The 72,089-nt window shown below is 47.8% G+C and overlaps 1 protein-coding gene across 1 annotated transcript; it reads left to right on the plus strand.

Moving 5' to 3' along the window:
• Window positions 1-18,611: 18,611 nt before the first annotated feature.
• Window positions 18,612-45,110, plus strand: LOC123129590 (uncharacterized). Its single transcript, XM_044549695.1, has 4 exons — window positions 18,612-18,782; window positions 27,266-27,686; window positions 36,184-36,264; window positions 44,446-45,110. The coding sequence occupies exons 1-4, from the start codon at window positions 18,612-18,614 to the stop codon at window positions 44,874-44,876; spliced, it is 1,104 nt and encodes a 367-aa protein (XP_044405630.1). The 3' UTR covers window positions 44,877-45,110.
• The last annotated feature ends 26,979 nt before the right edge of the window (window positions 45,111-72,089 follow it).

The following is a 72,089-nucleotide window of genomic DNA, read 5'->3' on the forward strand; positions in this document are numbered from 1 at the left end:
CAAAAGACCACTTCAAGGTACTGTAATGAACTCATTCTTTATTTATATTGGTATTAAACCTACTGTATTCCAACTTCTCTATGGATTATAAACTATTTTACTAGCCATAGATTCATCAAAATAAGCAAACAACACACGAAAAACAGAATCTGTCAAAAACAGAACAGTCTGTAGTAATCTGTAGCTAGCGCAAGATCTGGAACCCCAACAATTCTAAAATAAATTGCTGGACGTGAGGAATTTATCTATTAATCATCTGCAAAAAGAATTAACTAAATATCACTCTTCAAATAAAAATTAAAGCAGTTCTCGTGAGCGCTAAAGTTTCTGTTTTTTACAGCAAGTTCAACAAGACTTTCCCCAAGTCTTCCCAACGGTTCTACTTGGCACAAACACACAAAAGACACAATCAAAACAGAGTCTAAATAATTTATTTATTACTAAACAGGAGCAAAAATCAAGGAATAAAAATAAAATTGGGTTGCCTCCCAACAAGCGCTATCGTTTAACACCCCTAGCTAGGCATAACAAGCAAGAATAGATCTAGGTATTGCCATCTTTGGTAGGTAATTCTTCAATTAGGCATCTACCATCTTTAGGAATTTCTTTATCTTTATTAATTATCAAACTTTTAGGCACAAGATCGAAAAATTCATTTGTAATAAATGGTTCTTTAATGATAGCAAAAAGATTGGGATGAATACTTATAGATTTAAGATCAGCAGTTTCCTTACTAGATGATTCACCCTTATTTTTAGGAACATACATAAGTTTGGCAATTTTAGTAGGAGGACTAGGAGTATTCTTTACGGAAGAAAAAGCGGTTCCCAAATTTGCAATGATACCCTCAAGTTTATCAATTCTAGTAGAATCTAAGTTCATCTTCTCATTAACTATGGGTTGCTTTTCCTTAATATTTTTCAATGTTATTCCTACCTTAGATCCATATTGAGTAATTTAATTGTGGATCTTTTTATCCAGATTTTCAATTGATTCAATAGTAGCAACTTTATTTTCAATAATTTCAAGTCTTTGCATAACATGCTCCAAAGTTAACAAGGTTCCATTAACCAAAAGAGGTGGTGAGCCAAATAAATCTATCATAGCATTATAAGAATCAAAAGTATGGCTACCCAAGAAGTTCCCTCCGGTAATGGTATCGAGGATATATCTATACCAAGGATTAACACCTACATAAAAATTGCGAAGAAGAACTAAGGTAGATTGTTTCCTGGTAGATCTATTTTGAGCATTACAAATTCTATACCAAGCATCTTTTAAATTCTATACCAAGCATCTTTTAGATTTTCTCCCTCCCTTAGTAGGAGCCCACGCTCAAGTCCCTCGTACCTGCACAAAGCGATAGCTATTCGCAACCAACACGATTAGGGGTTTTCAAGCCCTTCACGGTCACTTACAAGAGTGAGATCTGATAGATAGAATATTTTTGGTATTTTTGATATAAAGATGCAAAGTAAAAAGTAAAGGCAAAGTAAATAGCAAAACAATATAAAAGTGATGGAGATTGATATGATGAGAATAGGCCCGGGGGCCATAGGTTTCACTAGTGGCTTCTCTCAAGAGCAAAAGCATTCTACGGTGGGTGAACAAATTACTGTTGAGCAATTGATAGAATCGTGCATAATTATGAGAATATCTAGGCATGATCATGTATATAGGCATCACGTCCATGACAAGTAGATCGAAACGATTCTGCATCTACTACTATTACTCCACTCATCGACCGCTATCCAGCATGCATCTAGAGTATTAAGTTAAAAACAGAGTAACGCCTTAAGCAAGATGACATGATGTAGAGAGATAAATTCATGCAATATGAAATAAACCCCATCTTGTTATCCTCGATGGCAACGATACAATACGTGCCTTTCTGCCCCTTCTGTCACTGGGTAAGGACACCGCAAGATTGACCCCAAAGCTAAGCACTTCTCCCATGGCAAGAACTACCAATCTAGTTGGCCAAACCAAATGGATAATTCGAAGAGACTTGCAAAGATAACCAATCATGCATAAAAGAATTCAGAGAAGATTCAAATATTATTCATAGATAGACTTGATCATAAACCCACAATTCATTGGTCTCAACAAACACACCGCAAAAAGAAGATTACATCGAATAGATCTCCACGAGAGAGGGGAGAACTTTGTATTGAGATTCAAAGAGAGAGAGAAGAAGCCATCTATCTACTAACTATGGACCCGAAGGTCTGAGGTAAACTACTCACACTTCATCGGAGGGGCTAGTATGATGTAGAAGCCCTCCGTGATGACGGCCCTCTTCCAGCGGTGCTCCGGAACAGGCCCCAAGATGGGATCTCGTGGATACAGAAAGTTGCGGTGGTGGAATTAGGGTTTTGGCTCCTGTTCTGATCGTTTGGGGGTACGTGTGTATATATAGGAGGAAGGAGTACGTCGGTGGAGCACCGAGGGGCCCACGAGGCAGGGGGCACGCCCTAGGGGGGCGCCCCCCACCCTCATGACCACCTCTTTGATCCATTGCAGTAGGGTCCAAGTCTCCTGGATCATGTCCGGCGAGAAAATCACGTTTTCGAAGGTTTTATTCCGTTTGGACTCCGTTTGATATTATGTTTATCCGAAACACTGAAATAGGCAAAAAACAGCAATTATGGGCTGGGCCTCCGGTTAATAGGTTAGTCCCAAAAATAATATAAAAGTGGAAAATAAAGCCCAATATAGTCCAAAACAGTAGATAATATAGCATGGAGCAATCAAAAATTATAGATACGTTGGAGATGTATCAGCATGCCACGGGATAGGGACATTGAGTTTTTGACTGAGCTTTTGCCAGGCATAGGACCAATATCTAAGAGACCGTATAGAATGCCTGCAAAGGATTTGGAGGAGATTAAGAAGCAGATTAAGGAGTTACTGGATGAGGGATATATTCGCCCAAGTTCATCACCTTGGGGATCGCCAGTACTTCTAGTGGAAAAGAAGGATGGATCGTTAAGGATGATTGTTATTATCGAGGATTGAATGAAGTGATGATCAAGAATAAGTACCCACTGCCGATGATCAACGATCTGTTTGACCAATTGCAAGGAGCAAAGGTATTTTCCAAGATCGATTTGCGATCAGGATACCACCAGTTGAAGATTCGAGAGCAGGATATGCCTAAGACAGCTTTTACCACCAGGTACGGGCTGTATGAGTATACCGTTATGTCATTTGGTCTGACTAACGCACCTGCATATTTCATGAACATGATGAAAAAAGTATTTATGGAGTTTTTGGATAAGTTCATCGTAGTATTCATTGATGATATACTAGTTTACTCAAAGAATGAAGAAGAACATAAAGAACATTTGTGTTTGGTACTTGGTAAGCTCAGAGAACATCAGTTATACGCTAAGTTCAGCAAATGTGAGTTTTGGTTAAAAGAAGTTGGATTCCTCGGACATGTTATATCCGGAGAAGGAATAGCAGTAGATCCCACCAAGGTTGTCACTGTGACAAATTGGGAAGCCCCAACAATAGTTGGAGAGATCCGGAGTTTTCTTGGACTTGCAGGATACTACCGGAGATTCATAGAGAATTTCTCAAAAATTGCAAAACCTATGACGGAGTTGTTGAAGAAGGATACCAAGTTCAAATGGACTGAGGAATGTGAGGCCAGTTTCCAGGAGTTGAAGAAACGTTTGGTTACCTCGCCAGTGTTGGTTCTGCCAGATCAGCGCAAGGATTACGAGGTGTATTGTGACGCTTCACGTCGAGGACTTGGAGTAGTGCTTATGCAGGAGGGAAGAGTTGTTTCGTATGCTTCACGACAGCTTAAGCCCCATGAGTTGAATTATGCTACACATGATTTGGAGTTAGCAGCCGTAGTGCATGCATTGAAGACTTGGAGACATTTTCTCATTGGAAACCATTGTGAGGTGTACACAGATCACAAGAGTTTGAAGTACATTTTCACGCAGAAGGAGTTGAATCTCAGGCAAAGGAGATGGTTGGAGCTCATCAAGGATTATGATATGAGATTGCATTATCACCCCGGAAAGGCTAATGTAGTAGCCAATGCGTTGAGCCGTAAGAGCCATGTCAACACACTCATGACTAGAGGATTACCGAAGGTGTTAGCCGAAGACCTTCATGAGCTATGTTTGGAGATAGTTCCGAGAGGCTATGTAGCAGCATTGGAGATTCAGTCTACTTTGATGGATAAGATCAGAGAAGCTCAGAAGACCGACAAGGAGATTGCCTCTATAAAGGAGAAGATGAGCAAAGGAACAACTAAAGGATTTCATGAGGATGAGCACGATACCTTATGGTTTGAGGACCGCGTTTATGTGCCTAATGATCCGGAGATTAGGAAGTTGATTCTGCAAGAGGCCCATGATTCACCATACTCGATTCACCCAGGAAATACCAAGATGTATTTGGATTTGAAGGATACTTTCTGGTGGACAGGAATGAAGAAGGATGTTGCAGAGTATGTAGCAGTTTGTGATGTATGTCAGAGAGTAAAGGCAGAGCATCAAAAGCCAGCATGATTGCTATAACCATTGCCGATACCCGAATGGAAGTGGGATAAGCTAGGCATGGATTTTATCACGGGATTACCCAGGACCCGTTCAGGCTATGACTCGATATGGGTTGTAGTCGATCGCTTGACGAAGGTAGCTCATTTCATCCCAGTAAAGACCACTTACACCAGTGCTAAGTTGGCAAAGATATACATGACCAGGATCGTATGTCTGCATGGAGTTCCGAGGAGCATTGTATACGATAGAGGAACCTAGTTTACCTCAAAGTTCTGGAACCAGTTGCATGAAACTTTGGGTACCAGGCTAGAGTTCAGTACAGCTTTTCACCCGCAGACAGATGGACAGACCGAGAGAGTCAATCAGATTTTGGAGGATATGCTGAGAGCTTGTGCGCTAGATTATGGATCTAGTTGGGACGACAATTTGCCATATGTAGAGTTCTCTTACAACAATAGTTATCAATCCAGTTTGAAGATGGCCCTTTCGAAGCCTTGTACGGAAGGAGGTGCAGGACCCCATTGTCGTGGGATGAAGGTGGAGACCTCCAGTTGTTTGGACCGAATTTGATTAAGGCGTCTGAACAAAAAGTGAAATTGATTCGCGACAGGCTCAAGGTAGCCCAGTCCAGGCAGAAGAGTTATGCAGATTCTAAACGCAAGGAGACAGTTTACAAAGTCGGAGACCGAGTGTATCTTCGAGTATCTCCACTTCGGGGAGATAAGCGCTTTGGAGTTAAGGGAAAGTTAGCGCCACGTTTTGTGGGACCATACAAAGTTTTGGAACGTATGGAAGAAGTTGCCTACAAGTTGGAGTTGCCCAAAGGATTGTCAGGAGTTCACGATGTGTTCCATGTTTCCTAGTTGAAGAAGTGCCACGCAGAGATGGCTGATATACCGCTGAGAGATACAATGCCGCTGGAAGCCATTCAGTTGGATAGTGATTTGACCTATGAGGAGAAACCAGTCAAGATTCTCGAGTATGCCAGCCGACTCACCCGCAGCAAGGTTATCAAGTTTTGCAAAGTTCAGTGGAGCCACCACACCGAGGATGAAGCCACCTGGGAGCAAGAGGAAGAACTGCTGAAGGACCACCCTCACCAATTTTCTAGCCAACCCGAATCTCGAGGGCGAGATTCATCTTAAGGGGGTAGGTTTGTAACATCCCAAATTTTCGATTTGGAATGTTATACACTAGATCATCAATACATATCATATTTTATTTGCTTTTGGCCTGATCCAGAAATTCTACGCAACTCAAGGAACCACGAAGAGAGTTGGGGATTTCGTTATTTTCATATTTGGGTTTTTCTCAAATTTTGAAAATAGGATCATTGATTTTATTTATTTTATCTTCAATTATTTCTATAATAAAAATATGAGAGATGGAATAAAATGACTTTCCCAAAATAAAGAAATATTGAGGATTTAATAAAAAATCAAATAAGTTTCTTTTTGGAGTTTTTTCTATTTTATTTGAATTTAGGAAAAATTGCACGTTTTCAAAACTGCATTTTAGGGCCAAGAAAATGTTCAACCTGTTCTAAATATTTTATTTAGACGGTGAAAATTTGTTTTGGCATTTTTATATTTTTATTTATTTTTCTAGGATTTTCTTAGTTCGGCGGGATTATTTTTTAAAAAAGAAGCTCCCGCGTGCCTGACTAGGCCGAAGCCCAGCCGAGCCAGGCCGGCCCTCCCGCGCCACCGTCTCTCACACCGGATCGGGACCGGAGTCCCGATCGCCGCCGCCGCCCGAGTTTGGGAGGGGGCGCCTCAGGCCAGGACGCCCCCCTCCTTTTATAGCCTCCGCCACCCTGCCTCGCCTCACCCCACCCCGCCGCCTCGCCTGTCGCGCCTGCCCCGCCGATGCCACCGCACCCCGCCGCCGCCCGAAGCCCCGCCGGAGCCGCCAGACTTTGCTGGAGCCCCGACGAGGTAGCCGCCCGCCGCCGCCCCGGTTTTCTAACAAAAACCGATTCAGTTTTTTTAGAAAACCCTAGGTTTTTTTCTAGATCGGTTTATCGGTTCTTTTATTTAGCGAGCATTCGCTTGTTCGTTCATTTTAACGAATACGTTCACTGTTTAGTCACAGTTAACGAACATTCGTTCGTTAATCTGTTCGTCAGTTTTTCTTTTTCTCGGGTTTTTCCGTGATTATTTCTGATCGTGATTTCTGATCCGATTTTCGTTCTAGTTTATCTTTTCACTCGTTTATCGGAATTAGGCGATTCAAGTGCCTAGAATTTCGTCTCGAAACCCTCTTTCCGTTTAACCAACTCAAACAAGTTTTTGCATCTGTAAAATTGGACCTATATCCAGATTAGTAAAAAAAGCTTGTTTCTTTCGCCGTTTGACTTTTGTTGCTTTGTTTGATTTGATTCTTTTTGCAAACCGAAGTTCCTAAGTTGAACTTTCTGGTTAGATTTCTTATTTGAGTTTTACCCGTGCATTAGATGAGTACTTATTGTATGCTTGTTTGTTTGTGTTAGAGTACCCGGAGTGCGCCGCTTGCTATTTTGAATCTCTAGGTTTCGCGGATCATCAACAAGGCAAGTAACACTTTAATCATACCTCTTTACTGCCCAGTTTTATTGCATTAGATCAACCCTCAAACAATTGCATGATTAGGGTATGATTAATATGTGGGTTTTGGGAAGTAGATGAGGTAGTACCTATTACCTGTTTTATTATCAAACCCTTGGGAGTTACTCTACGTTTGCTTATTATGCCATGCTATGCTAGTAGACATGGATCGGGTGAGTGTATCCATGACAGATGTGAGATTGTTAATTAATGGTTTATTTAAGGTGGCAACTTTAATACACATCTGGGTGGATTGAGGCACCTGGGTATTCCAGCGATTGCCTGTTTTTCTTTATGGACCGCCACCCAGGCTCAAAGGGATCATGAGATTATTCATGCTAGAAACTTCCGTGTGCAGCCACAAGCGACTATGGGCTCTAGCATAGTTGATTAAGTCGTGCGAAATCTTACAGTGGTAGACTAGCAGATGTAGGGGAAAGTAGGTGTAACGGTCTACCCGATCATAAGGTGCTAGCACTTCTGAAATACTATGTCTCGGTCATCCATTTCTTAAACACCATGTAGTGCGAGAATCCCAACGGAGGAGATCGAGTCTTGTGGGGGAAAGTGTGCAAACCTCTGCAGAGTGTTGTAACGCCCCCGATTCAATCGTACACTAATCATACATGCAAATGTGTACGATCAAGATCAGGGACTCACGGGAAGATATCACAACACAACTCTACAAATAAAATAAGTCATACAAGCATCATATTACAAGCCAGAGGCCTCGAGGGCTCGAATACAAGAGCTCGATCATAGACAAGTCAGCGGAAGCAACAATATCTGAGTACAGACATAAGTTAAACAGGTTTGCCTTAAGAAGGCTAGCACAAACTGGGATACAGATCGAAAGAGGCGCAGGCCTCCTGCCTGGGATCCTCCTAAACTACTCCTGGTCGTCGTCAGTGGGCTACACGTAGTAGTAGGCACCTCCCGAGTAGTAGTAGTAGTCGTCGACGGTGGCATCTGGCTCCTGGGCTCTAGTGTCTGGTCGCAGCAATCGAGTATAGAAAGGGGAAAAGAGGGAGCAAAGCAACCGTGAGTACTCATCCAAAGTACTCACAAGCAAGGAGCTACACTACATATGTATGCATTGGTATCAAAAGGAATAAGGGTATCATATGTGGACTGAACTGCAGAATGCCGGAATAAGGGGGGGATAGCTAGTCCTATCGAATACTACGCTTCTGGTCACCTCCATCTTGCAGCAGGAGAAGAGAGTAGATGGTAAGTTCACCAAGTAGCATCGCATAGCATAATCCTAACAGATGATCCTCCCCTCGTCGTCATGTGAGAGAGCGACCACCGGTTGTATCTGGCACTTGGAAGGGTGTGTTTTATTAAGTATCCGGTTCTAGTTGTCATAAGGTCAAGGTACAACTCCAAGTCGTCATGTTACCGAAGATCATGGCTATTCGAATAGATTAACTTCCCTGCAGGGGTGCACCACATAACCCAACATGCTCGATCCCATTTGGCCGGACACACTTTCCTGGGTCATGCCGGGCCTCGGAAGATCAACACGTCGCAGCCCTACCTAGGCACAACAAAGAGGTCAGCACGCCGGTCTAAATCCTATGGCGCAGGGGTCTGGGCCCATCGCCATTGCACACCTGCATGTTGCGTACGCGGCCGGTGAGCAGACCTAGCCTCCCTTATACAAGAGTAGGCGTTCCAGTCCAACCCGGCGCGCGCCGCACAGTCGCTGACGTCACGAAGGCTTTGGCTGATACCACGACGTCGAGTGCCCATAACTGTCCCCGTGTAGATGGTTAGTGCGTATAGGCCAGTAGCCAGACTCGGATCAAATACCAAGATCTCGTTAAATGTGTTATCTTGAAATAACTGCGAACGCCGACCAGGGCCAGGGCCACCTCTCTCCTAGGTGGTCTCAACCTACCCTGTTGCTTCACCATAAAGATCCACTCAGAGGGCCGTTGGGACAAACGTCCTTTCGGACCCAATCCGTGAATCACTCGCGGGTACTCCTACGAGCCGACCCGTCTTTAGTCACCACAAGTATCATATATTATGTATATAAGTATATACCCGTGATCAACTCCCGAGTGATCACGGCCCGATAGTATAGCATGGCAGATGGACAAGAATGTAGGGCCATCGATGGTAAACTAGCATCCTATACTAAGCGTTTAGAATTGCAGGTAAGGTATCAATAGTTGTAGCAACAATGACAGGCTATGCATCAGAATAGGATTAACGGAAAGCAGTAAGAGGCTACACTACTCTAATGCAAGCAGTATAGAGGAGAGTAGGCGATATCTGGTGATCAAGGGGGGGCTTGCCTGGTTGCTCTAGCAAGAGAGAGGGGTCGTCAACACCGTGGTCGTACTGGGTAGCAGCGGCGTCGATCTCAGTGTCTAGCTAGAGAAGAAGGGGGTAGAAACAAAAAATATTGAGCAAACAGATGCATAGAAATGCATGACATGACAAGTAGCAGTGCTAGGGGTGCCCTAACGCGGTAAGAGGTGGTACCGGTGAAGGGGGGAAACATCCGGGAAATTATCCCCGGTGTTTCGCGTTTTCGGACAAATGAACCGGAGAGGGAAAGTTGCGTGTTCGCTATGCTAGGGATCCGTAGCGGACGAACGGGTTGCTTATCCGGATTCGTCTCGTCGTTCTGAGCAACTTTCATGTACAAAGTTTTTCCATCCGAGCTACGGTTTATTTTATATTAATTTTAAAAGATTTAACTCATTTTTAGAATTTATTTAATTATTTTAAATCAGCATTATCCAGAACAGTGCCTGGTGACGTCAGCATGAAGTAGGGGTGATGTCAGCGGTCAACGGTCCGCTGACCAGAGTCAAACCTGACCGGTGGGTCTAGTGGGACCCACCTGTCATAGTCTGGGACTAACTAATCAAGTTTAATTAGTTTAGTTAATTTATTAGGTTAATCTAATTAGGATTAATTAGGAGGGTGGGCCCCACTGTCATTAACCAATTAATTTATTAACTAATAGTAGTTAGTTTTAATTAGTTATTTGGTTAATCTAATTATGATTAATTAGTTTAATTAGTAGTTTAGTTTAATTAATCAAAATTAATTAATTAATTGTTTTATTATTAATTTTTTATTCCTTTTTCTTTTTTTACAAAAACGTTCTGGGGCTGGTGGGCCCTGAATGGCAGTGGCCTATCAGGCCAATCGGGTCGGGTGTTAATGGGCATTGGAGCCCAGCCCGATTGGGCATACGCCCAGATCGACAGGGGGGCGTCGGTCATAGGCATGGCGAGGCCAGCCGCCGAAGGCGGCAATGGCAAAACCACAACGGGGTGGCGCGGGGGCGCGGGGCAGCAGCCGGCTGCGAAGGCGGGCGCGGGGAGCGATGGCCGGGCAGGGCAAGCAGCGGTGGCCTTCGGCGTCAACAGCAGTGCGGAACGGGGCAGCGGGCGGGGGCCTGCGCGGGCGGCGGATGGCGAGGCGATGTGGTGTGGTGATCGCGGTGGTGCTCGGTGCTCTGGACGGCGCGATCGAGAGGGCGGGCGAGCACGACGAGGCACACAAGCGCGCGAGCAGGGAAAGGGGGTCGCGGTCACCGGGCTAGAGGGAGATAGCAGCGAGCAGTGACCGGGCGCAGCAAGCGGCATAAGCAGCAAAGCAACAGCCGTAGCGCCAGCGCGCGTCGGCAGGGGCGGCGGCAGCGCCAACAAGCAGCAGCCAGCGCGGGATTGGCCGGGCGAGAGCGTGGGCAGGGGATGGAGCGCCGCGGGGCGACGCGCAGCGGCGATGGCAGCGCAGCAGCGCAGCGGTGAGGGTGCACGTCAACGAGCCGTGGCGCGGCCAAGCACGGACGCGCACGCAGGAGCACGCGAGGCAGAGCGAGCGGGCATGGGAAAAGGCCGGCTGTGCGCGACGAGGACATGGGAAAGTAGGAGACGGTGGGGTCCTCACGGAGGCGCGTAGGGGAGTGGCAGTGGGCACGGGGAGGACGACGGGGACGGTTCGACGCAGAGGAGGAGGCGGCGACGACGTCCGGTGAGGTGGTGATACGAGCGCCGGCGGCGTCGAGCGCCGAGGAGCGGTCGTGGGCGCGTCGGGTGCGGGATGGCGCAGGCGCGCGGCGATGGGGGAGTGCGGCAACAGGGTGTGGCCGAGGCATCGCGAGAGAGAGGGGGAGCGGTTACATCCCCGATCCAGATCGGATCAGGAGGGGAAGAGGAGTGAGGGGGGTCGTGGGAGGGGGCGAGTGGGGCAGTGATGGATTAGGGTTTCGGTCGGTTGGACCGGGAGGGTTTAGTATGCTAGGGCGCGGGGTGGGCCGGCCCATTCGGGCGGCTAGGGCCAGCTGGGCCACTGGCTGGGCCGAGGTCCATTTGGCCACGTGGCCCATTTTTTTGTATTTTAGTTTTCTTTTCTTATATGCATTTTATTTCTTTTCTATTTTATTTTGTTCCTCCTTTATTTTAGTTTTGTAAAGTACAAAAATGACCCCTAAATTAGTCCTACCACTAAACCCACTACCATAAAAAGTTTAGTCCCTAAATAGAATAATTTATCATATTATTAATTATAAAAGGTATTTTATTATTTGTTTTGCTACTGTTTTATTCATTTTAGAGTATTTAAAGATTTTATAAAAGTGGGGTTTCTTCACCACAATTACCTTTGCATTATTTGGCACAACTCGAACATTTTTGTTTTAAAGTTTGAAAACTTTTGTTGTTTGTCTTTATTTTAAATTTGAATTTGAATCGTTTTTGAACTAACACGAGATTAGCAACAGTAATCAAGGTGACATGGCATCATTAGCAGAGGGTTATTGTAGTGTAACTATCCAGGCGTCACAATTCTCATCCACTACAAGAAATCTCGTCCCGAGATTTAAGAGGTAGCGTAAGGAGAAAGGTCTGGTTACGATATTTCAACGGATCTTCTCGGTCTTGGCTGCTCTTCTTGAAGAAGTTAATCCCTTTCGTTGATGTCTTCAATTCTTTATTCCAATGCATCATGAATAATTTGTTGTCCTTTCTTCGAGGAACTCCATCGTACTGACGAATAGGTAAGGGGCAGCTCTACAATGATAGGATGTTATAAGGTAAAATCATCTGGGGGTATCCCAAGAATGAACAGATGAGTATCTCTTGAGTTGAACAAATGAGACACATCGAGAGCAAAGTAAGAAAGTACCATAAGAAGTTTCAAGCGGATAGACAATCGTCCGATGCCTAAACAACATGCGAAAGGGGTCCAGAGCAACGAGATTGAGTATTGCGTCTGTTACCAGAATAGATCACTAGGACGGTGGCCCGTGAATTACATACGAGGCCACGCGCGAGGAATAACTTTGGGAACAGGGGGTGTACAGGAGAATCAGGTTTCGATCTTGTGGAACTGTGGGTTATGGGCCCACCATGTGGTTTAAAAGTAGGAGGAGCGGTGACATCTTGCATAGTCATGATATCAAGGCATGTCAGAGGGTAGCCTGTCGATTATGTCGACAACAACGTCGGTACCAAGGGCGAGGGACAAAGAGAACCATTTTCCTGCTCGTTGAATGAGGCGGACCAATAGGCAAAGTTCTCGTCCATCAGTGGTTATCGGAATGTCATCAACAATAGTAACAGGCTCTTACTGACAGAGTTGTACACCGAGGTGTTTACATAAGCAGTGAATTATTACTACTTAGTTTATATAGATCACAAGAAAAAGTCAAAGAAACCAATGGAAAGGAAAATATGATTATCAGATTAAACAGAACAATGTAAAGGAAAATGTGTTGAAACACATATTCCAGGGGTATATCCTTCCCAAGGACAAGCAGAGCATGATATCCATGACATGATATAACGTAGAAAACCCTTTTTAGGTAAGGGGAGAGGAATTTCATGACATTACCCATACAACGGTGTTTGGATAATTGAGCAGGAAACATTTAGCATTGGGCTTCAAATGTTCTTGTTGAAAATCGGTGTACCAGTGACATGCTTCGAGATAGCATTGACATGGTCTTCAAGCAAAGGTCAGACCTTGGATACACAAAGGACCCATCAGGAACAACTTATGGAATAAGTCTTACAGTTTCCTCATGGAAGAATGGATAACATTGCTAAAAGGGAACTATAACAATAGGGCCTCCGGCCAGGTGGGCTAGGTATGACACCACCTTACCGGGTCATATAAAGACCAACGTTATAACTCTTGGAAATATGTTCCAACCATCATATCTGACCGAGATTCAGATTTGATTGGTGTCAGGATACCTCAGACTCTGGATGCCTGAGAAGAAAAGGTGCAACACAATTTGACGAGATGACATTTTGCGATTCTCATAAATGATCTATGGAAGTGAGCTCTGAAACAAGAGTTCATCAGTAAACCAAGGAGAGGATGAGGAGGTGGCTGATAGGGTCAGCAACAAATCATCGAGATTTCCAAAGGATTGATTTCCACAATTATGTGAACAAGGAAATATCATTTGTCGGATCAAAAGATATATTGATCTATGCTCGAGGGAAACATACACAACTGAACAATGATAGAAGGGTGCAACCCAAGAATCTGGACTAGGTAGCACGATCAATGTTCGAATGATGATTCAATAAGCAATAGATTTAGAATGAAACTGTAGACCAATAACTTCAAAGCAATAGGGTTGCTAGAAGTTTAGAATTTACACATCACAGACCATTTGTCGGTATTCCGGTTAGAAACAACACGGAGACCAAGAAATGAACGCAAAAGGCGAGAGATATTACTATATCAAGAATTCTCAAGAGGTGGTAAAATTACCACGACATTCTTGACATAAAAGGTGGTAATATTCCAAGGTAAAGAAGAACAAATGCTGGATAGCAAGGATCTCAAGGTATGACACAAAACATGAATGAGTTTGTGTTTAATGGAAGGCAATAAAGTGGTCGGGGATAACACAAACCATTGAGGGGCGAGGATGGTATTTCTCATCAAGAATTCGATATATATCTTGGAAGAGCTCAGGATGTTGATGATGACCACGACACATTTGTCGAGAGATTTCATGAAGATGTAATCGGTCGGCGATGACATCAAGTCAAATGATGATGCAGCAAAAGTCAAATAATACTTGAAGAAGAACTCATAAGAAGTTATGCAGTTCCGTGATAATCTCGAGATACCAGAGGGGGTAATACTCGATGACAGATCAAAGTAGAGGTTGGACTGGGGTATTGCTGTATAGAAGACAAGCACTTAAACTTGCACGCGAAATGGTATTTAAAGGAGAACATGGTTGGAACCATGATTGCAAAAGGCCAGATCCTAGATATAAGATGAACTTATACCAAAGGAATAGTTAATTTAAGAGAAGCTTTAATGATAAGATCTACATCGTATCCGTGGGCATGAACACAAAGTTCAAGGTCGACTCCCACTTCTTCAATGTATAACCTTCCATTCACCTCTCGCCTTTCGAAAATGACATTAGTTGTGGAAAGTTTTACTTGGTGCAATACCAGATAAGTATGTTCCGCGAAATCTTTTGGGTTCACACAGATTAGGGAAGGCGTAGGTTCAACCCATCGGGGCATCGTGGAAACATATACCACAAGCTTCAATAGTACATATCACCAGCTCGAAAGTAGAGCATGGTTGGCCAATCACAGAATAGGATTTACCAATGGCATTATGTATCAGGGAAAGAACTTCTTGAGGTTTTTGTATACAAGGGACACTATCAGATGAAAATTCAACACAGGATCTGACGGTCCATAACGGAGTTGATGTGAGCATTTGCACACCACCAATAGAAGAAACAATGCAAAGGCATTTTATTATAGAAACAACTGACTAAAGCAAAGCTCAAAGGCAAAGGAATTAAGATTTCCAAATCAAGGGATCAGAAGCAATCGTTCTGATTGAAAATGAATAAGTTCAATAGACTTAGAAGCACAACCGATTAAGGCATTAATTGGTCAAGAACCAGCTCATGTTCAAAATGACGTCTGAGCCGGAAAGATAGTTTAGAAGGGTTGATAGATGATTGTGTGCATTCCCACACATGTTGAATCAATAGGATCAAAATGACGGTGTCAAAAGATATTAGTGAATATTGCTAGTGATATGGGAGCATCCATAATGTAAGCATACAAGTATTTGCAGAGCAACAGTTTGAAGAGGATGCTCAGAAGGTCGGATAGTATTTCAGAGTATCTTATGAAGCATACGAACAACTGGGGATGAACAAATACTCAATAAGTGCGAGGAATTTTCAATAGGGGTATTCATGTGGTAAAGAACTGCAAGGCAGTAAGCTTAAAGGATTTTCGGAACAACAGAGAGCAATTTAGGGCATCTTGTAATAACAAGAGCAACTGAGGATGAAGGTATGAACGACAATTGTAGGTAGTTATCCATAAGGGTATATCGATGGAAGGGAATTGCAAAAGCGATGCCATAAAGTCCTAAGAGAACATCGGAGAGTATCTTCGGATTCTTCTAGTGCAGCAGACGATCATCTATAATGAGGGCTCTCCGGGAGAAAGTATTATCGAGAACCTAGAGTCAGAGTTAGTAAAATCGTTTAACCCGAATAGAAGAGATGTCAGAGTCCCAGAGTATAGGTCGAGGAATAAAAGATCCTACTACTACCCAGATGGCGACGTGGGCCCGTAAGGCACACAGCCATGTTAGTAAAAGTTTTGTAATGTCTAGACTCGACCTCGGCCAAGGAGTGTGGAAGGGGGATTCCTACAGGCAGTCGACTCTGATACCAACTTGTGACGCCCCCGATTCAATCGTACACTAATCATACACGCAAATGTGTAAGATCAAGATCAGAGACTCACAGGAAGATATCACAACACAACTCTACAAATAAAATAAGTCATACAAGCATCATATTACAAGCCAGGGGCCTCAAGGGCTCGAATACAAGAGCTCGATCATAGCCGAGTCCGCTGAAGCAACAATATCTGAGTACAGACATAAGTTAAACAAGTTTGCCTTAAGAAGGCTAGCACAAACTGGGATACAGATCGAAAGAGGCGTAGGCCTCCTGCTTGGGATCCTCCTAAACTACTCCTGGTTGTCGTCAGCGGGCTGCACGTAGTAGTAGGCACCTCCCGAGTAGTAGTAGTCGTCGTCGACGGTGGCATCTGGCTCCTGGGCTCCAGCGTCTGGTCGCAAAAATCGAGTATAGAAAGGGGAAAAGAGGGAGCAAAGCAACCGTTAGTACTCATCCAAAGTACTCGCAAGCAAGGAGCTACACTACATATGTATGCATTGGTATCAAAAGGAATAAGGGTATCATATGTGGACTGAACTGCAGAATGCCGGAATAAGAGGGGGATAGCTAGTCCTATCGAAGACTACGCTTCTGGTCACCTCCATCTTGCAGCAGGAGAAGAGAGTAGATGGTAAGTTCACCAAGTAGCATCGCATAGCATAATCCTAACCGATGATCCTCCCCTTGTCGCCCTGTGAGAGAGCGACCACCGGTTGTATCTGGCACTTGGAAGGGTGTGTTTTATTAAGTATCCGGTTCTAGTTGTCATAAGGTCAAGGTACAACTCCAAGTCGTCCTGTTACCGAAGATCACGGCTATTCGAATAGATTAACTTCCCTGCAGGGGTGCACCACATAACCCAACACGCTCGATCCCATTTGGCTGGACACACTTTCCTGGGTCATGCCCGGCCTCGGAAGATCAACACGTCGCAGCCCTACCTAGGTACAACAGAGAGGTCAGCACGCCGGTCTAAATCCTATGGCACAGGGGTCTGGGCCCATCGCCCATTGCACACCTGCATGTTGCGTACACGGCTGGTGAGCAGACCTAGCCTCCCTTATACAAGAGTAGGCATTTCAGTCCAACCCGGCGCGCGCCGCACAGTCGCTGACATCATGAAGGCTTTGGCTGATACCACGATGTCGAGTGCGCATAACTGTCCCCGCGTAGATGGTTAGTGCGTATAGGCCAGTAGCCAGACTCAGATCAAATACCAAGATCTCGTTAAATGTGTTATCTTGAAATAACCGCGAACGCCGACCAGGGCCAGGCCCACCTCTCTCCTAGGTGGTCTCAACCTGCCTTGCCGCTTCGCCACAAAGATCCACTCAGAGGGCCGTTGGGACAAACGTCCTTTCGGACCCAATCCGTGAATCACTCGCGGGTACTCCTACGAGCCGACCCGTCTTTAGTCACCACAAGTATCATATATTATGTATATAAGTATATACCCGTGATCAACTCCCGAGTGATCACGGCCCGATAGTATAGCATGGCAGACGGACAAGAATGTAGGGCCACTGATGGTAAACTAGCATCCTATACTAAGCATTTAGGGTTGCAGGTAAGGTATCAACAGTTGTAGCAACAATGACAGGCTATGCATCAGAATAGGATTAACGGAAAGCAGTAACAGGCTACACTACTCTAATGCAAGCAGTATAGAGGAGAGTAGGCGATATCTGGTGATCAAGGGGGGGGGGCTTGCCTGGTTGCTCTGGAAAGAGAGAGGGGTCGTCAACACCGTGGTCGTACTGGGTAGCAGCGGCGTCGATCTCGATGTCTAGCGAGAGAAGAAGGGGGAAGAAACAATAAATATTGAGCAAACAGATGCATAGCAATGCATGACATGACAAGTATCGGTGCTAGGGGTGCCCTAACGCGGTAAGAGGTGGTACCGGTGAAGGGGGGAAACATCCGGGAAATTATCCCCGATGTTTCGCATTTTCGGACAGATGAACCAGAGGGGGAAAGTTGCGTGTTCGCTATGCTAGCGATGCGTGGCGGACGAACGGGCTGTGTATCCGGATTCGTCTCGTCGTTCTGAGCAACTTTCATGTACAAAGTTTTTCCATCCGAGCTACGGTTTATTTTATATTAATTTTAAAAGATTTAAATCATTTTTAGACTTTATTTAATTATTTTAAATCAGCATTATCCAGAACAGTGCCTGGTGACGTCAGCATGAAGTAGGGGTGACGTCAGCGGTCAACGGTCCGCTGACCAGAGTCAAACCTGACCGGTGGGTCCAGTGGGACCCACCTGTCATAGTCTGGGACTAATTAATCAAGTTTAATTAGTCTAGTTAATTGATTAGGTTAATCTAATCAGGATTAATTAGGGGGGTGGGCCCCACTGTCGTTGACTAATTAATTTATTAACTAACAGTAGTTAGTTTTAATTAGTTATTTGGTTAATCTAATTATGATTAATTAGTTTAATTAGTAGTTTAGTTTAATTAATCAAAATTAATTAAGTTAATTAATTAATTAATTAATTGTTTTATTATTATGTTTTTTATTCCTTTTTCTTTTTTTACAAAAACGTTCTGGGGTTGGTGGGCCCTGAATGGCAGTGGCCTATCAGGCCAATCAGGTCGGGTGTTAACGGGCGTTGGTGCCCAGCCCGATTGGGCATACGCCCAGATCGATAGGGGGGCGTCGGTCATAGGCACGGCGAGGCCAGCCGCCGGAGGCGGCAGTGGCAAGGCCACAACGGGGTGGCGCCGGGGCGCGGGGCACCAGCCGGCGGCGGAGGTGGGCGCGGGGAGCGATGGCCGGGCAGGGCGAGCAGCGGTGGCCTTCGGCGTCAGCAGCAGTGCGGAACGGGGCAGCGGGCGGGGGCCTGCGCGGGCGGCGGATGGCGACGCGGTGCGGTGTGGTGACCGCGGCAATGCTCGATGCTCTGGACGGCGCGGTCGAGAGGCCGGGCGAGCACGACGAGGCACACAAGCGCAGGAGCAGGGAAAGGGGGTCGCGGTCACCGGGCTAGAGGGAGATAGGAGCGAGCAGTGTCGGGCGCAGCAAGCGGCATAAGCAGCAAAGCAACAGCTGCAGCGCCAGCGCGCGTCGGCAGGGCCGGCGGCAACGCCAACAAGCAGCAGCCAGCGCGGGATTGGCCGGGCAAGAGCGTGGGCAGGGGATGGAGCGCCGCGGGGCGATGCGCAGCGGCGACGGCAGCGCAGCAGCGCAACGGTGAGGGCGCGCGTCAATGAGCCGTGCTTGGCTGCGCACGCGGGAGCACGCGAGGCAGAGCGAGCGGGCACGGGGCGAGGCCGGCTGTGCGCGACTAGGACAGGGGAAAGGAGGAGACGGTGGGGTCCTCACGGAGGCGTGTAGGGCAATGGCAGTGGGCGCGGGAAGGACGACGAGGACGGTTCGACGCAGAGTAGGAGGCGGCGACGACGTCCGGTGAGGTGGTGATCCGAGCACCGGCGGCGTCGAGCACCGAGGAGCAGTCGTGGGCGCGTCGGGTGCGGGATGGCGGAGGCGCGCGGTGATGGGGGAGTGCAGCAACAGGGTGTGGCCGAGGCATCACGAGAGAGAGGGGGAGCGGTTACGTCCCCGATCCAGATCGGATCGGGAGGGGAAGAGGAGTGAGGGGGATCGTGGGAGGGGGCGAGTGGGGCGATGAGGGATTAGGGTTTCGGTCGGTTGGACCGGGAGGGTTTAGTAGGCTTGGGCGCGGGATGGGCCGACCCATTCGGGCGGCTAGGGCCAGCTGGGCCACTAGCTGGGCCGAGGTCCATTTGGCCACGTGGCCCAATTTTTTGTATTTTAGTTTTCTTTTCTTATATGCATTTTATTTCCTTTCCGTTTTATTTTGTTCCTCCTTTATTTTAGTTTTGTAAAGTACAAAAATGACCCCTAAATTAGTCCTACCACTAAACCCACTACCATAAAAAGTTTAGTACCTAAATAGAATAATTTATCATATTATTAATTAAAAAAGGTATTTTATTATTTGTTTTGCTACTGTTTTATTCATTTTAGAGTATTTAAAGATTTTATAAAAGTGGGGTTTCTTCACCACAATTACCTTTGCATTATTTGGCACAACTCGAACATTTTTGTTTTAAAGTTTGAACACTTTTGTTGTTTGTCTTTATTTTAAATTTGAATTTGAATCGTTTTTGAACTAACACGAGATTAGCAACAGTAATCGAGGTGACGTGGCATCATTAGCAGAGGGTTACTGTAGTGTAACTATCCGGGCGTCATAATTCTCCTCCACTACAAGAAATCTCGTCCCGAGATTTAAGAGGTAGGGTAAGGAGAAAGGTCTGGTTACGATATTTCAACGGATCTTCTCGGTCTTGGCTGCTCTTCTTGAAGAAGTTAATCCCTTTCGTTGATGTCTTCAATTCTTTATTCCAATGCATCATGATGAATTTGTTGTCCTTTCTTCGAGGAACTCCATCGTACTGACGAATAGGTAAGGGGCAGCTCTACAATGATAGGATGTTATAAGGTAAAATCATCTGGGGGTATCCCAAGAATGAACACATGAGTATCTCTCGAGTTGAACAAATGAGACACATCGAGAGCAAAGTAAGAAAGTACCATAAGAAGTTTCAAGCGGATAGACAATCGTCCGATGCCTAAACAACATGCGAAAGGGGTCCATAGCAACGAGATTGAGTATTGCATCTGTTATCAGAATAAATCACTAGGACGGTGGCCCGTGAATTACATATGAGGCCACGCGCTAGGAATAACTTTGGGAACAGGGGGTGTACAGGAGAATCAGGTTTCGATCTTGTGGAACTGAGGGTTATGGGCCCACCATGTGGTTTAAAAGTAGGAGGAGCGGTGACATCTTGCATAGTCATGATAGCAAGGCATGTCAGAGGGTAGCCTGTCGATTATGTTGACAACAATGTCGGTACCAAGGGCGAGGGACAAAGAGAACCATTTTCCTACTCGTTGAACGAGGCGGACCAATAGGCAAAGTTCTCGTCCATCAGTGGTTATCGGAATGTCATCAACAATAGTAACAGGCTCTTACTGACAGAGTTATACACCGAGGTGTTTACATAAGCAGTGAATTATTACTGCTTAGTTTATATAGATCACAAGAAAAAGTCAAAGAAACCAATGGAAAGGAAAATATGATTATCAGATTAAACAGAACAATGGAAAGGAAAATGTGTTGAAACACATATTCCAGGGGTATATCCTTCCCAAGGACAAGCAGAGCATGATATCCATGACATGATATAATGTAGAAAACCCTTTTTAGGTAAGGGGAGAGGAATTTCATGACATTACCCATACAACGGTGTTTAGATAATTGAGCAGGAAACATTTAGCATTGGGCTTCAAATGTTCTTGTTGAAAATCAGAGTACCAGTGACATGCTTCGAGATAGCATTGACATGGTCTTCAAGCAAAGGTCAGACCTTGGATACACAAAGGACCCATCAGGAACAACTTATGGAATAAGTCTTACAGTTTCCTCATGGAAGAATGGATAACATTGCTAAAAGGGAACTATAACAATAGGGCCTCCGGCCAGGTGGGCTAGGTATGACACCACCTTACCGGGTCATATAAAGACCAACGTTATAACTATTGGAAATATGTTCCAACCATCATATCTGACCGAGATTCAGATTTTATTGGTGTCAGGATACCTCAGACTCAGGATGCCTGAGAAGAAAAGGTGCAACACAATTTGACGAGATGACATTGTGAGATTCTCATAAATGATCTATGGAAGTGAGCTCTGAAACAAGAGTTCATCAGTAAACCAAGGAGAGGATGAGGAGGTGGCTGATAGGCTCAGCAACAAATCATCGAGATTTCCAAAGGATTGATTTCCACAATTATGTGAACAAGGAAATATCATTTGTCGGATCAAAAGATATAATGATGTATGCTCGAGGGAAACATACACAACTGAACAATGATAGAAGGGTGCAACCCAAGAATATGGACTAGGTAGCACAATCAATGTTCGAATGATGATTCAATAAGCAATAGATTTAGAATGAAACTGTAGGCCAATAACTTCAAAGCAGTAGGGTTGCTAGAAGTTTAGAATTTACACATCACAGACCATTTGTCGGTATTCCGGTTAGAAACAACACGGAGAGAGCAAGAACTGAACGCAAAAGGCGAGAGATATTACTATATCAAGAATTCTCAAGAGGTGGTAAAATTACCACGACATTCTTGACATAAAAGGTGGTAATATTCCAAGGTAAAGAAGAACAAATGCTGGATAGCAAGGATCTCAAGGTATGACACAAAACATGAATGAGTTTGTGTTTAACGGAAGGCAATAAAGTGGTCGGGGATAACACAAACCATTGAGGGGCGAGGATGGTATTTAAAGGAGAACATGGTTGGAACCATGATTGCAAAAGGCTAGATCCTAGATATAAGATGAACTTATACCAAAGGAATAATTAATTTAAGAGAAGCTTTAATGATAAGATCTACATCGTATCCATGGGCATGAACACAAAGTTCAAGGTCGACTCCCACTTCTTCAATGTATAACCTTCCATTCACCTCTCGCCTTTCGAAAATGACATTAGTTGTGGAAAGTTTTACTTGGTGCAATACCAGATAAGTATGTTCCGCGAAATCTTTCGGGTTCACATAGATTAGGGAAGGCGTAGGTTCAACCCATCGGGGCATCGTGGAAACATATACCACAAGCTTCAATAGTACATATCACCAGCTCGAAAGTAGAGCATGGTTGGCCAATCACAGAATAGGATTTACCAATGGCATTATGTATCAGGGAAAGAACTTCTCGAGGTTTTTGTATACAAGGGACACTGTCGGATGAAAATTCAACACATGATCTGACGGTCCATAACGAAGTTGATGTGAGCATTTGCACACCACCAATAGAAGAAACAATGCAAAGGCATTTTATTATAGAAACAACTGACTAAAGCAAAGCTCAAAGGCAAAGGAACTAAGATTTCCAAATCAAGGGTTCAAAAGCAATCGTTCTGATTGAAAATGAATAAGTTCAATAGACTTAGAAGCACAACCGATTAAGGCATTAATTGGTCAAGAACCAGCTCATGTTCAAAATGACGTCTGAGCCGGAAAGATAGTTTAGAAGGGTTGATAGATGATTGTGTGCATTCGCACACATGTTGAATCAATAGGATCAAAATGACGGTGTCAAAAGATATTAGTGAATATTGCTAGTGATATGGGAGCATCCATAATGTAAGCATACAAGTATTTGCAGAGCAACAGTTTGAAGAGGATGCTCAGAAGGTCGGATAGTATTTCAGAGTGTCTTAAGAAGCATACGAACAACTGGGGATGAACAGATACTCAATAAGTGCGAGGAATTTTCAATAGGGGTATTCATGTGGTAAAGAACTGCAAGGCAGTAAGCTTAAAGGATTTTCGGAACAACGGAGAGCAATTTAGGGCATCTTGTAATAACAAAAGCAACTAAGGATGAAGGTATGAACAACAATTGTCAGTAGTTATCCATAAGGGTATATCGATGGAAGGGAATTGCAAAAGCGATGCCATAAAGTCTTAAGAGAACATCGGAGAGTATCTTCGGATTCTTCTGGTGCAGCAGACGATCATCTATAATAAGGGCTCTCCGGGAGAAAGTATTATCAAGAACCTAGAGTCAGAGTTAGTAAAATCGTTTAATCCGAATAGAAGAGATGTCAGAGTCCCAGAGTATAGGTCGAGGAATAAAAGATCCTACTACCACCCAGATGGCGACGTGGGCCCGTAAGGCACACAGCCATGTTAGTAAAAGTTTTGTAATGTCTAGACTCGACTTCGGCCAAGGAGTGTGGAAGGGGGATTCCTACAGGCAGTCGACTCTGATACCAACTTGTGACGCCCCCGATTCAATCGTACACTAATCATACACGCAAATGTGTACGATCAAGATCAGGGACTCACGGGAAGATATCACAACACAACTCTACAAATAAAATAAGTCATACAAGCATCATATTACAAGCCAGGGGCCTCGAGGGCTCGAATACAAGAGCTCGATCATAGACGAGTCAGCGGAAGAAACAATATCTGAGTACAGACATAAGTTAAACAAGTTTGCCTTAAGAAGGCTAGCACAAACTGGAATACAGATTGAAAGAGGCGCAGGCCTCCTGCCTAGGATCCTCCTAAACTACTCCTGGTTGTCGTCAGCAGGCTGCACGTAGTAGTAGGCACCTCCCGAGTAGTATTAGTCGTCGGCGACGGTGGCATCTGGCTCCTGGGCTCCAGCGTCTAGTCGCAGCAATCGAGTATAGAAAGGGGAAAAGAGGGAGCAAAGCAACCGTGAGTACTCATCCAAAGTACTCGCCAGCAAGGAGCTACACTACATATGTATGCATTGGTATCAAAAGGAATAAGGGTATCATATGTGGACTGAACTGCACAATGCCAGAATAAGAGGGGGATAGCTAGTCCTATCGAAGACTACGCTTCTGGTCACCTCCATCTTGCAGCAGGAGAAGAGAGTAGATGGTAAGTTCACCAAGTAGCATCGCATAGCATAATCCTAACCGATGATCCTCCCCTCGTCGCCCTGTGAGAGAGCGACCACTGGTTGTATCTGGCACTTGGAAGGGTGTGTTTTATTAAGTATCCGGTTCTAGTTGTCATAAGGTCAAGGTACAACTCCAAGTCGTCCTGTTACCAAAGATCACGACTATTTGAATAGATTAACTTCCCTGCAGGGGTGCACCACATAACCCAACACGCTCGATCCCATTTGGCTGGACACACTTTCTTGGGTCATGCCCGGCCTCGGAAGATCAACACGTCGCAGCCCTACCTAGGCACAACAGAGAGGTCAGCACGCCGGTCTAAATCCTATGGCGCAGGGGTCTGGGCCCATCGCCCATTGCACACCTGCACGTTGCGTACGCGGCTGGTGAGCAGACCTAGCCTCCCTTATACAAGAGTAGGCATTTCAGTCCAACTCGGCGCGCACCGCACAGTCGCTGACGTCACGAAGGCTTCGGCTGATACCACGACGTCGAGTTCCCATAACTGTCCCCGCGTAGATGGTTAGTGCGTATAGGCCAGTAGCCAGACTCAGATCAAATACTAAGATCTCGTTAAATGTGTTATCTTGAAATAACCGCGAACGCCGACCAGGGCCAGGCCCACCTCTCTCCTAGGTGGTCTCAACCTGCCCTGTCACTTCGCCACAAAGATCCACTCAGAGGGCCGTCGGGACAAACGTCCTTTCGGAGCCAATCCGTGAATCACTCGCGGGGACTCTTACGAGCCGACCCGTCTTTAGTCACCACAAGTATCATATATTATGTATATAAGTATATACCCGTGATCAACTCCCGAGTGATCACGGCCCGATAGTATAGCATGGCAGACGGACAAGAATGTAGGGCCACTGATGGTAAACTAGCATCCTATACTAAGCATTTAGGATTGCAGGTAAGGTATCAACAGTTGTAGCAATAATGACAGGCTATGCATCAGAATAGGATTGACGAAAAGTAGTAACAGGCTACACTACTCTAATGCAAGCAGTATAGAGGAGAGTAAGGTGCCTTTAGGTCGTAGTTCTATACTCAATGATGCCGTTGGAGTTGATGAACTCACTTATCTTCCAAGCCTTAAACCATTTTTATTGTAATAAGTTCTCTTTTGAGACATTCGATGTAATAAGTGTGTGATTGCTACTCTGTTATAAATCCTTCAAGTACTGTGCGTGTCAGCATTACTGATCCAGGGATGACACTAAAGCACAAAGATCGGACTGTCTGAGGTCTGGTCGCTACAGATAGGCAGTCCAGGTTGCCGATAGCTGGTGATCAACTTCGGTTAGAGGACCCTGCCTATAGTATGGTTCAGTGTCCAACACTGGGTCTTCTTACTCACTCTCGATGATCATGTTATGCAAGATGACAGAGCAAGTCATAATCTCCCACATTTGATCTTTTGACCAGGTCTGAGCGGGGTACCGGACAACAGCAAATCGAGATTGAAGCACACCAAATGCCTGCTCGACATCCTTCCTGCAAGCCTTCTGAACCTTCGCAAACCAGGCGTTCTTGCCTCCTGGCACATGGTTTGAGACCGTCTTCATAAATGTCGACCATCTCGGATAGATGCCATCAGCTAGATAGTATCCCCTTGTTGTAGTGCCTCCCATTGATCTCGAAGTTCACCGGAGGAGAATGACCTTCAACAAGCTTGATAAAGACAGGAGAGCACTACAACACGTTGATGTCATTGTGAGTTCCTGGCATACCAAAGGAGTGCCAAATCCAGAGGTCCTGTGTGACCACCGCCTCAAGTACCACACTGCAACCGCCTTTGGCGCCTTTGTACATCCCCTGCCAAGCAAATGGGCAATTCTTTCATTTTCAATGCATGCAGTCGATGCTTCCAAGCATCCCAGGAAATCCTCTTGCTGCATTCTATGCTAGGATCCGAGCAGTGCCTTCCGCATTGGGTGTTCTCAAGTATTGCGGTCCAAACACTGCCACCACTGCCCGACAGAACTTGTAGAAACACTCTATGCTGGTGGACTCGGCTATGCGCCCATAGTCGTCGAGTGAATCACCGGAAGCTCCGTATGCAAGCATCCTCATCGCTGTCGTGCACTTCTGGATGGAGGTGAATCCAAGGGCGCCGGTGCAATCCATCTTGCACTTGAAATAGTTGTCGAACTTCCGGATGGAATTCACAATTCTGAGGAAGAGCTTTCGGCTCATACGATAACGGCGCCGAAATTTTTCTCGCCGTGAAGTGGAGCATCGGCGAAGTAGTCGGAGTAGAGCATGCAGTAGCCTTCGAGACGATGCCGGTTCTTTGGTTTCACCCGCCCCGGTGCCGAGCCACCTCGCCGCGGCTTTTCATTACTCGCCAGCAACTGGGCAAGGGCCGCGAGCACCATGAGATGCTCTTCTTCCTTGACGTCGGCCTCGGCTTCCTCCTCCAGCAGCGCGGCGAACGCTTCCTCGTCATCCGAGTCCATCGCCGAGGCAGTCAAATCGCCGAACACGTTGCGCCCGGTGGGCGTGTACCCACCGCTAAACTGCCCCTCCGCGGCCGTAAACGACGGGCGAAAACGTCCAACTGCTGTTGGAGGGGCTACTGCGGCGAAACTCTGCTATTTTTCCAGCGGGAAATGGCTATCTAGCGGTGAAGGGCGGCGGGCGGTGCTGAGATATAGCTAGTGGCGGCCGAGGGCGCGGGGATGGAAGACGAGTCGGGGAAGAAAACCTTGACTTTGGGTTTGGCATGTGACCGCCGGATGAAAAAAAGAGCCAAACCGACGTTTTTCGGTGTTCTAAGAGCGTGACTGGGGCTTTTTTTGGCGCCGGCGTTGAAAAAGTGGCTTGGGCCTGTTGAGGGCGCAGCCGGAGATGCTCTTAGTCGCGGAACAACGCAACACCAAAATTCCCGCACCAGCTGGCGCAGCGTGTCCGCGTAGGGTTGTAGCCTCCACCCACCGAAGCACCGAACCGTTCTTGCACCGCCGCGACGGCGCTGCTCGGCGACGCTCTGCGGCAGGCCATCATGCCGCGGGGTGCGTACGAGGCGCTGCGGGACGAGGAGCGCGCGCTGCGGCTAGCAGCGGCGGCTGCCGCCTGCGTCGCCTTCTCTACCGTTGCCGCGGTGGGGATCAGCCTCGGGATCGTGTTTCCAGACGAGCCCGCGGACCGGCCCTTCTGCCGGGAGCGCCGCATGCTGGAGGCGCTCCCGGCAGCTGCTAGCAGCCGGGAGGAGGAGCCCGAGGCGTATCGGTACCGAGGCGGGGCTTTCTACATGACCACGGCCGAAGCCGCCGACTTCTACTGGATGGTCGTCTTGGTGCCATCCGCTGTCCTCTTCGCCGCATCCGCCGCTTACCTCGTATCAGGTGTGTCAGTTCTCGTGCTGTTTGTCGTAATGCTCAGATTTCTCTTGTTACAGTGTTAATTTTCTTACGCAGTTATCTGTACTAGCAAAAATGCCCGTGCGTTGCAAACGGGGAGAAAAAAAATTCATGGCTCAAAAGCCCCACAGATCAATGTCCTGGTTTCAACATGGTGTCCCACGCATGTCATCTCTTATCCCCTTTCCACCATCACCGACAATAGTCATGGTGTCTGAGACAATGCCGGTGCTTCACTATAAATCAAAGCGAAGCTGCTAGAAATGAATAGCATGTGTTTATCCACATGTCTTCCTAACATTAATAATAAATAGGACATAGCTAATTCATAGACATACCATCAAATTTTGCAAAAATAAATATGTAACTGTTTTGGCTAGCTAACAAAATCTCTTTGAGATTATTTAAAAAAAATATCCTTATGGTCTAGGATCCGTGCATGATTAAAAACCCTTAAGAAATTATATGAATGTTATTAATGTTTTTCCTAGGGAAAGAATCAAACATTAAATGAGCAGCCAATTGGATTTAACTATTATACACTTGAATTAGTGTCTTGTTACTCATATTATTATTATTTACTCTCAAAAATAGAATCAAATTGTAAAATTTTAATCCTCCCTACAATTTTACAATCTTTTTTTTAATCGAACTACATGCGTTAATTCTTTCCTTTAACAAATAATGTGTTAATGGAAGGTTTAAATGTTTAGGAGTGACCAAGTTTTTACACTTGCCTTGTCCATAACATTTACTACTCATGTATATTCGTAAAAGATAACCTCGTATTTCATCTCACGAAAATTTATAAACTGAAGAAAATATTAAAGTGAAGCAATTACCGTGCAATGGAGTTAAGGGACGTGCACTAACTTCTCTTCTCAAGCTAGCTCTAGTCATGCTGAAACATAGGACATAAAGAAGGACATGTCTCCATTGATATTTATGCATGAGTACAATTAAAATATAGTATTGTAAGATATATAGTTCTACTGTTATTTGCTTACGTACTAATTATGCATTATGGCTTTAATATATCGATCATTAAATATACAATTGTTTAGTATCTCTCCTAGCATGGCAAATTCCAGTAGCAAAAGTTTCAATTTTTCCGAAGAAAATGAAGTCATGTTCGAAATTCAATATGCAATTTTAAGTACTATATAATGAGTCGGACAACTTAAAATCAAAATAATAGACTTGGTCCTTCCTTAAGAATAAGACTGGTAGATGCTTTTGAGGGGAAATCCTCATATTTGTGAAATAGAAACAGTCAACAGATACCTACACAAATGATGCCATCATCTTGCATAAACTTGATCTGCTAAATTAATTAAGCAGAGATATCATGGGGTCAAAGAATATGCAAGATGGCTATGCATTCAAGCTAATGATGCAGATCAGCATGTAGAGGCATATGTGCGTGCTTCTTTTGTTTCACTATACGGATATTCAAATGGCAAGACCGCTCCAGCTATGGCCTATCATAATTGAAGAAACATGCATCAGTGACCATGTATAGTAGAAGAGTAGGATTAATAAGCTGCTGCCTTTCATCACTAGAAGGGGAGCCTTGGCGCAGTGGTAAAGCTGCTGCCTTGTGACCATGAGGTCATGGGTTCAAGTCCTGGAAACAGCCTCTTACAGAAATGTAGGGAAAGGCTGCGTACTATAGACCCAAAGTGGTCGGACCCTTCCCTGGACCCTGCGCAAGCGGGAGCTACATGCACCAGGTTGCCCTTTATAAAAAACTTGCAGACTACAAACTCGTGGACATCTAGAACTGACCCGAGATATATTCAAATTTGGAAGGGTGTACGACAAGGAACTTTTTTGAATGTATAGCAGCTCTTGGCCGGATCAGAATGCAGGGCAGAGGTAGGCGAAGGGCTGCAGGATTGGATGATGATATGACAGGCGCCAATAGGTCTCGAGCTCCATGCCCTGCTCTGGCCTAAAGCTTGCAGCCGCCGGGCGGCCAGTCCCTCTGCTGCTGGCCATCGATGCAGATGTTAGCGGACGGCCGAGCTGGCGCCCGTCATTATGCCGGTGCTCACACCTCACGCTCCACTCCTCGACAAGCAGGCGCAGTTGCTCGAGGTCATCCGTGGACTACATGCCTTCGACCGCAACGACAACAACATCATCTCCGCTGCCAAGCCCGTCGCTCCATGGCGAGGCTGGGCCAGCTGATCACGTTCGAGGAGCTAATGATGCCAGACGTGGACCTGGATCAGGGACGGATTGGCAGACTCCTTGGCGGCTCTCGAGCTTCTCCAGACGAGCGACGAGACCCGCAGGCTGCTGCTGGAGTTTTTGCACTTCCGATTTTTTCGCGTTCGGGACGGGTGGAACGTACCCTAACAGAGGCGGACGGTGCCATTACACCGAGACCCAGCCGGAGATAGTCCTTGTCGCCACCGTCCTCATAGTCCGACTCCACACCATCCTCCGGAAGCTCGTGCCGGCCGCCGCCTCCTCGCCTCAGTGCCCCTCATCGTTGTCATCGTTGAACATGCATGGGTGCATGGCTAGCTCGAATCGCGACCTTGACGGCTGCAGCTTGAGCTCGTCTCGGCGGTCGCCGAGGGAGCCTCCAGTACGGCTACAACAATCGCTTGCTCTTCTTGCCATTGAAGTCATGGTGTGGGTTCCTAGTTGTTTGGACCATGGTGGCATGGCATCGTCAATGTGATGCTGGCATGCTACTGTCGCCGATCTCGGCTGTGAGGCACGTCTCATGCCCTCATTTGGTAGCAAATCAGCAGAGAAGAGAGATTAGAAGAGGTGCCTAACTGTGTTTCCGACTTTCTCAGCCGCCGCCGCCGCTGCCGCCTGACTACTGTCTCCCAATCCTAGGTCACCCCTTCTATTATCTCGATCTCGATCTATTTCAATCTCAAATCCTAGGTCACCCCCTTCTATTCTCTCGATGTTGATCTATTTCAATCTCGATCTACCTACGCCCACGGTTTCAGCCAGCGGCGTATTTATATGCAGGTTGAATATAAAAGCTCAATGAATCCCGTTGTTGATCGGGTCGTACATGAATCGCTGACTGGCCTTTTTGATCGCAAATATATTTATAGAGGCCTTATTGATCAGCAGAACACCAATACGCAGGTAAAAATAGTACCACCTCCTATGTAGAAAATAATCTAGGTGGAAAAAACTGAAAGCGTAAATTCATGGGAAGAAGCGTATTGTGACGGTGAACCCACGGAGTCAATCCGTGCTTTATTATTAGGGAAAGATTTGACGATTAGTGATCCCACTGCTTCACCGTTCTTTAGGAATTCCAAAAATCATGAAACATCGCCCGTATTGGAGATTGTTGTTGCATGCGAACGATTTTAGTGGTAAAACGAGGTATCTCTGGAACTCTGGATGCAGTGGCGGAGCTTGACAAAAATCTATGGGGGGGCCAATAGCAAAAAAGAAAATTAAAGAACCACAACAAAACAGAACTTGTGGCCTCCTGACAAATTTATCAGTATCCTTTTGAGCCGTTGCTTTTGAGTCCCAAATTAAGACTCAAGAGAACAAATCTGCGATGCAAGAAACAAAACAAATCCCCAATTAGATCAGATGAATAGGCATACTAATCACTCCCTCTTTAGTGGTCTAAATGAACTTATATTTCTTTACCGAGGTAGTACTAAATTTTAGTGTTTCCCCAACACTTTCCCCAATTTCACTGTCGCACTCTAATATGCATCACTACACACAGGGACGGGGATCCAAATTCTAATAGTTTAAGGTGGGTACAGGGGACTAACAAATTCGTTTGGGGCGTAACGGCCGGTGACGATGGGTAGCTGGCCGGCCAGCTGACATAGACGACTACCGGACCGGGCAGGCCAGTGGCAAAGAGCCGAAGAGGAGCGGCCGGCCTCAACATGCTTCATCGGGATGTTTGCCGCTGGCGGCGCACGGATCAGGGTGAGCTTCTAGTCGGCGTCGGCGTCAAGGGAGTGGCGGCAGGGCAGCTGGTTGCCTGGTTCATGGATGGAGGCGAGCAGACGTGCGTGAGCGTGGTTGCCTGGTTGGGGAACAGAGACGAAGCAGCAGCCGAGCCTGGAAGTGTGCGTGGCTGCGTGCGTGATGATGCCAAGACGGCTTGTGCGTGCATGTGGAGGCATGATGGGCCATTACTACTGAGTACCTAGTAAAAAAATTCTCATTTGGGCTGGGGGGGGGGGCACGTCTCCCTCAAGGTTCTACGTAGCTCCGCCGTTGTCTGGATGCACCAAGTGGTTGAATCTTCATCTTGCAGTGCGCTATAAGCTTGGCTAATACTTTATGATGCTGGGTCATACGTGCATTTTACCATAAATGGGCACCCGAAGACTGTTTTTGTTTATGAAACACGTTTTGCTGGTGACATTAGTAAACCATTTCTTTGAATTGCATGATTGAGTGATGCGCTATAGCTATGAATAGAAGTGCAATCTTGGGATAGTACACTTGCAAAACAAATATTATGGCTAGGACAGGGAGAAATGGAAGACATAAGGTTTTGGGATCTAAGGCGACATGGAAGAAGAAGAATCAACCAGGTAGGATTATAATATTAAGATGATAATCTAGGTAAGCAGACCAATCACTTTTAGCACTACCGCAACACCAAAGGAGTCTTTCCTGCTTGATGATTGCCTTGGTCTTTTAGCACTGCGTGACTTCTCTGTTCAAGACCCTGCTACTATGTTCTTTCTAACTTATTCAAGTGACGAGCATTACAATTACAGGAGTATTGAACCTCCTTGTCTTGATGATGAACATTCTGGCTGCTTTGAGATTGAATTAACCGAAAAAGATGAAAATTGATGATGCAGTTATATTGTATTTCTAGTTATGATTTAGAAGGTACATATACATTAAGCAGAGACAACTAGTTAATAGAAGAAATTTCCAAAGATTAAGTTTTGGTAACATCTGCTTACTATACCAATATACCAAGTCTCACGTATTTGCTTTTACTCTCACGATCTCATCACATCGCGATGTGGTTATCACTTGGTTTCGTATGCCCTTATTATTTTTAAGGGACAAAACCCTTTTCCAGTGTCCTAAAAATGCATAAATGATAGGTGGGTAGCAGGTGGTACGCAGTGTCTGTTCAGACGAGGTGGGAGGATAGTGCTTAGCGCCTATGCATGTTAAGTGGCTGTTTTTACAACAGTGGTATTTATATCTCTACTTCAGGATTCTTAGCTGCTCAGGGGAATATATGTTGATGGAGCAACGACCTTTAAATAGAATAATGTGACAAATAATGATGAGATCTGTGCTGCTCTGACTGATCAATAAACCACCCTGATTGTTTTCCTCTTTACACATGTTTTCTGCCTATTAATGAATGTAGTAATTCGCATGGATCTACGGTACTTGTTACAACCAGAAAACTCCAGAGTCTGGAATTCTCTTGCAGTGACCTTATCTAATGTGTTGCGTAAACTGTATGTTTTTAGTTACCACCACATCACGAACCTATAAACTTTGTAGGGCGGGAATATTGTGCACCCCCCCCCCTCCCTTTAAGAGTTGCAGCAGAATTATTCTGCACCCCCAATAAACAATTCCTCCCCTATCTTGTTTCTTTTCCCGAAGGGAGCGAGTGAGATCTGGTTTGCTCTCGGCTGCAGCGATGCCGTGCTCGGCCTTCCCCACGTCAGCGACCGTGCGGTTCCCCTCCACCTGGTTCCAGGCGAGCAGCCCCATCCCTCGCCTCCCCATCCTTCTTCTTCCTCGTTTTTGACCACCGCACCCTATCCCGTATCACCAACGCCAGCCAAAAAAAACCCCTAGCTGCCCTCCTTCCTCCGCACTCCCCCTGTGCTCCAGATCCACTCCCCGTGCCCCCCACGCACCGGTCAAGCGCCACCTCCAACGCCTCCCCAGACCATGCGATGCTGGTGGATCCGGTTGCCCTCCCCTCCCTTGCCACCATTGCCCCGTGAGCGCGCGACGGCCAGCCTTCGGCCTCTAGCACTCCTTCCTCGTGGTGTCTGGGATCCAGTTGCCCCATGTCACCGCCCGCCATTGGCCGTCTTCGCCCTGCTACCCAGCGAGTAGGAGCACCACGGGCTGGTGGCGCCTTTCACGAGCCGCGGCGCTCCTGGCTGCCCTCTGCCTAGTTATTGCTCACCTTGGGTCTCTGACCGCGGACCACAGCGTCCTGAGGCGTTGGTCCAACAGAAAATGGAAGAAGAGCTAACCAACAGAAAAAATGCTGCCAAGAATTCGGCTGTCATGGCAGCCGAAAACCGTTGCCATGGCACGCTAAATCAACTGTGTGCCTTACGCACTTATTTAGCTAAGGGGCGGGGCGACTAGATTATGCTAACAAGCGTGACCCAGATAAAAAGTGAACGAAGCAAAATATTAGTATCTTCGATGCCGGCAGTTAGCTTAGTCATCCCCTAGCAGTTAACGTGTTCCTGTAGCACTCCAGGCATAAAAGGTCTGACAATGCCGTTTGTTTTTCCAAAACTGCTCTTAGCCCGTAGGGAATTTCGAAAAGTGTTCTACACGAAAAAAGTTTCTTCTAATCAATATCTTTCCAATGGTATATTGTCTACCTTATTCCGACAAACAATTTATTTTCTCCGATCAAAATATAGTGAATTGGGTTAGCAGGGACGCGAGCTGGAGCAACTTGGGATATGGCTGACGTCGACCGGGAGAGAGCTCGTGGGGGGGGGGGGATCGATGCGATAGAGGGAGGGTGAGGAGTGAGGGAGGGGGACCGAGCTGTGTGGGACCTCCATCTGAGTTTTTAAGGTCCTAGTGATGCTTTGGAGGCCTCGTGCAGGAGGGCTATAGCCCGTCAATCCATGGTCAAATTCGACGCATCAAATAAAAAGGGCAGCCCGGTGCACGTAGCTCCCGCTTGCGCAGGTCCTGCGAAGGACCGGCCACTTTGGGTCAAATTCAACGCACCACACGGCCAGAAAAAAACTATGGCCATGTGGATAGCATGGTTGCGCGGTACCTCGTGCAGCTTTTCCCTTGGGGAATATAGATGATGCATATCCTCCATGGAAAGAGATCTAGTTCATAGAACATATCCTGAATGGAAAGAGATCTAGTTATTTTTTTTATTAATTTACAGAAATAATTCATGGTTTAGATATATTACACAAATAATACGGGCAAGACGACTGGAACTAATTGTCCTCCTGCAAGATGATTAGTCCTAGTCGTCCTCCCTCAAGATGATTACCACTAGTCGTCCTCCCTCAAGACGATTGGAACTAGTCGTCTTCCCTCAAGATGATTGTAACTAGTCATCCTCCCTCAAGATGATTGGTTCTAGGAAAGTTGCACTCTTATGCTGTTGCTTCTTCCACCTTCGATGCAACCTGAGAAGTTCTTTCCGTATCTCCTCAAAGGTCCTTGCAGGCCATCCGCACCTACTTAATGCGTGACCCAACTCATTTAGTATGGTGTCACTACTGATGAGTTCGTCTCATTGAACTATCCTATTGTATATCTTGAAATTGATGGCTAACCTCAGAAGACATTTTGACATACTCAGGTGGAAACTACGATCAAAAGGATAATCAGACATCTTGACGAGACTACAATGCACTGCTTACCAACCTTTCTGTGTGTGTGTGGGGGGGGGGGGGGGGGGGGGTATACGTCGAGAAGAGAAAGATGGTGGGATGGCGGGAACGAAGTTGGCGGGAAAGGGAGGGTTGGCGGGAAAGAAGATGGCAGGAAAGGGTTGGCGGGAACATATTATGAAAAAGTGTTGCGGAAAATTAGTCCAGGCTGGAGTGAGGACCAATTATCTTGAGGGAGGATGACTAGTTCCAATCATCTTTAGGGAAGACGACTAGTTCCAATCATCTTGAGGGAGGACGACTAGTGGTAATCATCTTGAGGGAGGATGACTAGGACTAATCATCTTACAGGAGGACGATTAGTTCCAGTCGTCTTGCCCCAAGACAACGCCGTATTATTTGTGTAATATATCTGAACCATGCATTATTTAAGGACAGACCCAGTGCATAGAAGCTCCCACACAAGGTGGGGTCTGGGGAGGGATTATAGGAACCTAGTCTTACCCCTGCAAAGTGCAATGCAGAGAGGCTGGTTCGAACCCAGGACCTCTTGGCACAAGTGGGGAGGACTTCACCACTGCGCCAGGCCTGCCCTCTGAACCATGCATTATTTCTGTAAATTAATTAAAAAAAATTAGCTATAATTTTTATAGAGGTTGTGGTAGATTTTTAGATTTTCTGCTGTACTATAATTCGAGTATCTATAGATGATGCACATCGATTTTATGCCGTGAATTCCTTCTTTTTTTTCAGCTTTTATATGTAACTACAGTTTTCTCCGCAAACAAAATATTTATGTATATTTTGCATTAGGCAATATATCTTTCTTTGTGCTGTATCCAATTTTCTCTATACTTTGGTACAAAGTCTTCTTTCCTGCTCTTTAATATTAAACTAATATATATTTTCAGGAATATCTGTTGCATATGCTGCTCCAAGGAGGCATCCGTTCATTTGCATTGTCGAGAATAACTTCTGCACTTCTAGAAGAGGTGAGTTTTCTTTTTTTGACATTAGCTTGTGATAACAGTTACATCATTGATCAGGAGAGAAATCTTTGATGATATTTCGGTCCTTCAGATCTCTCTTTACTGATTCCTTCCGTGTCAAGTTTGGTTTACCTTGGCCTCTCTTGACATTGTCAGTACACGTTAACCGTCTGCTATCCACTTCTAGAAAGCCTGCGCTGTATATGCCCAAACTAACTCTGTGCATTCGGTTTTATATGGTTTGGTTTATACGGTTTTTATTTTGTACGGTATTAGTACTTCAATAAGTATGGTATGAATTTAAGATACGGTTTGATTCTGGTATATACCAAATTATTTCGGTATGGTTTGGGTATATACCATAATAACCAAAGTTGACGCAAATTTAAAAATGACATACTCCCTCCGATCCATATTACTTGTCTTAGATTTGTCTAGATACAGATGTATACAAATTTATGACTTAAAACACATACCTTTTTATGCAAACAAACAATATATAACTATATATAAGTATATATGCATGTGCTTAGCATTATTTTAAGAGAAAAATGAATACGTTACAAGAAAATGGACCTACTTAGCAGGGAATCTGGCTCCTGTACAAGAAGAACGACTACTTGTATGGTTGTTCACCTGAAGAAATATAAATATATTTTTTACTTCGGTTAACTGTTCGATTTTTCGGTATATACCATAAAAACCGAAATTCAAAACCGTATGAAAAGTTCATACCATACTGAAACCAGAAACCATAAAAACCATAAAATTGTTTCGGTTTCGTTTATTTTCGATATGGTTTTCGGTTCGGTTTTAAAATGCACAAGTGAGCCCAAACCATCTCAAACGATGTTGGACGAGCTTCTCTTCAATCGGTGCCACATCAACGATCACATATATCATCAATTTGGACCTGATCCTTTCTTGTGTGGCCACATATCCATCTCAACATGCACATCTCTGCTACACCTAGCTGTTGGATATGTCGCATTTTAGTTGGTCAACATTCAACGCCATACAACATCGCATGTCGAATCGCCGTCCTATAGAATCTGTCTTTTAGCTTTTGTGGCACTCTCTTACCACAAAGAACACAAGAAGCTTGGCACCACTTCATCCATCCAACTTTGATTCAATGGTTCACATCTTCATTGATATCACCATCCTTCTGCAGCATTGATTCCAAATATCGAAAGGTGTCCTTCTGAGGTACCACCGACATCAAGGTTAACTTCCTTCTCCTTGCGCCTAGTAGTACTAAAATCACACGTCATGTACTCAATTTTAGTAATACTAAGGATAAAACCTTTTGATTCTAAAGTCATGTCTCCACAGCCCTAACTTTCTATTAACCCTCGTTCGACTATCGTCGACTAGCAGCACATCATCCGCAAAGAGCATACACCATGGGATATCTCCTTGTATATCCCTTATGACCTCAGCCATTACCAAAGCAAAAAGATAGGGGCTGAAAGCTAACTCTTGGTGTAGTCCTATTTCAATTGGGAAGTCATCAGTGTTGCCATCACTTAGAACACTTGTCGCAACATTATCATACATGTCCTTGATGAGGGTAATGTACTTTGCTGGACATTGTGTTTCTCCAAGGCCCACCACATGACATTCCGTGGTATCTTATTGTAGGCCTTCTCCAAGTTAATGAATACCATATGAAAGTCCTTTTGCTCCCTTTATCTCTCCATAAGTTGTCGTACCAAGAGCATGGCTTCCATGGTTGACCTCCCACGCATGAAACCAAACTGATTTTTGGTCACGCTTGTCATTCTTCTTAAGCGGTGCTCAATGATTCCCTCCCATAGCTTCATTGTATGGCCCATCAGCTTAATTCCACAGTAATTAGTAGAACTTTTAACATCCCCTTGTTCTTGAAGATTGGTACTAATATACCCCGCCTCCATTCCTCGAGCATCTTGTCTGACCGAAAAATGAGATTGAAAAGTTTAGTTAGCCATACTATCGCTGGGAATACACAGGAGCTCCTCACCCCTATATAACTATTACATTTTAAAAATACCAAGAAAATAAAAAAAACTTGCAGTTTTGGGATATCAAACCGGTGTAGATTGGGTACCTAGGTTTGATATCCCATAATTCCTGTTTCTTTTTGAATTTCTCATGCTTGTTTTTTGAATTTAATACTCATATAGTGAGGTTGGAGCGCACCTGAGTGCTCCAAATCCTCTTCCTACTATCGCTATGCCCCCAAGGCCTCTCCACACCTTAATGGGGATACAATCAGGGTCCATTGCCTTGCCTCCTTTCATCCTTTTTAAAGCCTCCCAAACCTCGGGCTCCTAGATTTGTCGCACAAAACGTCTGTTCGTATCGTCGAAGGAGTCGTCCAACTTAATGGTAGAGCTCTCATTCTCTCCATTGAACAACTTGTTGAAGTACTCTCGCCATATATGCTTGATCTCCTTGTCCTTCACCAGAAGTCGATATGCTCTGTCTTTGATGCATTTGATTTAGTTGACGGGCCTTGCCTTCCTCTCTTAGATTTTGGCCATCTTATAGATGTCCATTTCCTCTTCCTTCGTGTTTAAACGCTGGTGGAGGTCCTCGTACGCCCGACCCCTTGCTTCACTTACAACTCGCTTTGCAGTCTTCTTCGCCGCCTTGTACTTCTCTATGTTGTCTACACTCCTATTTAGGTGTAGGTGTCTGAAACAGTCTTTCTTCTTAATAGCCTTCTGGACATCATCACTCCGCCACCAGGTATCTTTAGCTTCGCTTCTGCTACCCTTGGTTAACCCAAACTCCTCTGTAGCTACTTTTCGAATGCAAGTCGCCATCTTCATCCACATTGTTTGCATCACCTCCTTCCTCCCTCTCCTTCAAAGCCTGAGCTGCCCCCCCCCCCCCCCCCCCCCCTTGAGCTTCCGCTACTTCGTTCTAGCGACTTTGGTGCGCTTATCCTGTTGGAACGAATTCGAAAGCGAAAGTCTATGTTGAGGGACAACACTCTCTCCAGGTTCCACCATACAATCTAGGCAAGTATGCCTGTCTTCTCTTCTCTCTTCTCGAGAGGAGGAAATCAATCTGGCTAGAGTGTTGTCCACTACTAAAAGTCACTAGATGGGATTCTCTCTTTCTAAAAAGGGTGTTAGCTACGATCATGTCGTAAGCTAAAGCAAAGCTTAATACATCCTCTCCTTGATTCCTGCTGCCAATATCCAATGCCCCCATGTGTCCCTTCAAAACCTATGTTAGATGTAGCCACATGGCCATTGAGGTTTCCTCTTATGAAGAACTTCTCGCCAATAGGTACACTCCTAACCATGTCCTCCAAGCTTCCCGACCTTATCCAGTGCAGTGACCCGACCTAATCCGCTCCAGGTCGCCCGCCCCGCGCTCCAGGCTCCCAACCCGATTCGCTCGCCATGACGCTCGCGCTGGTCAACGCCTCGCCCCGCCGCCCTCCAGATCAGGCTGCGCTGCTTCACTTCGCCGGATCCTCGCCCCATCTACCGGATTCCACCCTCAGCTGCCTGGAGGCCGCTAGGACCTGATCCGCCCGCCTCTACTCCAGCTTGACGACCTGTGCGCTGGCCATCGCCGTTGCCACTGCGTGCTGCTCTCGACGTGCCACCCGACGCCCACTGCCTCTGTGCTTTCCCGTCCAGATCCAGCTGTGCCGGTTCCACGTGTTTGCGTCGCCCCTAAGGGTCAATGCTCCTGACCAGGCCAGGAGCGGCTGCACGTGTCCAGGTCTTCCGCCCTGCAGTTCTCTTGCTGGAGGTCTCCCACTGGACCAGGTCGCCCTTCAGGTCGACCAGCTCATGCTCGCTCTGGTCCGCTGCTTTGCCTGCAGGTCAACGCCTGGTTGTGTGGCTGCTGCTCGTCCGAGTGCTGCTGGTTCGACTGCCGCTCTTCTGAGTGCTGCGCGCTGCTGGCGTCCTTCCCATGCCAGTCCTCTATGTCGGTCCATAGTCAAGTTGTAATGTGGGTGGTGGTGGGGTGTGTGTGTGTTGGGGGGGGGGGGGCTCTCTGGAAAAGCGACTACCCTGCTTATTCCTGACTTCAATCCATCCCTCCTTTCGATGAGCTGTTTGAGAGGATGGGATTTGGTGCAACCACAATTGACGATAGCCTTGAAAGATAGAGCACCTTGATCTGCGACGACCTGCTTCCCTTTGAGGTCAGACACCATGCCATACACCTTGGCCTAGGGCGCCTCCTAGAGTCAACCGACTCCGGGCTAGAAAGCACCAAGTCTTTGCCCGCCGATCCAAGCAGCACTGTGGCCAAGTCAAAGGACACGCTCACGGGGGTTAGTCGGTGTGAGTGGGCTTGGGGAAGGTGGAGTGGAACGAGTTAGTTTGTGGAGGGAGGTGGCAGCAGGCACCAGGATCGGCTCCGACATGGGACTGGAAGTGCAAGATTTTGTTTGAGAACCCTGTACAACTGACTTGAGAAGGGCTTCTTACTCTCCAGCCCATAAAAACCTCTCATGCTACTCCTTAATCCTCTTATTCACTCAGATCAACTAGGTAGGGAAGGCAGTCAGTTCTGTCCTTGCCCACTATAGCTGGCAACCGCAAGTATCTGTCATTAAGTGCCTCAGTCGTAACTTTCAGGGTTCTACAAATCTGCCCCTTAAGGGCATCTCCAGCCGCGCCCCCAGGAAGGCCTTCCCAGGCGTTTTTTTTTGCGCCGGCGCCGAAAAATCGGCCCAGTCGCGCCCCCAGGAGCCCGATTTTTGCCGGCTTGGGCCGAAAACAGCGCCGGCGGACCCAGGCCGAACCCGGCGCGCTGGGGGGCGCCCGGGGGCGCCGGGGCGAACTGTTTTGGCGTGAAACAGCCGCGGGCCCGCCGCGTCAGCGACTCTACCCTCTTCTCGCCCCTTCGTCGTCCTCATCGCCTCGTTTCCCGCGGCGAATCAATGCCAAAGCTGCCGCGCTGCCGCGCCGGTCAGCCTGCGCCATTGATGCCTCACGGGCGGCACAGTGAAGACCGGATGACGCGCGTCCCTCGCCCGCCACGTGTACTCACGGCGGCTCGCGCACGGGCGCCGCTTCGGCCTATATAAGACGCGCCCCAGCGCACTCGGCGACTCGCACTCTCTCGCCGTCGTCGTTCCTCCCTCTCCTCTCTCTCGCCGTCTCCGGTTCATCACACCCATGGCCGAGCTCTTCCCAGGCGACGGCGCGGCGGCGAACGGCTTCGGCCGCCGCCATCTCCACGAGAACGGGGCTCGCCTCCTTTTCGAGGCCGAGTACCCGGTCCCGCCGGACATGCGGGTGCCCGGGGCGTGGAGGATCAGCGCCGGCGGCGTGCCGGTGCCCCCGATACCCACCAGCGCGGCGCGGCGTGCAGAGATCGCACGCATCCGCTCGTCCTTGCCGCGTGTGGCGAGGGAGGGGCCACGGTACGTCCCCGACAGCCCGCTCTGGGAGCCTTATTTCTGCCGCCGTCACGCCGAGCAGCTCGAGGCCACCAACGGCGTCGAGCCCTCCGGCAGGCTCAACGCCGTCGGCCGGCGTCGGTGGTGGGGCGTGCCCGGGCGCACGTTGGAGGCCGTCCTCGAGTACATCGAGGGCGGCAACACGCCGCGCCTCGAGCACCCCGCTCCCCCGTCCTTCCCACGCCGCCGGGGAAGCTCCTGGACCCCGAGGTGCATGGAGACCGGGGGGTCCTCCTCGTCCGGCGGCTCCCCCTGCCTCCACCTCCGCCCCGTCAAGCCGGAGCCCTAGGGCACGCCTGTCAGCGCGCGCACCCGCAGCTCCGGCGTCCGCATCGGCGACAACGCCTCCCCCACCGGCCGCTTCGTCCTCGTCGAGCCCAAGCCGGAGCCCGGCCTCCCCGCGGAGTACGAGGAGGTAGCCCGGCGTGGCTTCTCCGACGAGGACGCCCTGCGGTGGGCGCGGGACGACTACCTCCGCGACGAGATGGTCCGGCAGCACCGGGCCCTGGAGGAGATCGCCGCCCGCAAGCGTGGGCGCGAGGACGAGCACGGCGTCGTGGTCCTCGACAGCGACGACGACGACGACGCCCCCGGACCGTCCAACCCGCCGCGCCAACCGGGGGAGGGATGCAGCAGGGACGGCGGAGGCGTCGGCAGGGGCGGGGGCGACGACGACGACGGCGGCGGCGGTGACTACACGCGGTTCTACAGCCTCCTCGGCATGTAGAACCGCGTGGGCGGGCGGCGAGGCGGGCGGCGAGGGAGACGGCGGGGGTAGCCCGCGGTAGTTTTTCCTTTTTTTTGTAAAATATGTTTAAATTTGAACGAACTCGAACGTGTTTGCGTTGTGTTTGCGCCGAATTTAAACATTTTAAAAACCCGTGGGGGGCCGCGACTAGGGGGCATCACGCCCCCAGTGCGCGGTTTAGCGCCGGTGCGCCCCCAGGGGGCGATTTTTTGCCCCTCCTGGGTGGCCAACGGCTGGAGATGCCCTAACACCACTTCAGTATTGGGGCTGAAGATAAAACACTGGATATTTCAATGCTCACCCTCTGGCCGTCCTCGCAATAAGACTCGAGCAGAGATTTTGAACACTCCACATTCTGGTTATGGGCTTTCATAAGAATCACGGAATCATCCGCAAACAAGAGATTTCTGATAGCCTGAGCATTCTGACATACCCTAATACCATGCAAATTCCCATTTTTTTTCCCGAGAAAACGCAAAGGACCTTTGCATTTCATTTCATGGAAAAGGTAGAACAATCCTCCTAGGAGGTAAGCAGTACATAGAAAAGCACAAAATCAGTGGACATCCCAGGTTGTGGGTAGAACAAATTCCCATTTTCTTCTCCGTGGGATAATAACAGTCAGTCCCTCTGTGCTCTGTGCATAGTAGGAAGAGGTAGGGCGACGAGGGATCTCCCTGCCTGAGTACCCTGTAGGTTAAAAACTCGTGGTCTCATAATTGAAACGATCACGGTGCTCCATTGTTGAGACGCAATGCATCACAAGATTGACCCAATTCTCATGGAATTCCAGTTTCAACATTATCTCCTTTAAGAATGTTTACTCAACTCGATCACAGGCTTTGTGCTTATCCAGTTTTAAAGCACACAATCCTTTCCCTTCCCTCTTATTCTTAATTGTGTGATAGCTTTTGTCGGCCACCAGGACGTTATCTGTAATCAGTCGCCCTGGCATGAATGCAATCTGTGTCGGGCTGATCACCTGTGGCAGGTCTGTGTTGGACTGATCACCTCTGGCAAGATTAGCTTCAAACTGCCCCCTACCATCTTAGGAAGTACTCCCTCCGTAAACTAATATAAGAGCGTTTAGAATACTAAAGTAGTGATCTAAACGCTCTTATATTAGTTTACAGAGGGAGTACTTTATAAACAGCGTTGCATAGACTTATCGGCCTTAATTGCGTCACCTTTTCTGGGAGTTCACCTTTGGTATCATCACAATCGCCATGTCATTCCAGCCATGAGGTGAGTTACGTTAACAAATACTTCTCCGCTTAACAGTGCTATTAACTACTCTCTCTGTCCCATAATATAAGAGCGTTTTTGACACCCTCCACCCCATAATATAAGTGTGTTTTTGACACTAGTTTAGTATATAAACGCTCTTATATTATTGGACGGAGGGAGTATTAAACACAGTTATAAGTGGAGAAAATCTATATCTCTGGATTTGCACCTACAAGATCATGAGGAGCTTGAATGAAGAAATACTCATATATTTATACTAATTGCAGTGGCATGTCGTAAAAATGGGTAATAAATGGGGAGCGAACTGTTTTCGATGACTCTGTCTCTTGAATCTTTTGTATCATCCGATGGCCATGATCATGTTGCAGATTTGTTCTGATCCAATATAACGACTTATCACCACATCAGTTATAAATCATATGGCTGATAATTTCGTAGATAGGATTAAGGCCGAAGCCAAATGTTGGGCACAAGCTGGCGCTTTGGGTCTCAGGGTAGTCCTCCCCACCAACTGGGATGTCCACTGATAGGTTGCCAATCCATGTAACCACCACCTCCTAGGAGGATTGTATCTTCTCATCTTTTCAATGAAATGAAACGCAAAGAGTCCTTTGCGTTTTCTCGAAAAATAATTTCATATAGCTGTGCTTTACACTTTCTAATGCAGCTTGGTAGTATTAGTTCCATATCAGTTTGTGTATGACCTATTACGCACACATAACCATACTTATCATAGATAATTAATATCAACTTTGAACTGCAGGTGGTATGCGTTGCCTGGCTATAGTGAATGCAGTTTCCGCCCTCATATTTGGTCTCATGGCAATAGTCTTTGGATCAATGCTTCTGGCCCTTGGAAGTAGTTGTTCGATTCCTCTCTTCTGGTGCTATGAAATTGCAGCATGGGGTTTAGTTATCCTTTACGGTGGTACAGCCGCCTTCTTGAGAAGGAAAGCGGCAGAGGAGGGCGATTATGCTAGCCATATTGTGGGCCTTGAGATGCTCGAGACCACAATTGAGGTGATCCCAGAGGCGCAGAGGCGTGTAAACGATGGCTTCAAGACATGGATGGGGTCATCGCTTCTATCTTCAGACGAGGAGGAAGCTTTGGATGACTATATAGAGCACAATGCTCCTGCCCCGAAAGCTTCAGTTCAGCACAGGAAGGAAAATGATTTACAAGAGCTGACTTAATGTATAAACAGATGTACATAGTTCACTTATTCCTTGAGGTTTGGTGATGTTGTAAATGCGTGGCTTGGGTTCCACGGCTTAAAAATGTGTTATTTCGTTCGTTTTCCACTGGAGAGCAACGAAAAGTGGGGTTAGTTAGCAAGCCAAATACAGGGATCCTTCTTTGGATCACTTACTATTCGTCCATTTCAATCCGGGGGCGAAATAGTAAACAGGAATGCAGTCTCTATCTTATGCGCATTGTTATTTTACTTTGTGCCCATGTCGGTTTAATTTGTTGAGTTTTTCCCACAACGGTTGATGGGACGAGATGCTCTTGTAGTGGGCCATGTCGCATTTGGGTTGGAAAAGCTGGATAGCAGACCTGAGATTGCCTAACAATGACATAACAGTGACATAAGAGCACAAATTTGGAGAGTTACATCTCCATTTTTGCATCTTCAAAAAAGTGCCAACTCCAACAGGTGATGCAAAACGAAGAAGTAAAAGAGCAACTCTAATAGAAGATGCAAACTAAAGATGTAATACCGGCCGGCGGTCCAGCTGCATTTGCATATTAAATTTTCATAATTCTATCAACAAAAAGTGCATCATCAACCATAATTTTAAATCCTACAAGCAAAATTCAATTCTCTCAAACGAAGCTCTTGGTCCAACAAATAAAAATGCACATAGACATCACCTAGTTTGCGTCCTCTCCGTTGTCACTAGTGCCATTATGGATAGTGGTATGATCATCATCAATGGCTTTGTCGATGTTTTCTTGCGTTGAAGTCTCATTGCCGCGAACTCCACCGAAAGCACCTTCATTGCCACCTCCCATGCCGCTCATGTTGCCACCGAAACCATCTCCCATGCCACTCATCATGTTGTTGTCAAAGCCACCTCCCATGCCACTCATCATGTTGCCGTCAAAGCCACCTCCCATGCCCTCATCATGTTGCCGCTGAGGCCACCTCTCATGCCGCTCATGTTGCCGCCGAAGCCACCTCTCATGCCGCTCATGTTGCCGCCGAAGCCACCTCCCATGCAACCGAAGCCATCATCCATGTTGCCACCAAAGCCATCCCCATGTTTCCATCAAATGCACCATTCACGGCACCTCCCATCATGTTCATGTACCCGCCCATTCCACCTCCAATTCCTCCGCCCATGGGACCTCCCATTCCTCCTCCCATCATGCTTCTCATGAGCATTTGCTTCTTCATGAGTATTTCATCATGACAAAGTTTGACATACGCCTTTTCCTTGCATCAAGAGTAGATAAGTCCATGAACATAAACTTGAGTGCTTTCTCCTCCACCATCTTCACCTCCTCGGCCATCGCCTTTCTCTCCTCAAGCTCAACCTTTCTCTCCTCGTCCGCCGCCAACCTCTCTTCGGTCGCCGCCCTCTGTCTCTCGGCTTCACTCCTCTCCTCCAGTTCTTTGAGTTTCAACAATCTTTTTTCTTCTACATACTCTTTCCTCGCAATGATGATGTCATCAAATCCTTCTTTGAGATCATTGTCTCCGGCCTTGGTTTCCTTCACTTTCTTAGTTCCATCGGGCCTATTGATCTAGTCGCCAAGTGAGGGGTGGGGCTCCTTTTCTCATCACCAGGGCCATCTTCTTCATCCTCCACCACCACACTTTTCTTCTTCGAAGCATCGAAAACTTCTCTAGTTTTCCACTTCTCCTCATCCTTGAGCTCTTTGTAGCAATGATGAAAAGTGAAAGCTCTTCCTTTCTTCTTCCTCTTCTCTCCTTTGTTGTTCTTATCTCAAAATAATCCTCGCACAATCATTTTTTTTAGAAAAAACAACCAACATGCCATCATCAAACTGGTCAACATTTCAACAATTGCGGAAAGTAGAGAAAGCACACAAGAACAAATGATTATTACTAAGTCACTATCACCGCAACAACTCGGGTTCATGCGATCAACATTTGTCGAGCAACCGACCCACTTTTGACATTCGACGTTGATGGTGTCCCAACGTTGACAAAGAGTCACGATAGTGTCCGCTAGTGTTGCTCTCAACGAAGTACTCCTTGATGCGTTGCCAATAAGTGTTGGTGGATTGGTCGGTCCCAACGGTTGCATCTTGAGAGACTTTCTTCCATGCGATGCAAATTAACACATCTTCGACGTTGGTATAATTTGTGGTTCTTCCCTTCATAACGAAGCCCTCATCATCCATGTCGGGATATCCATCGCAATATTGTTGAGTTTCATATTCTTCTGATGCATATCATGTGAATAATCATCATTTGTCACATTTGTTGCACGCATGAAAGGTTCATCATCAAGACTATAAATGGACGTACACGTAATCAACTTCACATTCTATGGGAATCGATAATTGAAACAACAAACAAACGCACAAACGATTTTTTTACCTTTGCCACAAATCGTCGAACACGTTGGATGCGGTTGCCGTTGGCGGAGGTGGATGAGGAGTTCCGTGCCGGAGGAGGACGCCAAGGTCGGTAGCGGCTGCAAATCACCCGCCGTTGCCATGTCCGGCTTCGAGATTTTGGCTGGCTGAGGTTGGTTCCCCGTCGGGTTGCGGCCCTACGCTGTTGGCCGCTTCATGCCTCCACCGCGTGGCTTGGTGCCCCCCTGCTTCTTTGCAAGCGCCTTTGGTGCGACGATGACCAGCCGGGGTGGGGAAAATCCAGGGCAGCAACATGGAGGCGGAGGCCACATTGGGGAAAGTTGGCGCGGAGGTGGCAACCGCGACGAGGTGGGTCAGGGCACCGGCAGCGGAGTCGGAGAAGGCGGTGGGGTCATCGGCGACGACTGGCAGCGAGAAGGAGGTGGACGGGCGGGAGTCGGGTGGCGGCTGCTCGCGGAGAAGAGAATGGAGCGATAGTTGGGCAGTTGGCGGGCGGTTGAGTTTTTACATCTCCATATGGTGGAGATGCAAATTTGGAACTTGAAGTGTTGTATTTTACATCTCCGGGTGGCGGAGATGTATTTTTTCATCTACAACATCTGTTGGAGAGGTGTTTTTGGGCCTCGGAGATGCAAAAGGTAGTTATTTTTGCATCTACATCTTCTATTGGAGATGCTCTAAGGGCATGGCCAATGCATAGCCCCAGGGTGATGCCTCACATACCATGTAGGATCGGATGACAAGAAAAGTAGGTTCAGATAGGGAAGCGGGATCCTCTGCAGGAGGCAGGTGCTTGGAGAGAAATGTGTGGTCTGGTGTAAAAAGCTAAAAAAGTTGTAGTGGAGAGTAGAGATGCATGTGTACTAGAGTCTTTATTTTTTTATTCCTTGATGAGGCCCACTAGTGGTTGATTGCATTGGGGAGAAAAAAATAATCAATGCAGGTGCCTCAAACTACTTTTTCTCACGGGGCATCTGTATCCATATGCCATCATAGTTTATGCCCTAAGAGTATCTACAGGTGGGCGCCCCAAATTGGTCTCAAACGCCCGGGCGGCTCGCCCGGTAGTGACAGGTCATGAAATTTTGACCCAGACAGGTACCTCAAACGCCCGGGCTGACCGGCACCCTCATATCCAGCCCAAATATGGAATGGATACGGTGACGCCCGGGCGCGTCTGCCGCGTTGGACCCGGCCCACCCGACCCCACATATATTCCCCTGACCAAACCCTAGCCACCCCACTACACTCCCTCTACCACCCAAGATCACCTCAGACTGTCTCTGGCATGGCGGACAATGGATCCATGTCCTTCACCTCCAGATCCGTCGACCCTGAGCTCAACCCACGCATCCCCGAGGAGGAGATGGCCGTCCGGTTTGCGCTTGGCCGCTACCGGGAGGAGGCCCGTGCACGACATCGCTTGGACTCCTTCCATCAGAAATCCATTGAGTCCGCCCAAATGGCGCATGGATCTGGTGCTAGGGAAGCCATTGCTGCCTCACCGAAGGTGGTGCGGTCTGTCTGATGTCCGAACGCGGTGGCGGACGCACAACCCCTCTGTTGGTGTGCCGTGTCATGCCCGCCATGTGAGGCAGCGGGCGCGAGAGGCGGCTATAGCCTCGTGACAGTGGGCGCCGGTGAGGCGGAGTCACATTCTTTGGTGCCCCTTATGGTGCACCAGTTCGGGTGCCGCAACAACATCATGGTGGATGTCGCCAGCTCGTCCCAAGATGGATCGATCATTGATCTGACATCCACCGGGATCCAATAGATTCCGGGCTCCGAGGAGAAAGAGTAGGGCATGGGAGAAGGCGGCGCCTTGAATTCCATGAGGCGACTCATGTTCCATGCCATACGCTACCTTGCCGGCGACCGGACCAACACTCTGGGGAGCGCAGCCAGCCGCTGGACATGGGCACAACGATGGGACGAGCTCTGCTTAAAGATCGCTACATTGCATGTAATACTATGGATTTGAGATTTCTAATTTGAGGTATACGAATGTGGAATGCATTATGAGGCGTGACCGGTCAGTGTCTGTGGATGGTCTAAGAGTTGGAGTGCCTAGAAATAAATTATGACGGACTCATGAGTGGTCGTTCATGATTGGTTGGCTGGCAAATGTTGCTTTTTCAGTAAAAGTTGGTTACATTTCTTTATGCTATTTGTGCCCTTCACTGGTTTACTGCTTGAGTCTGTGGATTGCTTCCAAGCGAAGCTCAAAGAATTGTCACCAATTAATGACTTCTCATAGTAAGATTTTGAAACTGGAATTGGAAGGTTGATAGCCAAGGAGTGACAAATAAGTAAATTTACCGGCACAACTTTTTTTTGCTCTAGAAAAGAAACAATTTGAAAATGTTCAATTGTATGAAATGAATTTCTTGGTCCCGAGATTTCTTACCATCAAATTGGTTAAAAGCCTCGATTTGTGGGCAATTTCTAGAATTATTTATGTTAGAGTACGTAATGGGCCTAATGGCCTGGGCTGGCGGTATAGCCCGTTAGTCTTAGGGTTAATTAGAGATAAGGGTCGCTTTCTTAGGGGTCAAGTAAGCCTTGCTTGGGAGTCAAGTAAACCTCTCTATATAAAGAGAGGAGATGTATCAATCTAATCAAGCAAGAATTAAGAAGGAAATTCCTTCCATCTTGCCCGGCCGTGGGCAAAAGACCCCCGGCCGGCCCTCTCGCGCCCTCCTTCTAGCAGCGCCATAACAATTTGGTATCAGCTAGCTTCGGTTCGATCATGTCTTCACCGCCGCCCAACCCGTCTCTTCCGTTGCCGGTCACGACCGTCGCCCCGCTCCTGCCCGCGCCGGGATCTTCCGTCGCGCCCGCCCCCGTCGTCCTCACCCCGGAGGTGCCCGGGGCGCTGCGGGACCTAACACAGGCGGTCCAGGAGATCCATCTGTTCTTGGCCGGGTCCTATGGGCCGCACCCGGCTGCGCCGCCCATCACCGCCATCGCGCCGCCGTGGCTGCCGTGGCAGCTGCCGCACCAAGCGGCCCCCGCCGCGCTCGCCGGGCTGCTGTAGCAGCCGCTGCAGCTGCCATCCATCGCCCCGTCCTGGCTGCTGTGGCAGTCGCCGTACCAGTCGGCCTCTGCCGCACTCGTCGGGCTGCTGCAGCAGCCGCTGCAACTGCCATCCACCGCCACCACCGCCCCGTCCTGGCTGCCGTGGCAGCCGCCGCACCAGGTGGCCTCCGCCGCGCTCATCAGGCCACTGCAGCAGCTGCCATCCACCGCCCCGCCCTGGCTGCAGTGGCAGCCACCGCTCCTGGCGACCTCCGCTGCGCCCGGCGCTCCGCCGCAGCAGCCGCTGCAACTGCAGCAGCCATCACCGGTCAGCTCCGGCCCCGCATCGACCGCGCCGACGGGAGTCCCGATCCACCAGATCAAGTTCCCGCCGTCGCCATCACCGCTTCCCCAGGGCGTCCCCATCCAGTAGATCAAGCTTCCGCCGCCGCTGTCACTGCTTCCAGCTTGGACCACTACCCGCCACGTGTCGGCAACGGTGAGGCTGCAGGCTGCTGCACGCAGCCTCCTAGCGCGTCGGCGTGTGCGGGAGTTGCGTGGTCTGCAGCTGCCGCTCCTCCCAGTTGCGCTTCGCTGCGCAAAGGACCTCGATCTCGTCCGCTGTGTCGGGGATCTTGGGCATGCTATTTTCCCCATGGACAACGCCCTCAAAGTCTGCGACATCGGCGGTTGGGGAGGCGCACCCCTCCTCGCCATTGTCCATCGACAACCCTCCACTCTTCTATGTGTGGTGCCGACCAACAGCCGTCCGGCGGGGAGAAGGCATGGTGTCACCGACAAGAGCGCACCGCGTAGCACCACTGCATTCCGCCGCCGGCCGCCGCGAGGGCGCCTCTGCTGGTCGCTCTTGCGACCACTTCCAGGTGGCCATACACATGCACTGCTTTTGTCCAGATGGTGTCCATGGGATCCAGGTGGCTGTACACGTGCACGTCCGACGTGCGGATGGTATCCACTTTTTGTTAAGAGGTCCAAAATAAATCATCCGAGTCCATTTCAGGTTGAGAGTAATAAAACAAGCCGAGATGTAAAAGGCTTGTTTTTAGGTGTTAGGTTTGTGTTGCCTCGAGTCATGGTTATAAGTTGGTTAGGCTGCAGCTTGAGGACAAGCTGCATGTCCAGGTGGGGTGTAGTGTTAGAGTACGTAATGGGCCTAATGGCCTGGGCTGGCGGTATAGCCCGTTAGTCTTAGGGTTAATTAGAGATAAGGGTCGCTTTCTTAGGGGTCAAGTAAGCCTTGCTTGGGAGTCAAGTAAACCTCTCTATATAAAGAGAGGAGATGTATCAATCTAATCAAGCAAGAATTAAGAAGGAAATCCCTTCCATCTTGCCCGGCCGTGGGCAAAAGGCCCCCGGCCGGCCCTCTCGCGTCCTCCTTCTAGCAGCGCCATAACAATCTATGATCTATTTTGGAAATACTTTCTTTGTTTAGATTGTTTTTTGTTGGATGCTTACCATCAGCCGATTCCAAGAAAATCCCCTCACATGGTTTAAAAAATGCCGACTCCAGGCTCGCCCGATTCTGATAGGTGTACTTAACATGGCATTTCCGTGATTAAATAATACATAATTCTGGTTGTTGCCACCAAGTCTCTTGCTTCCATTAAGCTCAGCCTTAGTAGAAGTGGGTAGTGGCACTGGGTGGATGACCTATTCGCCCTTAAATGGTGTTCCCAACCATTTTGGAGGAGCACTTGATTAACAATTTTTAGTTTTCATCTATTAGGTGTTTCATCAATTTTAGGTTCTACCAATTTTATAACAACTAGAGATATGGTAACAGAGGGCATACAAGGTAAGAGAGCATACGAGCCATCTACTCTATCCACCTAACCTAACCGCAACCATAACACAACCTTGCCTTCCCCTTCGCATCACCCACGGAGAAGAATTCACAAGGAACTTACGTGATTGGCAACTTTTATTAATTATAAGTTGAAGTTGTTCTATGATCAAATAAACCATCTTCAAGTCGCCCATAACCATAGACACGATTATTCAAAAAGATTTAACCTAACAGGGGTGGACTGTTAGGGTTGAATTCAGTGGATCTCGGGTAGGGGGCCCTGAGCTGGTGATCTTGGCTAGATGGTAACATGACAAAGAGGGGAAAATGTTTTACCCAGGTTCGGGCCCTCATGAAAAGGTAAACCCTACGTCCTGTTTTTAGTATATTTATTGTGGATGGGGTACAAAGTACATGATGATCTACCTCGAGGTCGTATGTGAATGTCTCTAACCGTACAAACTAAACCCCTCGGCTTGTATAGGCATTGAGGGTACCTAGGGTTACATGTAGGTCGGTTACATGAAGGGATAAACATGCCGATGATGCAAACGTGCCTTGAAGTATGCACCAAGTCTTCGAGGGATTCCATCTTGAGTATGTAGTCGGGCATGGCAAACATGGCCCACTTGTTAGTCGTCTGGGGGTCCTCGTCCCAACCCATGAGTAGGGGTCGACATGATTAGCACCCCCTAGTCCATGACGCCGTCATGCACCAAGTTACCCATACATGCTCAATCATCTCTTAAAGGCCCATGAGTAGCACACTTCAAGTAGTGTATGCTAGTAGAGTGGTGATCGACACAACAACTTCACTTATGCTCCAAACAAGTCCAGGGAGTCACCCAATTGAGTTGTACCTAAATAAAGAGTCCAGTCTTTGCTCTGAGTCGGACCCAACCATCGCGAGAGGTTCTAGGTAGGGTAGACTCCGATGTGTATGTAAGCTTTCTGTGATAACCTCACCCAATGAAACAAGAATAGAAACATCTCATACTTACCCTAGACAATGATGATTCATGCAACGATGCATATGCCAAATGGAAAGCCCAAACTAAGTGACTCCTGGATAGGTCTGTTGTAGTGTACTAAGTGGAGGAGGGTCCCATTAAACCTCCCGTTAGTGGTTAGCACGCTTAGTCTGGGAACAAGATAACAAGAACTCGGGTCCTAGTGCGGCTCGAGTGGAACAAATCACCGATGCTCTAAGCATGGCCTCCCACCGTTGCCTTTATCACATACTTCCTCCGTTCTGTAATGTAGTGCATATAGATTTTTTGAAAAGTCAAATCTCACAAACTTTGACCAAGTTTTTGGAGATTTTTGTAACATATATAATGCGAAGCATATATCATTAGATTTGTTATAAGCAGTTTCATATTATATATATATTTGGTATTGTAGATATAAATAACTTTCTCTACAAACTTGGTCAAAGTTTGTAAAGTTTGACTTTTCAAAAAATCCATGCACACTATATTATGGAACAAAGGGAGTGTTATATATAATAATCTCCAGAAGCATACAAACATAAAAGCATTAGAGCTAGCTTAACATGTGTGGTAACCTAAGCAATATCAAGTATAGACGACATAACTTAGCATAACCCTAAGCATGGAAAACTATGACAAGATAAGCACGGATAAACATGGCAACCTTTCTTTAAATGAGGAGTTCCGTCGATATGCAAAATAGTTGCATATCCAGCTTCACTTAACCTATAGTTAATTGTTTGTCGCCCATGCCATGTCATGCTTGCTTATGTTTGTGGAACAACCATGAGTGTTTGTTTACCATATCGTTGCTTCTTTCCGATTTGGTTCTTATCATTAGAGTTCTGTCAAGGATGTACCCCATGGTATAACCCGACCTGAAGTATGACCCAGCAGGGACTTGGCGCCTCATTGGTAACCCGCCCGGACTTGGCGGTTCGTGAGAGGGCCGACTCAAGGAGAGGCCTGGAAGGCCGGATCACGGAGAAGGTCCAAGAGGAGCAAGACCTAGCAAGGGAAGCAAGACCCGAACTTGTATCTGGCTTGTAATAGAAGATAGACTAGTCCTAATCTTACTAGGACTCTACATGTAAGCCAGCACCTTCAACTTATATAAGGAGGGGCAAGGCATCCCAAGAGGGACAAGTTGAGATAGATAGACAAGTCTTAGACAAGATCAAAGTAGACACTCTCGAGATAGAGGCAGTGAAACACCGCCCTTGTAATCGAGATCATCATCCTCATCAATATCAATCCAGCAGGATGTAGGCTATTACCTCCACCGCGAGGGGCCAAACCCGGGTAAAACTCGCGTCTCTCGATTTCGTCCAACCCTGTTCAAGCTACTACCTAGTTGCGATGGCCTCACAATGAAGTCCTCACACTAGGCCATCTGCCGTGACAAAACCACGACAGTTGGCACCCATCGTGGGGCCAACACACGATGGTGTTGTGTTCTTGAAGGGACCTCAACCTACGTAGCATCGATACGCCAAGAAGTGCTGTATCGCCATTCCAGATGGCTCCGACACGCTGATATGCAGAGAAGTATCCCGTTTTTTTCGATTTAAACAAAAAGAAAAAAATGTTGATACGACAATGACACACTTGTGACACGACTAGGACACATCGAGCGACCGAGCGCAGCCCCGAGCGAGCCCAATAGCCCACGAACACCTAAACCTAATCTCTCTCCCGCACTTTGTTTGACCGCATGAGGAAGGGATCGAGGGCGCTCACCGCTGCAGCCACCGCCTGCAGTGGCTTGCCGTTGTCGCCTCCGCCAGCTGGAGTGGCTCGCCGTCGTCGCCCACACAGTCTAGAATCAACTCCCCGCCTCGAGTCATCTGCGACGCCGTTGCAATGTAAACAATCTCCCCGAGCACCGAGTGATGTCTGATGTGTGCTTGTTGTATGCTTGATGTATGCTTGCCTGCTTGCTGGATTATTGCCTGGCTGTGCTTGCTGGCTTCCGTAGTAGTACTAGTACACCGAGAGAAATAGCTGCACAAAGGAGGCTATCAATTCTATCTATTGCTGCTTGTTGATGTTTGTTGGATAGAAGTGTGTGCAGATGTTGCTGCTTGTTGATGTATTTTTTATTTTGCATACACCATAAGGAGTTGAGGACCTGGATGATCATTCAAGACTAGAAAAGAAAAGAGGCTTGGAGGCAATCAGGCAACTAATGGAGTTGAGGACATTTTGTTATGTTTGTTTTTATTACATGTCATTTTACTAATTATTTATATATATTCGTGGTATCGCATATTTGATGTTTCTAAAAATTGCCGTATCCCGTATCATCGTATCGGTGCAACGTAGATCTCAACTAGGGATCGAGAAGCTTGCAATTGTCCGTGTGACAAAAAACAGGCGCCGGACACTCTGCACCAAGGATACTACTGGGGCCGAGGCTAGCTCAGAACACTCTGCATCAAGGATACTATAGGGGCCGAGGCCTGCTCAGAAAGGTGTGTAGTGGCGGTGTCTACGGGCGCGATTCAGCCTCCGTTCAGAGTGACCCCCGCGGTCCAGCACATTAAAAAAATGCCATCTATGGCTACATAGTAGGCACGGGGCCTCGCTGCGTGTTAGCGCCACTCCTGCACCAAGCCCAACCGGCGTCGCCGACCGGCGGGGCCCACAGGGCAGTGACCCGCACCACTCACCTGCTGCCTAACGACCACCACGGGCCAAGAAGCCCAACTCTCGAGTGGCTGGGCCAGAGTGTACGCGGTGAAGCCCAACTACGACAGCCACTACTTAAGACAGCGCGAGGGAGAAGCCAGGCATCCAGTGGATCACCGAACCGGCAGCGTCACGAACCCTACTTTATCTTCCTGTTACTCCCCAATTCATGTATTCCTGCTTGTAATCGCACCAGCTACAGTAATTCAAAGCAATAGATTGCCTCTCCTATCACTACTCTTACATCTGGTACCAGAGACCAGTCCACCACCCCTTCCGTTCGCCGATCTGGCGCAATTTCTAGAAACCAGAAGCACCCGTCAAGGCCGAGCTCTCCTTGAATCGATGGATCCGTCGATCCAATCCTCCCTCAACCGGTGGGAGTCACTCATCGCGGCCAACACCAAGGCCCAACAAGCCACGCCGGCCAAGGTCGACGACCTCTTGACTTGGCGACCAGATCTGGAGCAACGCGTCTTCGAGCTGGGTGTGGCGGTCGCGACGCTGCAATCCGCGGTGTTGGCGACACAACCGGCGAGTGAGGACGCAGCGGTGGGTACGACACTCGTTCCGCCACCGCCAGCGACACTCGGTGCTCATCCAAGCACTGGGACCGGCGCGACGCGCGATCCCCACGGGTCTGAGGACCGCGGTGTGACGCCCGGATAATTAAGCTACAGTAATCCCACACTAATGATGCCACATCACCACTATTACTGTTACTAATCTCACGTTGATCCAAATCCGGTTCAAATTCAAATTCAGATAATAAGTAAAATTTTGAAATTCCCAAACATGAAAACTAAAATGTTCATCATGTGGCAAATAATCCCTAACTTATTTTGGTGTTGGAACCAACCTTTTTAAAAATGTTTAAATGCCCTAAGCTAAATAAAAGCTGAAATAACAATTTAATTGCTTTTTAAATTATAAAAATATTAAACTAAGTTGTTTTGGTATCAAACTAGGTTTGGCAGTGGCCTATATTAATGATACTAATTTAGGTGCTGACTGGGTATATTATAAAACTAAAATATATAGAAGCTAAGTTAGAAAGGAAAATAGATAAAAGGAAAAGGTTAAACAAAAAAAACAAAAAAAAAACATAAAAACAGACCCCCTGGCTCCTGCCCAGCACGGCACCGGCCCACCTAGCCCAACCAACCGGCCGGCCCACCCCCGCACCCCATAACCACCCCACTCCCCACTCACCCACCGACATCCCTCGAAATACCTGTCCCCCTCTCTCCCCCGATTGGATCGGGATCAAGAGGAGGAGGCCGCCGCCGTACGCCGCCGCCTCGTCATCGACGCCGCCTGCCGGAGCCGCTCCGCCTCGACCTCGTCCCCGTCGTCGACCCCACCACCGTCACCGACTCGTCCTCGACCTTGCCCCGTGCCGAGGCCGTTGTTCCTGCGCCGCACCCTCGATCCCGCGTCGGACGCCGCCATCCTCTCTGTCGCCGGTGCCGCCTCGCTGGACCACCCCGAGCCTACTGCCAAAACCCTACGGTCCGCGTGAGCACCCCCTCTCCTCTCTCCCTCGCGCTCCCGCGACCTCCTCCCCGTGGCTTCGCTCGCCACCGCTGCGTCCGGCGCTGGCCGCGCCCACCTCTGCTGCTCGCGCTCCGGCTGCTGCTCGTGCTCACCCGACGTCCTGCGCCCGTGTGCGCTGCGCGCTCCCGTCCCTCGCGCGCGCTCGTAGATGCTGTCTCGCGTCGCAGCCTCCTCCCCGCTCGGCCGCGCATGCCCCTGCCTCGCCCCGCTCCCGCAGACTGCTGCTGCACTACACCGCCCGCACCGCCATCGCCCCGGCGACCTCGCTCCCTTCCTCTCCCTCGCGCGCTCGCGCTCACCACCGCGCCCTCACCCGCTTGCGCTGCCTACTGGTGCCGCTTCGCTCGCTCCCCGCCGCGCTTCGGCCAGGTTTCGGCCCGCACGCGTGGCCTCGTCCCCGCTAGCTGCTGCCGCTAGTCCCGCCGGCGCTCACCACCTGCACCCCACGCGCGCGGAGCGCATCGCACCCCCGAGCTCCGCTGCAGCCCTGCCGCAGCCTGCGCCCCCGCCTCCTCTGCACACGTTCGCGGCCACAGCCGACGGCGCCGGCCCCCAGCGCTCCTCCCCGCGGCTGCCTCTCCACAGGCCACGGCCGCTGCGCCGCGCCCCGCTCCGACCATGACCTCGCCGTGGCCGTGGCCCTCGCGCCCGCTGGCCGCATCGAGCGCCGGCGCCCACGCGCCCGCCCCGGCCCCGTTCGGGCCTCGCCTCGTTACCGGGCAGGGCTGCGGCTTCGTCCGCACCCGCCTGCCCGAATGCCCATTAAGGCCGATGTGCCTATGATCAGTGGGCCCAACCCAGAACGTTTCTGTTAAAAAAGGGTTTAAATAATAATAATAAATATAATTAATTAATTAATTAATTAATTAAAGAATTAATCCTGCTATGATTAATCTAATCACTAATTAAACTAATTAAACATTAATTATCTAATTAACCTGGTTAGTTAGTTAGTAGTCAATGACATGTGGAACCCACACGTCAGCGACCCAGTCAACACCTCTATTGACTGCTGACGTCATGCTGACGTCATGATGACATCAACATGTACTATTCTGGATAATGTTGAATTAAATTAATTAAGAAAATTCTAAAAATGATTTAAGACTTTAGAAAATCATATAAAATAAATCGTAGCTCAGATGAAAATACTTTGTACATGAAAGTTGCTCAGAACGACAAGACGAATCCGGATACGCAGCCAGTTCGTCCGCCACGCATCCCTAGCATAGCAAACAAGCAACTTTCCCCCTCCGGTTCATCTGTCCGAAAACGATAAACACCGGGAATACTTTCCCGGATGTTTTCCCCCTTCACCGGTACCACCTCGTATCGCGTTAGGGCATCCCTAGCACCGATACTTGTCATGTCATGCAACACTATGCATCTGTTTGCTTAATATTTATTGTTTCTTCCCCCTCTTCTCTCGCTAGACACCGATATCGACGCCGCTGCTACCTAGTACGATTACGGTGTTGACGACCCCTCTCTCTTGCCAGAGCAACCAGGAAAGCCCCCCCTTTGATCACTAGATATCGCCTATTCTTCTCTCTACTGCTTGCATTAGAGTAGTGTAGCATGTTACTGCTTTCCGTTATCCTATCCTGATGCATAGCCTGTCCTTGCTACTACTATTGTTACCTTTACCTACTATCCTACTGCTTAGTATAGGATGCTAGTGTTCCATCAGTGGCCCTACACTCTTGTCCGTCTGCCATGCTATACTACTGGGCCGTGATCACTTCGGGAGGTGATCACGGGCATATACTATATACTTTACACTGTTACATTATCGGTGATACTGTTTGGAGATGGGGGCTGAAGGGGCAGGTGGCTCCATCCAGGTAGTGGTGGGCCAGAGTTCCCGATGGCCCCCGACTGTTACTTTGAGGCGAAGCGACAGGGCAGGTTGAGACCACCTAGGAGAGAGGTGGGCCTGGCCCTGGTCGGCGTTCGTGGTTTCTTCAAAATAACACGCTTAACGAGATCTGGGTATTTGATCTGAGTCTGGCTACTGGCCTATACGCACTAACCATCTACGGGGGGACAGTTATGGGCACTCAACGTCGTGGTATCAGCCGAAGCCTTCGTGACGTCAGCGACTGAGCGGCGCGCGCCGGGTTGGACCGTGTAATGCAACTTCCTTTGTAATGGAGGTTGCTAGGTCTGCTCTCCGGCCGCCCACGCAACGTGCAGGTGTGCAATGGGTGACGGGCCCAGACCCCTGCGCCATAGGATTTAGACCAGCGTGCTGACCTCTCTGTTGTGCCTAGGTAGGGCTGTGACATGTTGATCTTCCGAGGCCAGGCATGACCCAGAAAAGTGTGTCCGGACAAAGGGGATCGAGCATGTTGGGAAATGTGGTGCACCCCTGTAGGGAAGTTAATCTATTCAAATAGCCGTGTCCCTCGGTAAAAGGACGGCCCGGAGTTGTACCTTGACCTTATGACAACTAGAACTGGATACTTAATAAAACACACCCTTCCAAGTGCCAGATACAACCGGTGATCGCTCTCTCACGGGGCGACGAAGGGAGGATCATCGGTTAGGATTATGCTATACGATGCTACTTGGTGAACTTACCATCTACTCTCTTCTCCTGCTGCAAGATGGAGGTTACCAGAAGCGTAGTCTTCGATAGAACTAGCTATCCTCCTCTTATTCCGGCATTCTGCAATTCACTCCACATATGATAGCCTTTTCCATTTGACACCAATGCATACATATGTAGTGTAGCTCCTTGCTTGCGAGTACTTTGGATGATTACTCATGGCTGCTTTGCTCCCCCTTTTCCCCCTTTCTATACTCGATTGTTGCGACCAGACGTTGGAGCCCAGGAGCCAGACGCCACCGTCGACGACGACTACTACTACTCGGGAGGTGCCTACTACTACGTGCAGCCCGCTGGCGACGACCAGGAGTAGTTTAGGAGGATCCCAGGCAGGAGGCCTGCACCTCTTTCGATCTGTATCCCAGTTTGTGCTTGCCTTCTTAAGGCATACTTGTTTAACTTATGTCTGTACTCAGATATTGTTGCTTCTGCTGACTCGTCTATGATCGAGTTCTTGTATTCGAGTCTTCGAGGCCCCTGGCTTGTAATATGATGCTTGTATGACTTATTTTATTTGTAGAGTTGTGTTGTGATATCTTCCCATGAGTCCCTGATCTTGATCGTACACGTTTGCGTGTATGATTAGTGTACGGTCAAATCGGGGGCGTCACACGCGGCGAGTTCAACATCACATGGGGCTGCCGGTGGCGTCGTTCTAGACCCCACCGCCGCTCCCGGCAAACGGCCTGTGCGACGCCCCATCCTCTCCCTCTGCCCTGTCGCCCTCCGCACATGCTAGTCAACTCCTCATAGGGCTTGGCCAGGCACACCCCTCCATTTCCTTCCCGCAGTTCTCCGGGGAGAACCCGAACCTGTGGAAGACGCTATGTGAGCAATATTTCCACATGTTCGCGATCCTTCCTTCGTTCTGGGCACCCATGGCAGCCCTGAATTGTTCGGGATCAACAACAATTTGGTTGCAGTCTATTCAGAAACGCCTCTCTGAGTATGATTGGGATGCTTTCACCGCGTTGCTTTGCACGCGTTTCGGCCGCGATCGGCACCAAATGTTGATCCGGCAATTTTACACTATCAAGCAGACCACTACTGTTGCTGATTACATTGAGAAGTTTGAATTGATCATTAATCATCTGAGTTCCTACTTTGACTCAATTCATCCATTTTATTTCCTCACGCGCTTTGTGGAGGAGCTACAGAAGGATATACGCGCGGTGGTCTTGGTCCAACGACCACCGGACCTGGACACGGTGTGTGCCCTCACCCTACTACAAGAAGAGGTGGCCGATGGGTTTTTTGGCACCCTTCCCCGACCACCAGAGCCAGCGCCACAGTCAGGGATGGCGCTGCCCCTGCCTCCTCCATCGGTTCATCCTACGGTTGCAACAGGCGCTACAGATCGCCGCGGTACCGACGCTGCGCGAGCAGACACCTCCAAGGTCAAGGCCCTCCACGACTACCGACGTGCCCGAGGGTTGTGCTTCAAATGCGGAGAGCTATGGGGACCTGATCATGTCTGCCCCACCTCCGTCCAGCTACACATTGTTGAAGAAATGCTTGAACTCTTCGGTATTGATTCTTCATCTGACCAAGGAGATGTCCAGCAAGTACACACCATCTCGCGCCCTGCTCTCGATGGCGGTGTGTCACCCAAAGCTTTCCAACTATTGACCACCATAATAGATCAAGAGGTGCTCATTGTGGTCGACAGTGGGAGCTCTACGTCCTTCATCAACCAGCGACTGGCCGACCGCTTGTCAGGCGCTCGAGCCTTACGCCAACCTTGCCGTGTCCGAGTGGCTGACGGGGATGAATTGCTCTATTCTACATCCATACCAGCATGTCGCTGGTCGTCCCAAGGGCTGGATTTCACCACGGATATGAAGATTTTGCAGCTTGGGGTGTATGACGCCATCCCGGGAATGGATTGGTTGGAACAACACAACCCAATGACTCTGGATTGGCAGAACAAACATCTGCGCATTCTTACTACTTTCGGCCCTGCCAGTTTGTTCGGTCATGAAGCTCCGTCCACCCAACGCCATGTGATTAACAACGCATAGTTGCAACATTTGCACCGCCACGGGTCTCTTCTGCCCATGTGTCTGTTATACCCAGTCAACAAGGAGCAGGGAGCTCCCGTTCCTGAACCCCAGGATCTGCAGCCACTGTTAGCAAAGTTTGCAGATGTTTTTGGTGAACCAAAAGGGCTACCACCACGCCGTGCCTGCGACCACACTATCCCACTTATGCCGGGGGCTCAACCAGTTAACATCAGACCATACCGCCATAAACCAGAACACAAGACATATATCGAAAGGCAAGTGCAGGAACTTCTCCAGTCTGGGGTAATTCAACGCAGCCACAACACCTTCTCATCACCGGTCATTTTGGTCAAAAAGAAGGACGGAACCTGGCAGCTGTGTGTTGACTATAGGCATCTCAATGCCATGACTCGGGTCAGCAATTTTCCTGTTTCCATCATCGAGGAGCTGCTAGATGAGTTGCACGACGCGTGCTGATTCTCCAAATTGGACCTACACACCGGGTACCACCAAATACGGATGGCTAAGGGGGAAGAATTCGAAACAAATTTTCAAACCCACTCGGGCCAGTATGAATTCAAAGTGCTCTTGTTCGGGCTTGCAGGAGGACCGGGGACTTTCAATGGCGCGATGACTGACATGATGCATCCTCTCCTCAGGCACTGTGTGTTGCTCTTCTTCGACGATATCCTCGTCTTCAGCAAAACATGGGCAGACCATTTGAGCTATCTGAGGCAAGTCCTGGAGCTTCTACGTCAGGATCAGTGGAAGGTGAAGCGATCCAAGTGCGAGTTCGGGCAACAACAACTGTACTACTTGGGCCATGTAATTAGCAGGAACTGAGTGGCCACGGAGCCGAGCAAGATCAAAGCAGTCGAGGAATGGCCTACACCCATTGATGCTAAAGAAGTGCGTCGCTTCTTGGGACTCGCGAGGTATTACTTCAGGTTTGTCCGGGGATTCGGGATCATAGCTCGTCCCCTGTTCAACCTCCTGAAGAAAGGTGTTCCCTTTGTATGTGCCGATAACACCAACCAAGCGTTCTGCTTACAAAAACAACAAATGTTGTCGGCGCCGGTCTTGGCTCTTCCAGACTTCAACAAAACGTTCACGATCGAGACTCACACCTATGACAAAGGCATAGGGGCAGTGTTGCAGTAGGAGGATGTGATGGCCTGGCTTATTATGGATGATAGACTACTCATATCAATAAGTAATTCCTTCTTTTCCGGTAGCCCATTCGGACAGAACTCCAAAGTTAAGCGTGCTCAGCTTGGAGTAGTGTCAGGATGGGTGACCGACCGGGAAGTTGCTCCTGGGTGCGCATGAGTGAGGACAAAGTGCACAGGAAAGACCAGTATTGATCTATGGGAACAGTCTAGATCCCACCAGGAGTAACGACCACCGGCGGGTGTGTCCGGGGTGTTACAAGTTGGTATCAGAGCCAGGTTCTCGCGGTTACACGGATGGTTGCGGACAGGTGCGCGGTCATGTTGTTCATGACGTTTGTGACCCGTCGTGGCACACGGCATGTCACATGTACCGGACTGGATGCACAGATGGTTGTGCCAAGAGGGAACGTTCCTGTGGCCCGACGAGAACGCCGGTTCCTCTGAGTGGGGGTGTATGTGATGGCCTGGCTTATTAGGGATGATAGACTACTCATATCAATAAGGAATTCCTTCTTTTCCGGTAGCCCATTCGGACAGAACTCCAAAGTTAAGCGTGCTCAGCTTGGAGTAGTGTCAGGATGGGTGACCGATCGAGAAGTTGCTCCCGGGTGCGCATGAGTGAGGACAAAGTGCACAGGAAAGACCAGTATTGATCTATGGGGACAGTCTAGATCCCACCAGGAGTAACAACCACCGGCGGGTGTGTCCGGGGCGTTACAAGTTGGTATCAGAGGCAGGTTCTCGCGGTTACACGGATGGTTGCGGACATGTGCGCGGTCATGTTGTTCATGACGTTTGTGACCCGTCGTGGCACACGGCATGTCACATGTACCGGACTGGATGCACAGACGGTTGTGCCAAGAGGGAACGTTCCTATGGCCCGACGAGAACGTCGGTTCCTCTGAGTGGGGGTGTATGTGATGGCCTGGCTTATTAGGGATGATAGACTACTCATATCAATAAGGAATTCCTTCTTTTCCGGTAGCCCATTCGGACAGAACTCCAAAGTTAAGCGTGCTCAGCTTGGAGTAGTGTCAGGATGGGTGACCGACCGGGAAGTTGCTCCCGGGTGCGCATGAGTGAGGACAAAGTGCACAGGAAAGACCAGTATTGATCTGTGGGGACAGTCTAGATCCCACCAGGAGTAACGACCACCGGCGGGTGTGTCCGGGGCGTTACAGAGGAGCACCCTATTGCCTTCATGAGCAAGAGCCTTAGTCCGCGCCACCAGGGCCTGTCTACTTACGAGAAGGAGTACCTAGCCATTGTGGTGGCCATTAATCAATGGAGACCGTACCTTCAGCACAGCGAGTTTATCATCTACACAGACCAGAAGAGCCTAGTACACCTCGAAGAATAGTGCTTGACAACTCCTTGGCAACAGCGGGCATTTACCAAGTTGCTCGGCCTACGGTACATCATCCGCTACAAGAAGGGGTCAGATAACACGGCCGACGCGCTCTCTCGCTCGCAAACCCCTGAGCTGTTGTTCAATGTCACCTCTTGTCAACCCAGCTGGCTCGAGGATGTGATAGCCAGCTACAACTACAATGCTCAAGCCTAGAAATGGCTCCAACAACTTGTCTTTGTTCAATGTCACCTCTTGTCAACCCAGCTGGCTCGAGGATGTGATAGCCAGCTACAACTGCAATGCTCAAGCCTAGAAATGGCGTTACAGAGGAGCACCCTATTGCCTTCATGAGCAAGAGCCTTAGTCCGCGCCACCAGGGCCTGTCTACTTACGAGAAGGAGTACCTAGCCATTGTGGTGGCCATTAATCAATGGAGACCGTACCTTCAGCACAGCGAGTTTATCATCTACACGGACCAGAAGAGCCTAGTACACCTCGAAGAATAGTGCTTGACAACTCCTTGGCAACAGCGGGCATTTACCAAGTTGCTCGGCCTACGGTACATCATCCGCTACAAGAAGGGGTCAGATAACACGGCCGACGCGCTCTCTCGCTCGCAAACCCCTGAGCTGTTGTTCAATGTCACCTCTTGTCAACCCAGCTGGCTCGAGGATGTGATAGCCAGCTACAACTGCAATGCTCAAGCCTAGAAATGGCTCCAACAACTTGTCTTTGTGAAGACCCCAGGCAACGATTCACACTACGGATGGGATTTTGCATTTTAGGGACATAATTTGGTTCGGAGGCTCCACTGCTATGCAACAAAGGATCATAGCAGCTTTCCATGACAGCCCCATAGGGGGGTACAGTGGATTTCCAGCCACCTTCCGCCGTGTGGGCCGCTTGTTTGCATGGACAAAGATGAAGGCGCACGTCCTACAATACGTGCGATGCTGCTTTGTGTGCCAGCAGGCCAAACCGGACCGAGCAGCGTCCCCCGGGCGGCTAGTGCCTCTACCAATTCCACAACAACCTTGGGAGATGATCACTATGGATTTCATTGACGGTCTTCCGCAATCAAGAAAGTTCAATTGCCTCTGGGTGGTAGTAGACAAAAGGACCAAGTTTGCTCATTTTATACCTCTGGTGCACCCGTATACAGCTTCTAAGGTGGCCCTCTGTAACATCCCAAATTTTCAATTTGGAATGTTATACATTAGGTCATCATGCATATCATATTTTATTTTGCTTTTGGTTTTGATCCTAGAAAATCCTAAGCAACTCAAGGACCCACGGAGAGAGTTGGGGATTTCGTTATTTACATATTTGAGTTATCTCAAATTATGTAAACAGGATCATTTGATTTTATTTATTTTATCATCAATTATTCCTATTACAAAAATATGGGAGAGGGAATAAAATGACTTTCCCAAAATATAGAAATATTGAGGATTTAATAAAAAAATCAAATAAGTTTTATTTCAGAGATTTTCAGTATTTTTATTTGAATTTAGGAAAAATGCGCGTTTTTCAAAGTTGTAGTTTGGGCCCAGATAAATGTTCACTTTATCGGGATTGATTTTAGGAACCCGGCAAAATTTATTTCGTGATTTTTGGAGTCCGTTTAGTATTTCTTTATATTTTTCTTCCGAGCGGATTTATATATTAAAAAAAACTGGAACCGACTCCGGGCCGTACCCGGCCAGGAAACCGCCGGCCAGGCCTTTATATAGCGCCCGCCCGGGGCGAGAGAGAGAGAGCCAGCCCAGCCCCTGCGAAACCCTAGCCGCCGCCGCCGCCGCCGGAGCGCGCGCCTTTCGTGGTTCGCCGCTGCCTCATTTTCCGTGCAGTTTTTTATAAATTTTTTTTTTCTGTTCGGCGTTTTTTCTTTTCGTCGGATTTTCCGCGGTTATTTTCTGATCGCGATTTATGATCCGATTTTCGTTTTAGTATAACTTTTCGCTCGTTTATCAGAATCAGGCGATTCAAGCGCCTGGAGTTTCGTCTCGAAACCCTCTTTCCGAATAATCAACTTAAACAAGTTTTTGCTACTGTAAAATTTGCCCTGGATCCGGATTACTAGAACGAAGTTGTTTTCTTTTGCCGTTTGATTTCTTTCGCTTCGTTCGATTTGATTCTTTTGCCAACCAGGGTTCTTAAGTTGAACTTTCTAGTTAGATCTTCTATTTGAGTTTTACCTGTGCATTAGATGAGTACTTATTGTATGATTGTTGTTTGTCTGCGATAGAATACCCGGAGTGCGCCGCCTGTTACTTCGAATCTCTAGGTTTCGCGGATCATCAGCAAGGCAAGTAACACTTTGATCATACCTTTTCTACAACCCAATTTTATTGCATTAGATCAATCCTCACACATTGCATGATTAGGAGCTAATTAAATTGTGGGATGGGAAGTAGATGAGGTAGTACCTATTACCTGTTTATTATCAAACCTTTGGGAGTTACTTCTACGTTTGCTTATTATGCCATGCTATGCCAGTAGACGTGGATTGGGTGAGTGAAATCCATGACAGATGTGAGATTGTTAATTAAGGGTTTATCTAAGGTGGCAACCTAACACACATCTGGGTGGATTGAGGCACCTGGAGTTACCAGGACTTGCCTGTTTTCTTTTGGACCGCCACCCAGGCCCAAAGGGATCATGAGATTATTCATACTAGAAACTTCCGTGTGCAGCCACAAGCCATTATGGGCTCTGGCATAGTTGACTAAGTTGTGCGAACTCTTACAGTGGTAGACTAGCAGATGTAGGGGAAAGTAGGTGTACCGGTCTACCCGTCGTAAGGTGCTAGTGCTTCTGAAAGACTGTGTCTCGGTCATCCGTCTTCTCAAACACCATGCAGTGCGAGAAACCAAACGGAGGCGATCGAATCTTGTGGGGAAAAGTGCGCAAACCTTTGCAGAGTGTAACAAACTAATCATGGTTAGCCGTGTCCCCGGTTATGGACATCTTGAGTATCTAGTACCTGGATTATCATGTGAATCTCAACATGTTACTCTTAATTGGGATTGAGGATGCTGTCAACCATTCTCAATGTTTAACAACCACCATGATAGTAATTAATTTTACTCCTTTGAAGTAGGGAAAAATTGGCTTTACGCAAAACTGTAACCATAGAGCTTTCCACCAGCCAAACATGCATATAGTATAGTTGTTGCATTCCATTACTCTCTATGTGTTACCTTGCCAGCATATTCCATGTGCTGACCCGTTTCGGGCTGCAATGTTAATGTTGTAGACTTTTCAGACGACGATTGAGGAGTTTTAGGTCGTGGTTCTATACTCAGTGATGCCGTTGGAGTTGATGGACTCACTTATCTTCCAAGCCTTCCGCTGTTATCGCTATTAGATGGCCTTAAGCCATATTTATTGTTTTAAGTTCTCTTTTGAGACACTCGATGTAATAAGTGTGTGATTGCTACTCTGCTATAAATCCTCCGAGTACTGTGTGGTGTCAGCATTACTGATCCAGGGATGACACCGGAGCACAGAGATCAGACTGTTTGAGGTCTGGTCGCTACAGAGATGGTATCAGAGCACACGCTGACTGTAGGACACGACCACTAAGCTAAAGACCTAGATCACTACTCACTCTCTTCTCTTCTGACTTCTCATCTTTTCTACTCTTTAGGATGGCGGATGCAAGGAACAAGTTCAAATAACCAGATGAAGATACACCCTTTGGACGCCACTTGAAGGAAGTCACTAGATACCTGAACATAGGAATACCAAACTTCACGAGAACCTACAACGCCACTTTACCTGAATAAGAGCGCTGGATGATTCAAGTTCAAGTTCCAGGAAGGACGTTCAAGCCAGTCACTGAGCCCATAGAGTTTTCTTTTGATGCACCAACTTGGAGTCTAGGAAAGAGCATGGCAACTCACATCGCCATGGGACGCATTGGAGAAGCCTACCGCAAGGATCTCAAGGATACTATCTACCAGATTTGTGGGCGCTGAGATGAACACTGGGAGCTGATCAGCACCAGGAAAGATAGATCAATTGCAGCTTTTATTCAGGAGTTAAATCAGCACATTCGACGCCAGGAGAATCAGATGTGCGCCGACATGATAGATCTGAAGAAGGCTAAGACTAGAATTAAGGAACTAGAGGAAGAACTCAAGGCTACACGCGAAGGTTATGAAGAAGAAATTGAAGTATTGGTGTAGAAGAATGACGATCTAATCAAGAAGATTGGAATATTTATGGGAGGCCCGACACCAGTAGATGAAGACGAAGAACCCAAGGAGATTAGCCCGGAAGACTACATCATCATTGACGCCACCGACTCGGAACAAGATAGTAGTGATGATGACTATGTGGATGAAGCAGGAGCAGATATCATGGAGTCTACAACCGTAGAATATTTCTAGTAGACCACCTCATCAGTAGTAGTAGTCCACCATGTAAATATAGTAGTCCGAGCACTTTTGCGATAGCTAGACCGATTGTATGCCTTTGTTTGATTGATTGAAGTGAATTGTGTGCTTTTGCCTCATGTGCATATGGGTAGTGTTTTCCCTTTAGACCCCCTCTATTCTTATATCTCATCTTTTCTAAACCCTCAGATGCCTCTAAGACGTGACCCCGGATTTGCCTTTCAGCCGGAGCTCACCCAGTTGATCCAGCAGCATAACACCTTGATGCAGTTGCTAGTTCAGAATCAGAATCAGGGGAACAACAACAACAACCCACCACCACCACCACCTGTTGACCACTTAGCCCGTTTTCTTAGGCTGAATCCGCTGGTGTTTTCCAGTAGCACCGAGCCGATAGTAGCAGATGATTGGCTCCGCAAGATAGCTAGGGAGTTGACCACAGCAGGATGCACATATGTGGAGAAGGTTAAGTTTGCTGCACATCAGTTTGAAGGACCCGCATCATCTTGGTGGGAGAATTTCACAGCCACATTTCCAGTCGACACTGTCACATGGGACCAGTTTCAGCAGGCTTTCCGTACTGCCCATGTTTCAGCAGGAGCAATGGCCATGAAGAAGCGTGAGTTTCGTAACTTGCGCCAAGGAGGACGGACAGTGGCCAGTATGTGGAGGAGTTTAGTAAGCTAGCACGTTATGCCCCAGATGACGTTGCTACGGATGCAACTAAGCAGGAGAAATTCCTGGAAGGACTGAATGATGAGTTGAGTATGCAGTTGATGGTAGCCACCTTCAACAACTACCAGGAGTTGGTAGACCGTGCTCTTATGTTTGAAGGGAAGCAGCAGCAAATTGAGAACCGCAAGAGGAAGTATGGACAAGGGAAGTATAATTCAGGAGCTCAGCAGAAGCCTCGTTTTACCCCTAGACCGGGAGGACATTTTCAGCATACCCATGGAGTAGGTAGCTCGCACAATCACAATGGCACCAAGAATGGTAATGGGAATGGAGGAAGCAATGGCCAGAACCGCAGCACCCCATCAACCCCAGCCAAGAAGGACTTGAGCCACGTCACTTGCTATAAGTGTTCGAAGCCAGGACATTATGCAAATGACTGTCCTGAAGGACAAAATGGCAATGGAAGCTCTGGAAATAAGCCGAACCCTTTCAACAGGGGACAGGTGAACCACGTTAATGTGGAGGAGGTTGAAGCTCAGCCCGATGCAGTAATAGGTAAGTTTTTGGTTAAGTCATTTACTGCACTCGTTCTTTTTGATACTGGTGCATCGCATTCATACATATCAAGGGGATTTGTGGAAAAGTATAGTCTGCCCACTAGGATTCTTAAAACACCTATGCTAGTAAGCTCACCTGGAGCGGAGTACATGGCCAGTCAAGGATGTTTTCAAGTGCCATTAAGTATAGGAAGGCATGCTTTCCCAATGGATTTAATTATTTTGGAATCCCAAGGTCTGGATGTGATTCTTGGTATGGATTGGCTGTTGATGTACGGGGGAAACATCGATTGCGCCAGTAAGACAATTTTGCTCACAACGCCAGAAGGAAGAAGGATCAAGTATGTATCCCGACATGCGTCAAACAGGACACGAGTAAATTCCTTATCAGGAGTTGTGCAGGAGGAAGTACCAGTGGTAAAGGATTTTCAGATGTATTTCCCGAAGAGTTGCCAGGCATGCCGCCGGATAGAGACATTGAGTTTTTGATTGAGCTTTTACCAGGCACTGGGCCAATATCGAAGAGACCATATAGGATGCCAGCAAAAGATTTGGTGGAAATTAAGAAGCAGATTAAGGAGTTACTGGATAAGGGGTAGATTCGCCCAAGTTCTTCGCCTTGGGGATCGCTAGTACTTTTAGTGGAGAAGAAGGATGGATCGTTAAGGATGGTTGTTGATTATCGAGGATTGAACAAAGTAACGATCAAGAACAAGTACCCACTACCAATGATCAACGATCTGTTTGATCGATTGCAAGGAGCTAAAGTGTTTTCCAAGATCGATTTGCGATCAGGATACCACCAGTTGAAGATTCGAGAATAGGATATTCCTAAGACAGCTTTTACCACCAGGTATGGGCTGTATGAGTATACCGTTATGTCATTTGGACTGACTAACGCGCCTGCCTATTTTATGAACATGATGAACAAAGTGTTTATGGAGTTTTTGGATAAGTTCGTCGTAGTGTTTATTGATGATATCCTGGTATATTCGAAGAATGAAGAGGAACATAAGGAGCATTTGCGTTTGGTACTTGGAAAGCTTAGAGAACACCAATTATATGCCAAGTTCAGCAAATGTGAATTTTGGTTGAAGGAAGTAGGATTCCTCGGACACGTTATATCTGGAGAAGGTATAGCAGTAGATCCCGCTAAAGTTGAAACCATGACCAAGTGGGAAGCACCAACAACAGTTGGGGAGATCCAGAGTTTTCTTGGACTCGCAGGATACTACCGGAGATTTATTGAGAATTTCTCAAAGATTGCAAAACCTATGACGGAGTTGTTGAAGAAGGATACTAAGTTCAAATGGACTGATGAGTGTGAGGCAAGTTTCAGGAATTGAAGAAACGTTTGGTTACCTCACCAGTGTTGATTTTGCCAGATCAGACCAAGGATTATGAGGTGTATTGCGACGCTTCACGTCGAGGACTTGGAGCAGTGCTTATGCAGGAAGGAAGAGTTGTTTCGTATGCTTCACGACAACTGAAGCCTCACGAATTGAATTACGCTACGCATGATTTGGAGTTAGCAGCCGTAGTGCATGCATTGAAGACATGGAGACATTTCCTCATCGGAAATCATTGTGAGGTGTACACGGATCATAAGAGTTTGAAGTACATTTTCACGCAGAAGGAGTTGAATCTCAGACAAAGGAGATGGTTGGAGCTCATCAAGGATTATGATATGAAATTGCATTACCATCCCGGGAAGCCTAATGTAGTAGTTGATGCATTGAGCCGTAAGAGTCATGTCAATACACTAATGACGGGAGAAATACCCAAGGAGTTAGCAGGAAATCTTCGTGAACTATGTATAGAAATAGTTCCAAGAGGCTATGTAGCAGCATTGGAAATTCAGTCAACACTGATGGATAGAATCAGAGAAGCTCAGAAAACTGACAAAGAGATTGCCGCTATAAAGGAGAAACTGAGCAAAGGAAAAGCTAAAGGATTTTGTGAGGATGAGTACGACACCCTATGGTTTGAAGACCGT

Source organism: Triticum aestivum, chromosome 6A, assembly GCF_018294505.1.
Source record: "Triticum aestivum cultivar Chinese Spring chromosome 6A, IWGSC CS RefSeq v2.1, whole genome shotgun sequence".
NCBI lineage: Eukaryota > Viridiplantae > Streptophyta > Magnoliopsida > Poales > Poaceae > Triticum > Triticum aestivum.

What these genes read in the sequence shown, in the direction of transcription:
- LOC123129590 (XM_044549695.1), top strand. Translation starts at nt 18,612, where the DNA reads ATGGCCGGGCAGGGCGAGCAGCGGTGGCCTTCGGCGTCAGCAGCAGTG. An exon ending in GGCCGGGCGAGCACGACGAG is followed by an intron (nt 18,783 to 27,265) that starts GCACACAAGCGC and finishes GTAGGGTTGTAG; the next exon opens with CCTCCACCCACCGAAGCACC. An exon ending in CGCCGCTTACCTCGTATCAG is followed by an intron (nt 27,687 to 36,183) that starts GTGTGTCAGTTC and finishes ATATATTTTCAG; the next exon opens with GAATATCTGTTGCATATGCT.